The sequence below is a fragment of the Sparus aurata genome, chromosome 6, assembly GCF_900880675.1.
Source record: "Sparus aurata chromosome 6, fSpaAur1.1, whole genome shotgun sequence".
In the NCBI taxonomy this organism is placed as follows: Eukaryota; Metazoa; Chordata; class Actinopteri; order Spariformes; family Sparidae; genus Sparus; species Sparus aurata.
In genome coordinates, this window is record NC_044192.1 from 33,256,294 (window position 1) to 33,311,453 (window position 55,160).

The 55,160-nt window shown below is 42.0% G+C and overlaps 1 protein-coding gene across 3 annotated transcripts; it reads right to left on the bottom strand.

Moving 5' to 3' along the window:
* Positions 1–9,090: 9,090 nt before the first annotated feature.
* On the bottom strand, positions 9,091–52,699 carry klhdc8a (kelch domain containing 8A). 3 transcript variants are annotated; one of them, XM_030419521.1, is made up of 9 exons: positions 52,035–52,699; positions 47,797–47,864; positions 30,501–30,920; positions 28,729–28,939; positions 25,994–26,173; positions 25,241–25,459; positions 16,485–16,586; positions 16,165–16,313; positions 9,091–11,356 (listed from the first exon to the last, which is right to left on the bottom strand). In XM_030419521.1, exons 3-9 carry the CDS (start codon positions 30,663–30,665, stop codon positions 11,303–11,305), a joined length of 1,080 nt encoding a protein of 359 aa, XP_030275381.1. In that variant the 5' UTR covers positions 30,666–30,920; positions 47,797–47,864; positions 52,035–52,699; the 3' UTR covers positions 9,091–11,302. The 3 variants fall into 3 exon arrangements, with proteins under 3 accessions (XP_030275381.1, XP_030275383.1, XP_030275382.1); XM_030419523.1 differs by having other exon boundaries at positions 26,009–26,173; positions 52,035–52,696; XM_030419522.1 differs by lacking the exons at positions 47,797–47,864; positions 52,035–52,699 and adding an exon at positions 47,430–47,764.
* Positions 52,700–55,160: the final 2,461 nt, after the last annotated feature.

A 55,160-nucleotide genomic window follows, 5' to 3' on the forward strand; every position in this document is an offset into this window, starting at 1 on the left:
AACTCACCGCTGGCTTTTGGTCTCAAATGGGACATTAACAACTCAGAAGTGGAATAACTTACAGCGTGCTCTTGAACTAGATTGTCTTATTTCTTAAGATAGTTTCAAATGCCTGTTGTTCAGTGTTCTGCAGTCTGAATGTAATTATGAATTATGATCATACTGTGTTTGTTTATTCATGTGTTTCGTAATCAGGGTGTCATTGTAAAAGGGAGCTTGCTCTCAATTGGCCTTCCCTGAATAAATAAAGATTCAATAATAATAATAAGAAAAAAACAAGTGTAAAAAGCTCTCTGCATATTTGACCTCCCCCCCCTCCTCCTTATCAATCTACTATTCATCCTGACTTCCTCCTTTGCTGTGGTAATTATTACTACTGCCACTAGAGGTCGACGCTTAACAATAAATGTAGATATATGTCCCAATGAGCTGCTTTCCCAGTCAACCTCTGTCGACATTTTTCTGATGAGGATAAATGGGCACTGAAGTTGTTTTCCTGAACACAGCGGAGCATTTAGCAGCTAAAGAGCTAGATATTATTTGTGGGAAACCAAAGCAGAACTTAAAAAAGAGAATATATTGGAATATTGGAGTTACACTCGTCAGATGGCAGAAAACACAGCTTGCCGGTGTTGCCTGCTCAGTGTGTAAGGAGCAACGCTGAAGTAACTGAACGGAATTCAGTCATCATTCATTTTATTATTTAGACCTCTGCTTTTCCCCCTGTGACATGTGGAAATGCCCCAATTACATTGATGATGTCATGGCATCAAATCTGGGAAATGGCGCCTTTGAAGTGTCAAAGAATAAACTTAACGTTTTCTCTTAGTGGTAGTTCTTGCTGTAAGTATGGAAATACCCAGATTGTCTTGACTCAGAGGATGGAACGAGATTGCTATTTTAATCACTTTATTATCTCAGGAGTTGATTCATCGTATTTGTATGCGAATCCTTCTGTGGATGTATCTCCAGATGCTACAGAAGCTCGGCGCTGCACACGGTCGGCGCTCCTGCAGGAATGCAGGCAGGCTGAGTGGAAATTCACGGGTTGTCCTTAAGAGGATTCAGGAGCTAAGAGGATTCATTGTTGGATTGAGTACACATGAAACAGTGATACATGATACAGTATTTAATTTAATCAAAGTGAGATTGGACACTGGAGAGTGTAAAAGATGTGTCCTAGAATATGCTTATCTATAAATATAATACGGGTTTTCAGGCTTGTACCAGGGGCGCCGTTCTTGTGCTTGCGTGTACACATGGATTCATGGCAGGCACATTTTGTTGTGGCTCTGGCGTCGTTCATGGAAGTTAAATAGTTTCCAAAAACACTTAAGAATCCTCGGACAATGCTCATTTCCAGTTGAAAGCATGAAAACTGGGCAGTTCAGTGTTTTCCCCTGATTTCCTGGGACACCACTGGGACAACTGCCTACAAACCTGGGCAAAATAAAACGCTTTCAAGGGTTTAAAACAAAACAAACACATGATGTAATCAGTTGTATTTCAATGGTTCTCAGTCCTAATTTAGATTTAAAAATGTTGCAGCTATTAAGAAACACATTTTTCCTGGATGGGAGGTGACATTTTGAAAATGTGACACTTATTACCCTTATCCATCCCTCGTGTTTGTTGTTTGTTTCTAGTTTGGTCTCTACTTACCAGTTGCCACTGCTGGCAAAAGTTGAAAACACACATCCACATGAATGAGGAGGTAATGTGGCCCCGACAACACTACATACACCACAGATATCAGATTAAAAAAAAAAAAATATATGCTGACTTCTTTTGCCGGCCCCAAACTTAGCTTACCACTAGCTCACTTTGTGTTGCAGCATTAGCTTAACTTTTCTATAAGGGCCAAATTCGACAGCCCTGCTGCTCGTCATTATGATGATGGAGGATGGGTTCTTCACAAACACTCAGCAAACCAGCTGGTTTTTGCTTTGGGATCTGACTGATCAATAGGAAATAAAACAACAATAATAACCTATGTTTTATTGACAGTATTATTGGTGATAACTGTGAGTGTTAGTTTACCTAATGAGCCTCTACTGTAAATTCAGTAAGAAAATCTACCGTATATAGACACTAAACAGAAAAATACAGACACATTAAGACCAACCACCAGGACTGTCAGAACATCAGCATTACTAGCTGATCCCAGAGCTGCGAAGGAAAAATGATCTTATTAATGGCACGATGTGATATCAGCTGGTGTCGGTCAGAGTAAAGGAAAGTTTTCTCAATGGCCAAATCCCAATTTACATCACGTTACACGCCCATGCTTTGCTTGTGTTGCCTTAAAGGTACAGTGTGAAACATGTAGAGGCTTCTAACCGAACACACTTGGCAGGAATGAAATATTTTATTCATAAGAATGTTTTATTTAGTGTATAATCACCTGAAAATCAGAGTTGTTGTGTTTTCATTACCATAGAGTGAGCTGTCTCTAAATAGGGAGCGGGTCTCCATCCAAGGAGGTCGGCATGTTGCGTGGATGGACCTGGTACTGGTTAGGGCCAGAAGTGAGCGGGTTGGATGATGAAGAAGAAGAGCGAGGGGCTGCTGTTTCCCGCCGAACAATTTGTATTGTACAAGTTTAACGTATAACGTTCAATGTCAGCACAGCGTAGCCGCAGCCTGTGCCTCTCAGAGAGCTGATAGAAAAATAGCATTAGCTAGATTTATTTAGAACACATGGAGCGATGACTAACTAAGATATTTAGGTATGTGAGTGTTCCAGAGACAGTCAAAGCAATGACTTAGTGTGACAGATAAACTGAGGAGTAGTCCGCTCATCAACCAGTTCATAAATTCTGTGAATATTTTTCACAGTGCTCCATCATTTCTTTATAAGATCCTGATGTTTTTGTCGTTTTTGTTTTTAGTAATAACCTATATAGCCTTATCAACTAAATACATCTTTACCTCATCACTTGAATTAGTAGAAATACTCACCGCTGTTGGGGAAGAGTCCATATTTAGAAAATGAGTTTCGGGAACTTCTCCAACGTCTTCAGAACGGGAGGGGTGAGCAAAGGAGTGTTGCAATGTAGAACCTTGTCGCTAGATGGCGCTAAGTACTTCATATATTACACACTGTACCTTTAAATCAGCAATAACACTGTAATGTTAGCTAGCTAGCTAGCTAGCTGGCTACTGAGCTATCAGCAAAATAGGTGTTCCAGTGAAAAACACAATTCCTCCCATTCATTCAAGTGTAGAGCGCTTTCACTGCAGCGGAAAAGGTCGAAGGGGGTTACAAAAAAAATGCAAGCGGATGCCGTGAATGTTTCAACAGACGCAACAGAGGAGCAGGTTAGTGTTAGGGTTGTGGTGGTCGATCACATAAGCTGGTGATCAAACCACAGCGGAGTGAAACATAATGTATCATGTGTATGCACTCAGTTTGACATTGTGCACCAGTTTATAACACTTGCTTTTATCTGTGCATGCAGATGATCTGTACGCGTGACCACAGATCAGAGGCAGAGTAGACCGGTTTGATCACTCAGTTTGGTCTTGTGCCCCAGTTTAAAACACGCTGTAATAAAATGCTTTGCGTTCTGGTTGTTTACTAGATTTTTCAATTTGTCCACGAGGACAAACAATCCCTGGTAGGACCAGCATGCAAATAGCAGAACACCATCATGGCTCCATCTTTTGGCAAACTGATCAGCAGGGATTTAGAGTTCACAACACATCAAGGAAACTCCCACACTGCTACACCACCCTACAGCTTAACTCTGTGTACCCGGATTTGGTGTCAAGACAGCTGAACAGTTCAACGTACCCTTCCATCTCATCAAGAACTGGGATGTTGTCGGGGCTAATCAATTCAAAATACTTTATTTGTCTCCGGGGGGCAATTAAAGGCAGAGGTAGGGATGAGGGGTGTGTTGGGATTGGGCAGGTGCACCTGTTTACCATCAGGTCCATATGACAGTATCAATCCAGTTCTAAGATATAATTGAACTTTTTTAAGGTACACTATAAGCTGTAGTGACAGGACATGGAACACTGTGACCCGACTCACTTGGCAGCCAGCCCGTGTTCAGGTATGAATAATCCTTCCTCTACGTGAAGAAACCTGCCTGATGACAGACTGGACGGATGTTTGCTTCAGAGTGGAAACAAAAGAAAACCTGAGTGCCACTGAGTAAAGACAGCAATAGCTAACTGAATAAAGATATGTAAGCCTGTCCTGAGGCCTGGTTACGTGTCCGCATACAGTGTAGTATGGGGTCCGTCTGGTGGTTAATGATCAGCCAGCCTCCCTTTCCAAACCAGGAAGTGAGGTGAGAACGGAAGACAAAACAGCGTTGGGCCCCAGCAACGCCTCAGCAGAGTGGCTGTCCCTGGCAACGTCGGGGCGGTCTGTGCCAGTTTTGGGCCACTTCTGTCCCGGGGCTTCTTTGAGCCCAGAAGAATGTCAGGGGGGAGATTTGGAAACGTTCCCTTAGCTCAGGATGAATGGCTGTCCACCGAACACACTCCCCCACGCTCTCTCCCATCGCCTCCAACCTCTCTGGTCTACACACAGAGGAGAGGCAGAACACTGCGACAGGCCTGAGTTTGAGTTTTCACTTCTCCTCATTCTCCGGACGGTCATCACATCGCCCGGGGAGAGTGCTGTTACTAACATCATCCAGCCGCTTCCTCTGTGAGATACAGACGCTTTTTGGGTCTTGTTATTGGAGTTTTGAACTCCAGCTCAACACGTTAATCGCTGAAGACAAAGCCAAATCACTAAAGAATCTGAAGATCTATAGATGTTGATTTTCCAAACCTGACTAAACATATACTTATTGTGGAAAGATGTTGGCTTGCTTTCCTTGCTTGGTAGTAACTGCATATGAATGATAGCGATTAAAACTTTTTCAAAACTAGGCTCAAATACAAATGCATGCCTTTTTACCTTTCCTGTAATCTTCCTAAAACCTTGGGGTGTTTTAGCATTTTTGCACTCCCAGTTCCCTCGTCTCGAAAGTCAGTGTGTTTAACGAACAGGTTTTTGGTTCGATCCCTGAAACAAGACCTGTGCCCGACTCAATCCTCAGAGAAATTCATGCTTTGTTTGACGACATAAAATAGGTCAGTAAACACCCCATGTTTGAATAACAAAGTGTTTACACGCCATAAAAGAGGTTGCCATAGAGGTTGTCAGGGTCACTGAACGGCAAGCATCGTAAACTTGTGTTTGCCACAGAGGTTATTATCTGCGATAACCCAAAATCCAATTAATAAAATCCCACTGGGCGGGGTATATGGTGCTATAAGGTAGCGCACTGATGCCCTCGTCTGTCCCTGTAAGTCATGTGACCTTGTCATGGGTGACTCAACACTCTTCTGTGAGAGTGACATGAGTGGCGGTGACAGCTGAAGGCATCAGTAGGCTTATGTTTTAAAAGCCACTGTCTACTTAATGACTCCTTACTGTGGATGAACTTGAGCAGTGAGGAAAGCTCATAACACAACATTTCAGATATAAAAAAAAACAATCATGAGGTGATAAACGCGTGACTTGCAAGCAAGCCAACCTACCACCATTATAGATGTTCATGCAGACATACCAACATTTACGGAGCCCTTCGGTATAAATTGCTTTCCGATGCTGGTTCAAACAGAACGTGTGTTGAGGTGTTTGTCCGTCACCTTGTATTTCAGCAGATCTGTTCAGATTGTCTCTCCCAGCCAGCAGTGGTGCGCTGGCCGTTAATGTGCTAACAGATTAGCTCAATAGCAGACGTGCTGGCTCGGCTATCCCCATGACCCTCACCTTGGGGATCGTGGCTGTCGGGTTTACAGACCGACGAAGCCGACTTACTGAAGTAATGTGTGAGCAGTGTTTCTGTGCAGTGGATCACCATCAGTATTTGGGGTGTGCCTACTTTTGGTTTGACTTCCGTGTAAATTATTTTTCAGATTCCAGCTAAACTTATCACCCGTTTGACTGTCTGACTCCTCTTTTTCTTCCACTTGTAGTAATGCCACTCTATTCCCAAATCTCAGGGATCACTTTGGTGACTCCAATATTACGATGAGCAACAGAAATAACTGACCAAGACTACAAAAGTATTATCCAAATTGTCGTAAACTTGGATTTTCCTTTAAATAGACTGCATTCAGCTGATATCAGCTTTGCGCGGTTTACCTCGAGCTCGTGTTTGTGCACCTCGTCTCGTCCTTCAACTCCGAACGTGTCTGGAGAGTTGCACGTTTCCGTTGACCGACAGAAAACACAGAAAACCTCCATCACAATACACAGACTACACTCCTGAACACGGTTGGAACATGGCATCAACGAGATCGTGACCTGTGACCCCGGGCTCTTGTAATGAATGAGCCGTGACCTTTCAAATGGCTGTACGATCAAGTTCAACACGCTGCCAATGTTCATGGCAGAGTGACGATTAAAAAAAGTAACTTATTCAAAAAGGAACTCTGCGACATCGAGACCTGGTGTAAATGGGAGAAAATTCAACCTGTGCGGTGTTAGAGAGTAACCAGCGGTCTTACCCATTAACTGCCTTGTCCTCATATGTTTGCTGGTATATGTGTGTGAGAGTGTGTGTGTGAGTGTGTGTGTGTGTGGGTGGGTGAAGAGTAACCTCCTGCAGGCAACACATGGTTCACCCATTAAAGACAACAGACATTGTCCCATCGCGCAGGGATGGAAAACTGGAGAACAGGGTAGAAAATAATGAGTTTCAGGTCGGAGAGGAGTGTGAGGCTCAGCTGCTACAGAGCTGCATTAATTCAGTTACAGCAATCAAATCAACATGCAGAGACTTGAGTCTCTGTAGGTTACAGTCACTCTGCTACACTGATCGTCACGCCTGCTTAAATGTGTCAGTATTTATAATGCCAATGTCACTATTTTTGTATAAAGACTACTTTCACATTGTAGAAAATATTTCTCTACTTTTATTTTTTGTAATAGAGAATTTTTAGTGTACTTTTACTTGTGTACAGAATCTGATTCGTACTTTCACCAGCGTCCTGTGCACATATACGATTTGTTTGCTGTGCGTGTCTTCAGCTTTTCCACGTGGGCAGGATGTTCTCTACTTGTTTGTCAAAAAAAAAAAATCCCCTGAAATTAAGTTCAGGCCTTCTACATAACGTCTGTGATGGGAAGTGTTCAGACTTATTGATGTAAGCAGTAGTCATTACGTCAGACTATTACAGTATTTAACAGGTTTGCTTTTGATAGCTAAACTATATTTTTTGCTTAATTCTTTATTATAAAGTATATGAGTAAAGTGAGGGAGGTTAGACAGCAGCGTTCAGCCTGCACTTTCACCAGACTACCCAACCCCATTGCCCTTACGCCCACCACCATGCACCCACCCACCCTCTCTCTCTCTCTCACGCACACACACACACACACACACACACACACACTGTGCCTTTCCTGCTAAAAGAGAAAACATTTGAATGTGCGACCGCCACAGATTATGTAACGCATTTTGAAACCCCGTGTTCAGGTCAGATATGACCTCTGAGCAGTCAGCCACACTGTACTGGTGCAGTTCATCTGTTCATACTCCTCCCTACGTTAAAGATACTCAGAGCTGATATGAAGAGAGATTGCAAGTACGCGGAGGCTGAAATGTCCAAGAAAAAAACAAAAAGACGTGTGTTAAAACCACACTGAGAGGATCAGTATTTTAACCGTTAATGTTTAATGCCTTACCGATAACAAGCATTCAACCAAAGGGGTTTCTGTTTCTCCACATCTTTGGTCCAAATTACTCCCAACTCCTGCTCGGCTCTGCTCTGCTCAGAAGGTCATGGTCACCTCTTTGTCACATTTGTTTCCGCTGGACACATAAAAGATGAGTTTATTTTCTTTGCGTAGCAGTTCAGGCCATGATCTGTACTGCTGATTCTGGGGGTTTGCTAGTTGGAGCTGATATCCGTCCCCGTTGTGTCTCTCTGCTGCTCTGTCAGGACCATTACTCTGTTAATGTGGAAAAAACACAGGGCGGAATACAGAGGCCACAGAGAGCAGTCTCAAACACGCAGCCGGCCTCACCTGAATGCAATCTGCCCGTTTTAGACCGGCCGATGTCTAAAATGGGTTTGTGTGTGTGGGCTGGAGTCATTTATGGAGCAAATGCCGATCTTTGGTGGGCAGAGAGGCTCACGGAGGAAATCAACAGAGATGTTGAGAAAGCAGTACCTAACGAGCCTGGCGACCATTAGCTTGGCGTCTTGGCTGTAACATTGTGAGTGCATTTTGATATTGCTACACTACATGATATAAAACATTAGCGCAGCCTGTCAATCCCTTCTGATGGTTAATGCACGTTTTAGCGTCAGTTAACCTGCAGCATTTAAGCCTTTCCGAAATTCCTCTCTGGAGGAGCTTTAACACGTTACATTTCAAGAGAAAAATCCTCGTCCAACAGACTGATTCACAAATAATGCAGTCGTGACCGCGGTGATGGCAGGGGATAACACAGGGCCACAATGTCGTCGCATGTAGACTTTCAGTGAATGGTAGGAGTTGACTGATTTGAATCATTCAGCTTATTCAGTTGATCCCGACTGTCCTGAGATCAGCAGTATCTTCAGTACGTAGCGAGGTTCATGCTGTGAAGGTGAGCTCTGTACGAGACTACCCATCGTCAGGCATTAGAAGTTTATGGCTCAGCTGCAGTTGACGACTTCACGATTGTGTCACTGATACGGACATCCGACGCCCTCACTAACATGACATGTGAAACTCCAGTAAATATGTGGTAATGCTTTATGTTAAGGTGATTACAAGAAGAGTTAATAGGTAATTAGGCCCTTATAAGTCAGTGCTGGGAGAGGGATCCCTTCTCTCTGGCTCTTCCTGAGGTTTCTTACGTTTTTTTTGTTGTTTTTTTTGTTTTTTTTAACAGCTACAAGGTTATTTTTCAAGGGTCTAAGGACAGAGGACATTGTTTGTGATTTTGGCTTATATGCATAAAATTGACCCCTGTCAGTCTGCAGCACTATTACCTATCCACCAATAATAACACAACAGCATTCATCAGAAAGCTGGATGTTTGAAAAGATTTCTTAAACGCCACAAACACACAGTGTGAGCTGTTTAAAGATAAAACAGGCATTTTATTTATTTATTTTTTGTGTGCAAAACTGCAACCTAAATCCGTTGCGTTACATTTGCAGTTTGTGCAGTTTACGGCACAAAGACAGCTTGTTTCACCACAGAAATCAATCGCATAAAAAACAAAAAACAAAAAACAAACCCATCTATGGTATGTGATAATAACGTACGAACAGTAACCTGTCCAATCACAATCCACTGTCAGAAATCATCATTACAGCTGCATGCACAAACAAAAGCACAATTATTAAGTCTCCCCTAGCGCTGCATCACTTATCAAGTCGTACTCAAAGTTTATGAAGAATTAAACTTAACTTGAGAAAGTGTCATCGCTGTAAAAAATGAGCAAATTATCTGACATACCTGCATGTTTAATAATATACCGTCACTGTATGCTGTCTCACAATACTGTGTCGCCAGTGAAGGTTTGACAAGCTCTTGTGTGGATTCGTATGTGCAATCACTGCCATCTAGTGGCGAAGAAGGGCAACACGAACCACAAATCCAATTTATCCCACTGAATATGACTACGCATACCCTCAGCATCACACGACATGGTTGACTGTCAGGTATCGATCACGTTGCAGCATGAAATAAAATCTTCAGAGGAGAAACATTCACACAATGAAATATTTCACAGCTTGGTGCCTGTTGCACAACAGCAGACAAGAGGTCGCGTCGACTACAATGAAAGCAAACGGAATGGTCAGTCAGCGCCTCTGAAGTCACAAAAACGAGTCGGTACCAGCACAACCTGAGTGTGGTGTTATTAACTGATGATCACTACGGCACTGCACATGTCGCGCGAATGAAACACTAACATAAAGAGGCTGTATTGCTGCAGGAATAACGTGTACAGTCGCTTAAAGTCAATCTGGATCTGCTTCTTTGTCTTCAACAGAAGTCTGCTAATTACTTCAACAAACACCATATTGTCATTAAATACAGTTTCTTTTCATATATGCAATGCATTAAACAATATGCATGATCACACCCACAGATGTGCACTTGTAACAGCACGGATGAGTGAGTACAGCGTTCTCAGTGTAATTACTACGACACATTACACTAGAAAATTATTGATGTTTAAGTCAACTCCCACTCAGTGTTAATTGCTTTAGTGCAAATCTTGTTACAGTACAGTTTAACATACGTTACAGCCCGGTCGACAAAAGAAAATGTTGGCAGCAAACGTTTCTGCAAACCACTGACGCGTTCGTATTTGTATGCGACATCCGCGCAAAGCACACCGACATTGCCACGAAATGTGTCGTATCGTGTTCAGATGATGTTCGTGATCCGACTGTCATGTGGGGAGGTGGCTGAGAGGGCTGTGAAGCCAGTGACCACAGCTGGAGACCGTTTCAACATTTGTCAGTGTGAGACCGCCGGGTGTTTCAAAGTAGACCTCGGCAGAATTTCCAGCCATGTTTGTGGTGACCAAAACCTGACTTCTCCTAACCTTACCAAGTTGTTTTTGTGGCTAAACCTAACCAGAGCAAAAGCACAATGGTGTCACAACAAGACATTGAAAATGGAACCTAAAGAAATATGAAGTTTCAACATATCTGTGATTTGCAGAAACATTGTCAAGATTTACTCCAGCAATGGGGATAAACATTACCCACCTTCTAGTGGGTTTTTGTATTTTTTTTTTTTTGCTAGATTATATTAAATAATATACAATTATTGCACTCATGTCGTTAAATTAAAATCCCACCACCTACAAATGCTCACTTGTTGGCAAGCTGCAGACAAATTAACACACTCACAAAGACGTAAAACCAAAACTGAAATGCATATATGCCATGAAATAGATCATCAATATATTTCCTGTCTACATTACTAGACATAGAAGCTACAAAAGTTCTTCTCCATGTATGCAGGACAACATACAACGCAGAAGTGTCACATACTAAGAGTATCAAGAAACACAACTCGGTAGAAAGAAAGAAAGAGCCAGCTCCTCCATTGTGCGTGTGTGTGCTTACATGTGGGCCTCAGTGTCAGTACAGCCCAGCAGGGGGCGCTGTTCTCCGTAACATAACATCACAAAAACAGGGCCTTTCACTCGGACTCCATTTCTCTGGTGTTTCTACATATTGCGCTGCAGTCAGATTCAGGAGGGTCGGACAGAGAGGAGGAAGTGGAATCACAGATGTGCTGCATTCACCTGGTGTCAGTTACTACAGGCTACAGATACTCTTCTTCTTTCACATAGAGGATCTCATGGGCAGAGCTGGGAACCTGAGACAGGGAGACAGGGAGAAAGACTGCTGGTCAACAGTTGGAAGCATTTCCCTCCTTTAATTCTTAACTGATACCTTAGACACACAATATGGGATTCATGCTGTCAATACAAAACAGAAGACATAGGTAGCATGGGATCATGGGCGTTGCTACATGACTGGCAGAAATGCTCACATCTGAGGTAATGTATTCAAATTGATCGCATTATGTTTCGTCCCATTTGCAGACGTCGTCCCTCGCTCTTTGACTCTCTCCTGGGAATTACGGTGAAACTCGCTGTTGCCGTGAGTAAGCTCGTGCATTTCTCTGGGTTTGAACATCGTGGGGAAACATTTGGAAAAATGCAAGTGCACAAAAAAATATTATAACTAAGGTCTAATTGGTTTCAGGCATTTGATGCAGAAATCTTACATTTCATCTCTGTACATGAATGAAAGATCTTGTGTCTGATTGGCTGGGATGTATTTCTTAAAACTACATTTCAGGACATATCTCATATAATCTCCTGCTGTATTAAATACTACTGTTATAAATCAGTGGGTCAGAGATTCAGTTTTAAACTGCTGACCATGGAAACCAGTGCTTGAACGTGCAGGTTATGCTGGCACTGACAGGCATGCTGTACAGCCGATTTTTACATTTTGCACTTGATTTGACTTCTTCTTGCGTACCGGCACTTCCCAGGAGCTGCCAGCATTCATTTCAGACCTGTCTATATCACGGCAGGCAGGCACACGAGGCAGAATCGCCACGGAGCTCACCTAATGCTGCCCGCCTCCATTCGGCGCCCCGTGTAATTCAACTGGCCTGTTCAGACAGAGCTCAGAAAAAACCCCGCGCTGTGCCCTATCTCTGGCTGGCAATCTGCAGCAGTACTTTCGGCATCTGTTCTATTTACCCTGAAAACACTGACGATCTATTAGAAATAGTGTCACTGCTATTTGTGATTGTGTTTTGCATATTTATTCCTGAGATGAGCAGACACGCACACACACACAGTCATAGAAACAGGCTGCAGGCGGCAGAGAAACCCTCCCCCCAGTCTATGGTCTGTTTGCTATTCATTTGCTCTCTGATCAGTTTTTATTAATTTTGTTGCCACCTACAGGTGAGAAATGTTCAACACGGCAAGATCATTTTTGTTTATATCTGGCTGCTGTTTTCTTTGTGTGTATGTTTCAGGGTTTAACATTCTCATGTTACACTGAGCTTCAATAAATATCATAGGCCATGGGGTGCAGTAAAAGAAACAACTTAATGCTCAAGTTTGAACACTATTGATTATTTCACTGGTTTGAAGTGGATGAGGCTCAGTTAGAAGAAGATGATATCAACAGGATTTGGCAGTAGTGAATAAACTGAATCAAAATGTGATGACAGGTGTGCGGTGTTGCCAGTCTCATTAACGAGAAATAATTAACATTCCAAATCAACTTTTCAGGGGCTTTAAATAGTCACATGAGAGCAGAATTCTGTTTGAGCGTGTAAAGCAGCACACGTTTAAGAAAGAAAACATAAAAAACGTCTCTTTAAAAACACCTGTTCATGGTCGAACACCTGCGATTTCCCGATGAGCTTTAAATGATACGTAATTGATCTCAGCAGTGGCCGAGTTTGTGGCTCAAATGTTCAAAACAGAAACAACAGATTTTCTTACATTTTTTCACAAGATCCGACCTCCTGCTTCTGCTGCTGTTGCTTTTGTTGCCCACAGGTGGAGCAGGTTGGACTGAAACATTAGGTCCAAAACTGCAGGTTCTGAAACTGCTGACACTGTGGCTCTGTCACTGGATGATGTTGTTTGGGCCTGGTCTCAGGCGCTTTGCATTAATGACACAGTGTGTCCTTGTTTTCTTCTCTTGAGACACAGTGACCAACAACATCACCTGCTTAATGTTCACATTAGGCAACTTTATTTCTATCATTTACATTCATCTTTCAGTGCAACAACATAGAGAATAAAATGGTTGAAACAACATATTACCGTATTGACCCGAATATAGGACGACCCTGATTATAAGACGACCCCTCTTTTCAAGACTAATCTTCAGAAAAAGACTCTGATAACCAAAATTCGTCTCTCAATAACAAACTCACATACCCTCCTGTCAGTCTCTTGGAAGCGGCCGCTTAGAGGACCACGATAAGCTTTTCTCTTACTGTTAGCGTTTTCAGACGGTCTTTTTGGACCCGCCATCTTCGGACGTTACACTCCATAACTCCTTATTTCTAGGCTGGCTGAAAGTTGTTTGGCACCTCCGCTGCATTGACCACCATTATCTTAAAATTAGCATCATAGCTCCGCCTCAGATGTCTGTTAACTTGCCACACTTGATCCACTTTGCTCCGTAAAATCACCGCGTCTCTCCATTTTTCATCTCCTGTCACTTCTTCTCCGCTGTGACTGACAGATAACTGCAGCCACAGTGTCAGTGACGTCTCTACAATAAGCTGGCGCCCTCTGCTGTTGCGGTCGTGTAGCGACCCAGACAACTATCAGCATGTGTCAACGGTTAGACCCCGATTATAAAACGACCCCACTTTTTCACATAATTTTCATGGAAAAAAACCTCGTCCTATATTCGGGTCAATACGGTAATTGATTTCAATGGGAAATTTTCCAATTCTGATCGATTCCTTACAATCACACTGATACACACACTTAAAACTGGTATATTTCCAGCAAGAATTGTGATACCAAGCTCTACATATCTGGCAGTATATGACAGCTGATCCTCAACTGATATGGACATCTCTCAGAAAGACTTTAAGACTAGAAAGTGAATGCAGTTACATTGCTGGAGAAATATATGATACGACATGATATGATAGAACTAATCTAAAACTTTAAAAATATATTTCACTTAATAAATGATAACAGTTTGTTTAAGTTGGTTTTGTGAATGCTTGTCCTGTGGATGGGTGAAGCCTTGAGACAATTCATGTTGAATCATATTTGATAGTTGTGATAATAAAAGCTGTGTCTTGCTTTTATGTTTAGCAGAGGATGAAGCTCCACTGATCCATCCATTTCCTGCTGCTTATCATGGGCCGCTGTGGCAGCAGCCTAAGCGAAGTGGTCCAGACATCCTTCTCCCCTGCAACATTTTCCAGCACCCTGACATAAACTCTTCCAGGGAGGCTGAGCAGTGTGATATCAGGATAATTGGAGCACACCCTCCGGTCCTCCTTTGTAAAAATGGGAACCATCACCACGGTCTGCCATTCCACAGGCATTTTCATTGACCCCGACGTGAAATTGAAGAGGTGTGTCAGCCGAGACAGCCCAACAATATCCCGAGGCTTCGGCATCTGAGGGTGAATCTAGTCCATACCTGGTGCTCAGAAGTCCTCTGCCGGGGATATGGGTGAGGATTCCCCCGAGTATTCAAACTCTGTTTCCGCCACAGAGTGGTGGCTTTCAGGAGTTCCACAAAGTACTCTTTCTATCTCTCAACATATCCCCAGTCAGGGTCAGTAGTTCTTCTACCCTGCTGAACACTGCCTGCCTGCCTGAGCCAAGCCCTGCTTTCCCTTCCTGGGTCAACCAACTGTTGCCAACAAAACTTGCTGGAGGCCAACAAAAAGTTCTTCCCAAACAGGTTTATGCAACCGCTAAAGCTGCAGCCCTTCTGGCCTCCTGCTACCTGTCTGCGGGTTCAGGAGACCCTTGTTACAACCAAGCTGCCCCTTCTTATTGCTTGATGGCCTCCCTCACATTTGTGTACGCTGGCAGGATCTCAGGTCTTCGCCATGATGGACACACTGACGACCTTCAAACCACAACTTGAACAGCACTTCACATTGATGGCTTCGAAGACCAACTTGGATTCTGTGTCCCTAATCTTCCCTGGGATACATTAGAATTGAAATTCAAAGTGGGCAGGTGCCTCCGCCAGACATTCCCAGTTCACCCATTTCAATACGGGTTTGTGTTCACCAGTTATGCCCAGTTGTGTCCCCCACCAGTGTCCAAGATACATGGCTGTAGATCTGATGATACAACCACAAAGTCAATCATCAATCAAAGGTGTTCTGGTAAGAAGTTACTTATGAATCACTGTGTGCGTGAATATGGTGTTTGTTATGGCCAATTCATGACTCGCACAGAGGTCCAATACCAAAGCACCATTCAGGTTCAGATCAGGTAGACCATTGTTCCCAATCAATTGCCCTACAAGTGCTAGGCCCATGAAGGGTTCTTCCTGCCCCACCCAGGACCATGAGTCAAGGCCTGGCCACCAGACACTGGCTGAGAAATTTCCCTGCCAGGTCTGAAACTCGGAACTGTGTCACTCTTCTGGGCGAGGTCCTGCCCCCAATAACACAGGGTCACAGGGACGCACCAACCCCTCCACAATGTTCAGGTAATTATTCTATCTGATCTGAGACTGCGACTGTCTGTAGGATGCTCATTACTGGGAAAGTGTGCTACACATGTCTGCTGTCCAACTGTCCAACAGTGTCATGTGCAGTGAGTAAGGTAGGGACGGATCTGCTAAGGCGTGGTCCTGATGAGCAGGTAGTCACGACAGATAATGCCCTTTTTCCATCTGCGATCCCAATGAGTAGTTCTTCACTGCAGAGTAAAATCACACTCGTAGCTGTGGAGGGCACTCCACATTGAGGCAGGGGTATGAATAATTAAGTAAACTGCTGGACACACCTGTCACTTTTAACAGTAAGCAGGAAACATCTGTTGACATGGATACTCACATAGATGTCTTGCCCGGTCAGCTGTTGAGTTTCTATCATTAGGTACTGTTTATGTTTGTGTAAATGTGCAACATGGAGCTCAAGTGTACCTGGTTGACTCCTCCCACCACAAGGAGGCGATCTCTGATGATGATGGAGGAGGTGGAGCATCGGGGGAAGGTCATGGGAGCCAACCTCTCCCACTTCTTTCTCTGAGGATGAAAAGCCTCCACTGTGTCCAGGGCCGAGGGTTCATGACCTGGAGAACAAACACACGACCAAAGATATCATATCAAAGGCTGTGAATATTCCCTCATGTTTTACTTCTGTGTACTGATTGGCAAATTTCTCATATTTTGCAGGAAAGCTAACAACATGGATGCAACATCAATTGACATTTCAGCCAAAGTTTACAATGTATCCCTCTCACCGAGTCCTCCAGCCACTACCATCCGGCCACGTAGGAAAGCAGCAGCAAAGTCAGCTCTCTTTGTTTTCATCGCCACCGTCTCCTCCGACTTCAACCAGACTCCTGAAGAAGACAATTAAACGACAGTTGAAGTGAGCAGATGTGTGTGCACAGGCTTAGGAATGAGCTGAAGGTGAAGTCAGAGGCACTGTATACACCCTTTGGCTGGACAGGATGCTGCTGAGCTTGTTTTCAGACTGTGACCTGCACTAACAGGTCACACACCAGCCAGCTGCGGCCAGGACATGTACAGTACACACATACACACACACTTACACCTGGCAAGGACACTGAAAGGTTATAATAAACACAGACTACAAACAGAGACAGAGATGGGACAGGAGTGTTGGAGTTAGGGTCAGACTGCTACTAGGGAGAGAAATTGAGGATACTGTTGTTAGCCTGTGGGCACATACTTTTCATGAAAGCTTTGAATCTATGAGGAAAGGAGTGGGCTCTGGGTCCAACGTGGTTATTCTGACCTCTGAAGTTTGACAAAGTCCCCCAACAAAGTCAGCTAGCCCTGCAAGCTACAGCTAATCTGAGAACCTTCAGGGACACCAGGTTAGAGTCAAACAGTGGGTGCGATACTGCACAAATCCTGCGTGGAATTTGGATGTATTTCCATAGGAGGGAAAGGCTGTTATTGAGAATGTATACAATGTCCGATCAAAACGTAATGTGTTATGTGAGGTTCAGAGATCCTGCGAGCTTTCCTTCTGGACTTTACCTGGTAAGGTATGCATTTAATTTTCTCACTTTGCTTTTGGATGTGTTTGACATATTTGTGATCCTCGGTTACTTCAATAGAGGATAAAGTGAATGCATGGATATTTTTACTTTGTGTTATTCATTTTCATTATACTGTTAATCAGAAGAGTAGTCTGTGGCAAAATCTGGTGTCTTGCAGTTAGGTAGTAAGAGACCAGGGAAGTGTTGTCCTTGCTCACTATATAACACAACGCAGAAGTAGACTCACTACATAAGGATAGATGCACTTATAACAACTGCACTTATAACAAAGGTCATAACAACAGAAGTTGTTAGGTAAAAAAAATAAAAAATAAAAAAATAAAAACAATAAAATAAAAAAAAAAAAGAAAAAAAAAAAGAAAAGAAAATGTAAAATGCAAAAGACAAGAAAAGATCAGGATGAAGATTTTATCCTGTGGGTAATGGGGGCGGGACTTGATAAGCTTTGGCTTCTCCCGCTTTTCCCTTTCGGCCATGTGTATTGTATTATTTGAACAATGATGAAATGTGATGTTTATGAATTGACATGCCCGAAATAAACAACATTAATAAATAACACAGCTACTGCCAAAATAGGAACCCCTCTGCAGGGAATTGAACCCTGGCACATACAGGTGCAGTTGTGACAAGTGCTTCTTTTATTCCACCGCTGAGACATTTATTGAGACCTTTAATACCAAAATATTTGAAACGACAATACAAGAAGTCAGGAAGTCAGTTCACAAGTGTGGAAGTCATTAAAATTGTAATCTATCCAACACTTACTGACGGCGGGGACAGTTTTTCTACAACCCTTATGTGGTCTGAGAAGATGTGACATTTCCTCCGTGCTCAAAGCTGAAGCACTCCAGGTGATAAAAAGTGAACCTGAGAGTGGAGGAAATGAAAACATAGCCATCAAAAAAATCTTTCTCCTTTTCCCAGCAGAGTCTGCAGAAGTTTTCTTTTTTCACTTTTAGCTTTTGTTGCTGCCAAGACTTGTTTATCTGAAGGAAACCCAGACTGGAGAGAATCGTGACACTGGAAGAAAGATAACTTCATTAGGGAGCGAGGGAGGGTGAGGACAGAGAGGTATAAAGGAAGATAGAGACAGAACAAGGGGAAAAAAAAACAACAAATGCCGTGCTCTTTATCTTTGAGTCTCTGCTATGTCTTTTTTGGGAATTTCTCTATTTCTCTTATCTTCTCTCATACTTATTTTTCCATTATCTTCCTTCTATCTTCCTTCTCTTCCTCTCTCTCTCTCTCTGTGTCTTCTTATTCGCTTTTCATCCTCTTCCTCCCTTTTCCTTTGCCTTATTTCTCTACCTCTCGTTCTTCTTTATCATCAATCTTTTGCTTAAACAAGAGGCAGGAACAACAAGGTGGAGAGAAACAAATAGAGGCAGAGAGAATGAAAGAGAGATAAGTAGCCAGATGGTGAGGCTTCCTGCATGTTGCAGCAGTGTGTAATGAAGAGCTGTGTTTTCCTCTCCAGCCTAGCTAAATTACAGAAGAGAACACAATAGAGATCACAGCTGGCTGTCCACTCTGTTCTCTCAGAGTAAAATCCTCCCGTCAGATATTTCACACTGGTGTGTGATACCAGCCTGAGATGTTGGATAGATTCCAACATTTATGTTGTGGTCAGGGAGATGGCTAATCTGTTTGAACTGTGTCTGTATCAAAACTATAATGTACCAAAAGTTGACAGTGAATGTTTGCTTTTTTGTTAAAAACTAATCATCAGTAATATATACAAATATTATATAACATTTTATTATAATATACATATATTAGATCTTTGTTATATACCTTGTAAAACTGTGTACTAACATTGTAAATGTTTCCAACACTGTCTAATGCAGAGAAATCCACAACTTTGCTCAAGGTAACAGTCTGTTACTGAAGCAATAACTTCAGGTACAGAGTGAGAAAGGAAGTCGGTGAATGAGGCTAATGTGACATTAATAAAACATTTAAATATTACCTCTTCCGTGAACATTTGTGTCTGAGTCACATTAGATCAATATTCTTCATCCGTGGTTGTTGTTTAGAGGTGTACTGACCAGCAGGGGAGGAGAGTTCAGAGATTACGTTCGTTCTACTTATGATTTATCTTTCAACCCGTTTATCAACCTGACTGCAGCAGCAATGTCCAGAGGTGACCTCCACTGTCAGGTGTTCAGGTACTACGATGACAGCTGCCAACTGTAACTGCAGGGAAAATGTTTTTTTGACTTGTTGAATATTACGTTAAAGAGACGACAGGGATTAGAAGAGAGTGTGTCTGGTGAGTGCTGAGACGAGTGCACGAAGTGACTCGGACGAGTTTGACCACAGGATCCTTTGTATTATTCACTTTAATGATGCCAGCATTTAATTGCCCCAAGCAGCCAGATCACTGTACCTTAGTGACATAGCAGTGAGCAGCGACAGGCCCTGAGGGCGTTTGAATTCAGGTCAACCTCTCACTTTCACTCTCACTTAGCACTCACCAGAGGCTCCAGTTATCTCTCTTCTTTCCCCCAATCCTCTCTTTAACTGAAATGACTTTTTGCATTATCATTCTTTCATCCATTGAGTTTAATAACATTTGGAAAGTTCTGAATAACTGTAGCATTAAATCATTTTATGCCATTCGTGTATGCAAGTAATCTGATGAGTCAGATGTTTTTTTTTACTAACCATCTGGAAAGGACCTGCTAGAAACTGTCTGGAAAAGGGCATTTACTTTCAAAACACAACTTGGCATTTGATTGGATGAACCATCTGTCTATCACCATATATCACGGGTTATAGGTAACAGTTGGAAGAGCGCTGCCACTCGTGGTGCCCCATAATAACATGATGTGATCTCACAAATCCAACTGCCTGTCTAAAACTAGCAACTGAGATGGACTGCCATGAAATATGGTGCACAGATGGATGTTCCCTTCGGGCTTTGGTGATCCCCATCTCGAGCCATCATCAGGTCCGGATTAAAATTGTATTTATACTTTTAAGACCAAATACCTGCATTCCGGTCAGTTGAGGGTACTACTGATTGAGATATTAGAATGTCTTCCTTTACTTTAATGGATTTGTCCGTTAATGGTTGTTGGATGTTAATGCAAAATGTTACAAGAAATCTCGCACTTTGATTTTGAAACCACTATTTTATTCCTTCTGATATTTTACTTTGTACTGGACACAGGAAAAATATTGTGATATCATCTAGTTTTCCCATTTATGAACTGACGGAAACTAAGATACAACATCCATCACAAAGTCGATGCAGCCCGCTACAACACTTGTAATTCTTTTTTAAACAGTGCTTAAAGTGTTACAGGCTGGATTTTCCTCTTTAAATTAGAGTTGTGTCAACACATCACACTACGGACTTACGGCCCAATCCTCTGAGACTTTCAACTGCAGACCTTATTCTTATTTGCTTTGGAGGGATTACACAAGCCTTTCGTGCCAAGATTTCCTTTGTAGGATGCAGGGAAAACACCAGCATGCATTATTCTGCTCTGGAGGGAGACTGCAGAGGAGAATAAAAAGATGGAGAGACAGAGAAAAATACAGAGAGGAAGGATACAGACAGAGAGACAGAGTGACAATAGAATGAGCGAGATGAGGCGATTCTCTGAAGACTGGGCTTTGTAGTCTGTGTGGGAGTAATTTCGTCCACAGCTCTCCTCTGTAATTGTCCATCGTGATTAAAACTAGAAAAGGATGATGATTGGTTCTTGGCCTTTGATGGATTCTGTCTGTCTGTCACATGTGAAATCTCAGATGCGGCTGACCTTTGAGACAGAATCTCACCATTAGGTTGTGGCTGTTTTAATACTGTAATTACATCTCAACCCAGAGTCATGGCTTTACTTTCACTTCTGCTTCCCTCTAACTGCTTTGTAGTCTTTTGGGTAGTTTTGCCATCTCAAGCAGGGCATAAGTGGAATACAGACAATGTTGAATACATTTGTCAGTAGTTGGCCCCACGGACGACTGCAACATGTATGTTTGTTCTTTTTACTGTTGCTTAGTGCTACGTGCTTCACAGAGGCTTCTGATCAATGTGTTTCTTTGTTTGACAGAACAACAAAAAGTAGAATTCATAACCAAGTTGACCATCTTTTTAAATGTTAAAGGGTCAGTTCACCCAATCCACTAAGAGATTTTTTTTTTCTTTTCCAAGCTTTTTCAAATAGTTCCAGATACTAAGGAGCCGCAGGATATAAAGTCAGGAACTAAGAGAGGATCCAAAGGGGCCCTTTGTGAATTCCTGTTTTCACAGCATCTGAATAACCATGAATATGAGGCAAATTATTCCAACAAAAGATGAAAAAACAAATTCAGTGAGATGCAATTTTCACACATGGATACTATTTCTGCCTTAGTAGGCAGGGGGATAATTCCTACGTTCCAGATGAGAGAATACAGAAGTTGATAAACATACACACACATCTGACTTTCTTTCAGTTATTAGCATAGAGTCAGCAATGAACATTTATGAGCAGCAGGAAGTGATTTGTGGACATTTTTGCCCCAGTTGCTGCCTCTCAGGCAACGCAGAGTGTGCCCTGTCTTATTGGGTGACGCTGTTAAGGCTCTATACAGCCTGTGAGCAGGTCTGCAGGTATTATTCAAAATTATAAAAGATTTGTCATCCATGATTTTATTTAAAATTAATATTCTCCAAAAAACACTATAAAGTTGATTATCAATCAAGGATAAGGCAGTAATGTGCAGGGCCCCATGCTGTAAAGATGGAAATACATCATCATACTGTATCAGGTCTTCATCACAGAGTTAGCACATTAATAATGCTGCAATTTACAAAGCATTTCTAATAAATTTTACATTACAATTATTATGAACTTTTTTTTTTCCTCATAATTACCTCATAATAATCAGTGGTAAGTTTGTACATGAAACTGAATCAAAAAGCAAATCAATCTTTATTTCTTTTGTTTTCTTGATCCAGACTGCGATACTTGTCTCTCGCTCATGCTTTCTCTTGATTCTCATGCCAAGACCATCCCAAAAAACTATTTTAACGCTCCCAAAGTGAATGTAAACGTCCCGCAATCAAAGTTTTGTTACTTCAAGCTTGTTGTGATGTCACATTAAACTGCAGTTTGCTTAATGCTTAATATTCCTCTGAACAGAAATTCTCCGTTCTTCTGTACGTATATCTCAATTATTTGTTAGCTCTGTTAGCAAACCACGTCACTGCATACCTGCTGCTACCAGCAGTGGCAATATCAGGAAAAATAGGGCGTTTTTCCTGAATGTGCCGATCTGCAACATTTTAAAAACCTGCCACTTTACACAAATGTCACTAGACGAGATGATGTATTAGCTCAGCTGCAATGACTCAATTGACTCCGTTGCTGACTTGTCCGGCTTTTTGTCAGCTGAATGTAATTCGTAGCGTCTTAAAAGAATGAATGAGCATAGATACAAAACGGAAAAAATGTATACATATCATTTATATTTATGGTGTGACCGAATCTGACCCAACACAGACATTATTTTAAATGTTTTGTCCAAACCCAGCCAGGCCTAACTCTATTCTTCCCAAACATATTTTCCATCTTCCCCAGGATGACAGGAAGCCATCGATCTCAAGCCCTGTCACAGACGCTTTCTCTGGTAAACCTGCTTTTAGTCCTGTCAGAAAGTCAAACTATGTGTTTTCAGTGACATCTAGCATCACAAGAAATGTCCTAATACTGATAGCACTCAACGCTGCAAACCCTGCTTTTTTGTCCTGGTTTTGAGGTATCCATCTCTAAGAATCCACCACAGTATAATGGTTGTAAATGGAATTTCGCTTGTGGTGCACACAGCATTGAAACCTTCATTGTAGTGTGTAGGAAGCAGACATTTCGGGGACTGATGCCCTAAAAGTGTCTGCATGGCTGGACCCCAGAAGAAGAAACTGAGGGAATATTTTTATACTAATTTGGGTGAAGTGACCAACCTTGGTTTGCTCATTTTCTGTGTAAATTTTCTTTCACAACTTCACTCTTTGTGTTTTGCATCGTACTTGTTGCAGCCTGCCTACAATGGCGAAACATCACCTAACAGGCATGTCTTAATACTGGCGATATGGAATGGAACAGTAATAGAATATCACTGTGTGACAGCAGATTGCGTGAGCGTGTGTGTGCCGAGATATTGCTGCAGATGGATAATAAAGCAATCTGTTTCTGAATCTTGTAATTTAAAGCGCTCCTCACCCCCAGCCCTCCCTCCACAGCTCATCTCCCATCTCATCTCCACCAAAATTAGATTGGAGAAACGGGGTACGGCTGCCTCCCCAGTATGTGTGTGCATGAGCACGAGGATAGCCATCAGCACATGCACATGAACGCTTGTGTTTGTGTGCAACTGCGTTTTTCTTTCCTTCTTTCTTTCCCTATCTCTCACACACACACAAGACAAACTTTCTCTCCATTATCATACATTAACATTATCACTCCCATGTTCTGCTTTATTTGGCTTTCACTCGACCAATCCCGATGTGTGACCGTATATCCAGCTGTCTAAATGACTTATCGATTTTTGCTCTCCCATTTCTCCTTCCGGTCCCTCCTCAATTTGTTCACCTGTTACTCTGGGGTGTCCTTGCTGGATAGAAGGATAAGTCATTTCACTGTGTTCAGGGAAACAGAGTGTGCACAGAATGAAAAGAGGAATGAGCCCGTTTGAAAGGAAAACCGCTTCTCTTCATGGTGAGGTTGATGATAATGGATGGTTTGTATGACAGTTGAAGTCGAAATGTAATATGGATGTTGTTAGAGAAACATGTGTTAATACCAACATTTTAAATACCAAATAACCCACTCTAACATGAGCTAAGATAGGCTGTTATTTTTCACATTTTTAGATTACAGATGTGATGGATCTAAGATAGATCTTTAATTAATTCAAACATGGTAAAGGAATAGTTAACGTTTTTTTTTAAATGTGCATTTTATTATTTATGATATTTAGATGATAAAATAGATATATATCTCATGTCTGTGTATTATTATTGAGCTGAAGTCACGGGGTATTAAGCCTAGATCAGCATGAAGACTACAAGCAGAGAGAAACTTCTTGCTTTACTCTAACTGCTACTCCACCACTCAGCTCTAACATTAGCTTCAGTTACACGGACAATATTAATTCAATCCAATTTAAATCCTTCCAATTAGAGATCCCAGCTGAACTCTGTATATATGGACGCTGAATAGAGTGATCTGATAATATCTGCCGTTACACGGCCAAAGGCGTTTAATTAGAATATCACTTTTTTGACATGCTTCCAAAAAAAAAAATCATCAGAGAATCCAACTCATTCATTTATTCATTCACTCCACCTGTTGATACAAAATAAGATGGATCCAATATTTGAGTCTCTGGTTTAAGGTAGATTCTGGCTTTGTTCATCTTTTTAAGAACTTCAAAAATCTGTGTCATGCCTTTTGATCATCAAGGTTTTCAACAAACCTTAAATCTTTTTTTCTTTTTCTGTCCCTCCTGGAAGCAACATCACCTCATCATATGAAGTGTTTATACTGTTATTAATATTTTTCCTTTTGAATATAATTAGAATGATGTTAAAATATGGAGCTATTCCTTTAAAATACAATATACAATAGAGACCTCACCTTTCTAATAAGTCAACAAAACTGATTGTTTATACCTCTGGATACTGAACGGCGTATAAAGCAGTATTACAGATACTCCTCTTTCTTACTTGCAGTGCAATTATTTCTGACATATTTGGAAACTTAGAACTCAAAATGAAGTTCAGAGGGTTTGCATAACCCTTTAAATCATAGCATGTGGTTCGTGTGTGCATGTGTATGTGTTCTTAACATGGGAGGAGTGGCAGGGTTTAAACTTCTGTCTGTGCAGTAACTCCATTTAAAACCTTTTAGGTTAATAATACAGAGAAAGGTACTACTGATAAATAACATCAAAAAATAAATGTGATTCGATACCTTGGCTGGAGTCAAAAATGTTGACATTCTTGGTGAATTTGGAGCTCTGGTGTCCTCCTCCCTGCCGCAGCCCTCCGAGTAGACACAACCTCCCAGTTGGGTCCCATATCACACCACCGTACGAACGTTTACACGGCATCATGGGTAGAGTAGTCCAAGAACGTGTCTCTGTGTCATACACCTCAAATGCCTTCACTGGTCGCTTACACTGACGACCGCCTGAAAGAATGCATTAAAGAGAAATAATAACTCTATATCTATATCTATATATATCTATATATTTACTGTGTATATACATATATACAGGGTTCGTACACTTTTTTCAAGGTCAAATTCAAGCACTTTTCAAGCACTTTTAAGGGTCATTTTTAAGATTTTCCAGCACCTTATTGCTGGGGTGAAATACGTATCTAAGGGAATATATATACTTGTGATTTGTTTTCTTCACTTTTTATCACAGTTATGTACATTGTATCATGCTGTAAACATCTAAAATTATATTCTATAATAGCAAAAACTTCAGAAATTAATTATCCAGTCTGATCCCAATTTTGTGAAAGACACAGAGTTATAATGTCAAGCACTTTCAAGCACTTAAACTAAAATCCAAGCACTTTTCAGACCTTGAAAACACAACATTGAAATTCAAGCACCCGTACGAACCCTGTATATACATATGTATATGAAATTGTGAGAAAAAATGTGTGTTGCTTAATGCAAAAGGTGAACGAGTTGAAGTCTAAAAACACCCACACTGTCTGTTTGTACCTGCAACATAGAGTTTGTTGGCAAGAAGATGTGTGTTGGCATCGTAGCGAGGCGTCGGCATGGGAGGAAGTAGCGCCCACACATCCTTTCTGAGGTCGTACTGCTGAAGGATGCTACGAGGGAGCAGGTCAGCACCCATTCCCCCCACAGCCAGAGCCCGGCCATCTGCACACACACACACACACACACACACACACACACACAGCAAAAGCTTTCATGTATCTATAATGTACAGTATGTATAGTGGGGTCCAAAGTCTGAGACCACTTGTCGCAATACTTATATTTTTGCACCTATTTTGAATTTAATACTATTATTTTCATTGTGAATGATAATGTCAGCAGTTTGAATGGGAAGTTTAATCTTGTCCACCTTTGCTTAAATGACAGCATGCACTCGAGCTAGCATGGACCCCGCGAGTCGTAGCAGGATTTTACAGTGTTCCACAAAGATTCTAGCGATGTCACAGAATGCTTGGCTTGTCTTCAAGTCGCCCCAATAATGTTCAATGGGGTCGAGGTCAGGTGACTGTGGAGGAAAGTCCAGGACAGGCTGGACTTCTTGGTCTTCTTCTGTCTTCACGGAGTTCTGTCAAAGTTTTGAAGTCTGTTTGGGCTCATTAACCTGCTGCAGTATGAACCCTTCACCACAAAGATGCAAACCACAGATCGTAGCATGTCTCCAAAGAAAGGAGTGAAACTTCTCCGTGGTCAGGGTGGAGTCATTTCTGTGCAGGTGTCCAACTCCTGAGAAGGTGAAACAGCCCCATGTTTCGCTGTTTCTTTCATGTTTCTCTCTCCTGTTTGTCTCCTCAATGTTTCTGTCACTGCCATACATCTCTCTAAAATAGGATATTTTTCCATTCATCTATTGGGAAATTCTGGTGTTTCTTAGCTAACATAAGAGTTCGGACTTGTTCCACCTCGTGAGGTGCTACTCATCCTGTGAAAACATCTCATGACAGCCTTGTGTTGACAGCAATTTTGTTGATTAGAGTCCTTTATTTAGCATTTTTTGTATCTGGGAGGGAGTTGCTTTTCTATCTCCCATGGAACTAAGGTTACTGTATTGATCTTCTGAGGGTGTTCACTTGGGGTCTTGCCTTATCGTGCTTTGGACACAACTGATCTGTAAAGTGTATTAGAGTCCCATTTCACTGCCCCCTCAGAAACCTTGGGTCTAGCCATGATTTTATGCCAAGAAAGTCCCTCTCTGCTTAGAATAACAACAAAAGCCCAACAATAATCACTTACCCCCTGAATCCTTAGATTTTCAGATTGTTTCCAGGTTTACATGACAATATAAGATTTCCCATGCCGTCTCAGACTTTTGGATCCCACTGTATTGTTGTGATACTTCAATTTTTTCATCAAATGCATGAATATCACAACCTTCCCAAAACGTTTGTGAGTGCGTGAGTCATGAACAACATGCTCGACAATAATCAGCTTTTGAAGGACTGATCCCAGCTGATGGAAACACCTCATTGGCACTTTATTTTATGAAGTGCTAAAAATCTGCAAAGCCAGAGAGCTGGATGAATGTTTGTGATGAGGCAGGAGACTGTGACAGACGTGGGGAGGACAGGGAGTACAGCAGCTGAATAAAAATGCAAGAGTCCATGTCTGGCACTTTGGCATAACACCTCCAGCATAAGAATGGAAGTGGGTGAGAGTGTTACTGTTGACAGAAGGGAAAATACAGCGTTGGCTGAAAAAGAAAGAGAGCTGCTTTTATCATGTTTTCTTTGATTCATTTCTAAAGTTTTTGTCTATAAAGCCATTTACTTCCAGTTCTAACCTCATAAATAAAAAAAGGTACAAGTTTCACAAACACTTTATATTCATTTCAGGGAATAGAAAAGCTCATTACCAGAGCCTCATTATCTAATATCTGGAAAATAATGATTCTGCAAATGTCAATAGAAATGGCATCATTTAGTCAATTCTGTGATGGACTGTCCATTTATAATAGCATATTTGTTCTAATTGATCCAATCGATCATTTTGCAAGACTATTTGTCTTTTGTTCTGCTGGATGGGATGAGTTTGAGGACGAAACAGCAGGATTGAAGATTGGTCAGAGAGATGGAGCGGGCAGCACCATGAAGCCTACATGTAGCCAATAAGTCTGTGTGCATACTGCATCTATCTGTGTTCCAGCAGACACTGACGGATGCACTGCTGGACTGAACACAAACTCATTCATCCAAGGCTGAAGAGACGCTCTCTGAAAAGGCTGTTTATTCATGTCTACCCCTGAACTACCCCAAAAGTGTGTGAATAAATGTAAATATGTGTGTCGGAACCCAAAAATTGCTCCACCGACATCAAAAGGAAAGACGCACCTTAGATTTGAGGGATAAAATGAAAGTGTTATTTGAGGTGTTGTTCATACAGTGCATTCAAAGTAAGTCTGAACTTCCCTGCAGAGTGCGGTACAGCAATAATCTTAGCTACACTTTACAAACAGGAACTTATTGATGAAAGTATATTTGATTTTTAAATATATGTTTGAATGAAGACAGCATTTCATCACAATATCATTATTATTACTGGTGGTTTCCTTAGTTAATCCTTGGTATAATATTTCTTTATCTTTTACTTGTTATGTGTTGTCCTGCCCTTTCGTGATATTTTGCTCATGTTAAAAAGAAGCACAGCATCACCAGATGTTGTGATTTTGGAAATGATGTGTGCTTACAATGTTATAGTCTGTACCTTTAACAGTGATGGAGACACCCATCAAGGCCTCCCGCAGAGCGCTCCTCTTTCTCCACCTCCCCTCCTCTGTGTTGTACATCTCCACCACCTTCAGGGGGCTCTGGTCCTCCCCCACTCCTCCCACTACCAGGATTTGCTTTCCCAGCACTGCCACAGCTGCACCAGCGCGAGGGTTGGGCATGGGGGGTAAGCTTATCCAGCGATCCCCCTGCGAACAGGGACAAGCCACTGCGTTCAGGCAAAGCAATTACAGACAAACACACAAATGATGATGACCAGCTTGGCTCTCAAAATATCTGCTGATGTTTCATGTTGGAAATAAGTTAGCCTTTGTTAAAGGGATAGTCTTTTCATGTGGGGTTGTATGAGGTACTTTTTCCGAGTAAGTGTATTACCTGCAGTAGATGACTGTCAGCTTTCCCCCTGTGTGGAGAAACAGCCCGCAGCACCGACAGGGAAACAGAGGATTGTACTGCTAAACGCTTCCAATTCAAGACATATTTTAGCAACCTTAAGGAAGGCACACCTAAAAAACAACATACATCCGTTAAAGTGTACTAGGGATCGACCGATATGGATTTTTTCGGGCCGATGCCGATACCGATTTTTTTTTCCATCAGCCTTAGCCGATGACCGATACGGACTGGTGATTTTCTTGAGCCGATATTTGGAGCTGATACTACTTTTGCTCCCTCAGTTTACATCATAAATACTACACAATGATGATAACAAATGTTACGAGTCTCAATTAAAAAAAAAAGGAACATTTACTGAAATTAAAACAGGTGAGGTAGAACAAGAACAAGTAAACAATATTTAACAAATATTAAAAACAGGTGAGGTAGGACAGTGCTCTGTGAAATGCTGCCACACTGGATTGGTTTTCTGCTCTGCCATTTCTTGCAGCGTCTCCAGCAACACGGAGCTGCCTGTGGACGCCTGTCTGTAAATAATGCCGGATCGGCGAACGCAGCAGCCCGCATCGCCCGATGTCGATGCACGTAAAAAACGCAAAAATCCGCCGATGTATCGGTCTATCACTAGAGTGTACACTATATTTTGAACATTTTTGGTGCTTTATGTTTCCGACTGACAGCCCTTTCCTTTGGCACCACTATTTCCTCAACCGTACAGCTTCCGTATTCCTACACAAGCGCTGCTGTGCCTGCTGTACCTCAAGTCCTCATACAGCCCCACATCATACTATCACACTACAAATAATGTGTTATGGTTATAATACCAAGAACGGCAAACTCTATCTCACATGTGACAAGCAAATCGGCAGCCCACAGGACAGAACACCAATATGTCAGGGAACATTTCAGCTTCTGTTGCAGTCACCAGTGTTAACTGTGTTTAACAAGCCTTTTTCTGGGTTTCAGTTTGACTTTTCATATTTGGTTCACCTCCTCAGTGCAGGGATTCATGTCTCATATACAGTCAGTTTCCTTCAAATGTCAAGACAATATCTTCAGGGGGATTTCAATAAATCATCATACATTTACACTGTGGGGAACTGCAGCTTCTGTGCAGATAGTACTTAGCTGTTGATTTGCCAAGAAATTCTAATATGTCAGCTTTATCCCCCTCTTTCTGTTATTCAGTACATTTGGGACTTTTCTCAACTTTTCTCACGTCTAATTTGCGCGTATGTGTGATTGTGTGGAGTTATTTTCACTATGAAAAAATAGAAATTGTTAAACTTTTTTTGCAGTTTTACATGCCTGTTCTTAACTGGGGGAAGAAAGAAACATCAGATAGTTTTGTACCTCGGGGGAGTAGAGCTCCATGGTTGGGCAGGGCCTCCCTGCAGCGTCACATCCCCCTAGCATGTACATCTGCCCCCCCACCTCAGACAGAGTATGGTAGACACGTCCGCTGGGCAGTCGCGCTAGGCTCTGCCAGTGAAACTCGTGGGCTGAAGGTACCGCCATGTCTCACAGAGAGAGAGAGGGACGAGGGCGGAGGAAGGCCAGAGTCAAGAAAGATTTGGTGATTGATCAGGAGGAGCTGAGATGAGCTGAAGACAGAGGCGTAGGGGCGCGGGAGACTGGAGTTAAGGCCCCAGGTTGAGGGGGAGGTCCGTTATTGGTGAGGTGAAGCAGAGTTGAGTGGTGGGAGTGTTGGATCAGTTATAGGCCAGGCTGAACTCTCCTCTCCTGGGGATGCTCTGCCGCCTCACGCAGGGCCTGAAGAAGATATGAAATTAAAATGGGTTGAGCAGTGCAACGTACAGCAGAGCAGCATCGATATATTCTTCATCGAAGAACAGTGTGGCAACTATCTGCTTAGTTACAAGAGTGGATTTTTACAGTAGCCTACAAGCAAAGATTGGGATGCTTTCTAGTACATTAAGCAGAGGAAACACCAACACCAGCAGTACTTTGTACAAAGTAGTACAATTTCTTTAGTACATATGAACAGGTCTAATGTAAGGGTACCTGGGTATTTCTGAACCGATTCGCTTGCTTACAAAAAACGAAATAATAAATTAATAAATTGAGTAAATAACTGGTAGATCATTGGCATATAAATAAAACATAATAATTATATAAAATGATGGCAAAAATGTTTATTTCTATAGATTGCAGGTATATGGCATGGATCAATGCCACATACCACAACCTAATGCTTTGTCCACACTGGCTATTTGTGATGTGCGTGACGGCTGCATTGCTCCTGTCTGCCTTATCTTTTCACGTGGAGTTTGCCTTTGATAATTATCAATAAATATGATGATGTAATTTTCCTTTAACCTCGTTCAATGAGCGGAAAAGAAGGGGGGAAGAGTGGGAGGGAGGGAGAGAGATAAAAGAAGTGCGCACAGGAAAAAGACTGCCCTTAACCTGTTTTGAAATATTCTACAGATACAGACATTAAAGCTGTTGTCAAATGATGGCATGATGTCGAGATGACTGTCCACAGGTCTATTTTTGCCGGGAGCCAAGCGTGTGCTGCGGTAAAAATAGGCTAGACTACGAATCTCTAGATAACGCACCGTTGCAGCCTCGCTCGGCACGCGCCTGAGAAGCACGACTGAAGTTGGCAGTGTGGCTGCTCTAACCTGTTAACATGCACGCCAAAATGAAAAGCAAAATGTTCCACCATGCATCCTTGCAGAAAATACACAGAAAACAGCACAAAACCCAAACAATGACAAAAAGAAATGACCCAAAACTGTTCCCTCTTTAAAAACTGTTTCAACTTAAGCTTAAAATGATCCTTTTTGAGTTTTGAGGAGATGCATAAATTGACGCCTCTAACTAACAGAAATTGTTGCTGACCAAATGAAAATGTACAAAAGGGCACCAGAAATTACTGCAACGCTATAAAAGGTATCACAATGTCACTGAGCACCACGGGAGCCTGGTTACAATCAAAACTTAACATCATTTATTTTGATTTGAATATGAGAATATTACAGGGATATTATCTTCTGCGCATTTGAATTGTGTGATTATACATCATCCTCAGAGGCTTAAGTGTCGAACAAGAAAGAACACAGGAACTTCAACATGAAAAAATTATGTTGGATGGATTACACTACCCAGCGGTTCAGTAATTACAATCAACGACAATGATCAGATAGACCAGGAAAACACTATTTTCATAATTACTATTGGCAGATAATGCTCCCATACTTATACTAAAAAAACATCTTGTTAATTGACAGAATAGCTGTGTAGAGGAGAAAAGGACAGGACATGCAACAAGAGACCCAAGCATGAATGAACTCAAGAACATTGGATTGCATGGTACACATCCAAGACTTCTAGGCCACAGAGACAAGCACTTTAAAGACCGAACACTTCTTCAACAACAACAACACATAGACAGGAATACAAATGAGAGTAAACTGTAAACCCATCATCAGTTGTTTTGCAGAAAAGACGTTTTTTTAATACTCTGATAGATCTCATATCGTTCAAGTATCAGTCTGCTGTACGAACCTATCGATGCAGGAGAAGGCTATTGGAAGACACAAGATCACTTTGGTTTTATTCATTCTGTAGTCTAAAGATGTACTTATTCTAAGAGGAAAATGGGCATCATCATGGTTATTGAAGTCCAACACAAGTCAGAAACTTTAGCTTACAATTCCAACGCCCTGTGTTCAACCACCAACACCAAACTCAATTAATAAATTCCATTGTTATGTCGCTGGGTTCATTTGTTTGCTCAGATTATTTTAACCAGACATGCTTCTCATTAAAATAAACCATCCAGCCTTGGAGCTGCTCCAAGGTCTCATCTTCCTATTTAAAGACTGATGCTAAACACTTAGTGAGGATACTGGATTGGAAGTCCAATGAGTGCCGTGCACCTCGTGAAATAGTTTTGCAGTATGCCAATCACTGACGACAACTTCCAGTTTACCCACCTTCCCCTTTAACGCTACATCACTTCGCCTGTGTGTGTAACTGTGAATCAAAACATCCTCCTCTTCCAATCTCTGCTCAGATGAGTAGCAGCTGTTATCTAGTGGAACTGAACGTGGCGTCTCTCGTGTTTAAGTTTCCTTCGCTGACATTGTGATGTCAGGCGCCGCTGTTGTTTTTTCCTGTGTCATCCCTCAGGAGCTCTCTGTTTCCTGCGTGTAACCCACTTCTCCTGCCCACGTACGGTTTCCAGGGTAGAACGAGGGAGGAAATCTGTCATCGATGTGGGAGGAAGCACCCAGAATAAACCCGCCATGCACTGCAAACCTAATTCTGACCACTTCACCTTAAACGCACCCTGATTCACAGCCTCATCTGTCATACAAGGAGGAGTAAGACCAGCCATTAATGCCAAAGTCAGGTGTGTTTTGAGGAGGTCACAGGGACGAGATGTAAGTGAAAATGTAGTTGCTGTTAAATGACCCAGCTGTGATTTAACACAGTATCTCAGCAGTTTATCCTTTAAAGCTTCACATATCTTTTTAACACCCCCCCCAAACCCCCAACCCCTCCCCTTTTTCTCCCCCTCTTTGTCCATCTCCCTCTGCCGCGCTTTATCTACCTGCCGTAGCTTTGATCATCTCACAGACGGAGGAATAAAAGGACGAAGCGGGGAGATAAAGAGAGGACTGTCCTTCAAAATAAAATCTCCCCCATTTAAGTGTGTGCGGGTTGGTTGTCATAGCAACTGTTAGGCTTTTCCCAAGGGCCCCAGCTTTTGTTTTTTTCCATTTCTTTTGCACATGATTGCTTATCGCTTGGTTTGCTGTTAATAATGGCTTATGAAAAAAGATGAGAAACAAATAAAAGCGCTTGCCTTCCTATAGGCTGACCCTGGCAGGCGTGCGGTAGCTAACGAGGCAGGGTAGATCTCTCCCGGCCCGACTCACAGAGTGCATTAATTGCAATCTGTAACCGATTTGGTTCGCCACGTCGTTTTTTTTAATTAACTGCTTGAACAGCTTGAGATCAACAGTAAGCCCACCAGCATCATCTGAAGTCATTTACAATCAGCGTGCCTCCAACTTGAAACTTTTAATTAGGTAGCATAGTCACTCTCCCTCAGCTCCTTCTGTGAAGGGACCGTCTCTAAATGTATGGCCATGGAAAGCTTCATTCGATAAATGAAGCTTAATGAAGTGCATTCTAATCTCATATCATGTCTTATCAACCTTCCATCCAAGTTTGAATGACAATAAACACCACTTATGATAAACAGGTTGTAGTGGAGAAGCAACATCTGAACTCAGTCTGCTGGTCGTTCTGCTCATGGACTTGAAACACATCAGAATGCAAATAGTGAGATTGAAAAAGCTAACCTGAAGCCAAGGCACAATTCCAGCTAGTAATAACATTTGATATGACAAATTGGAATATTTGAGATGACTAAACTGGATCCAACTGCACCACCATGTGAGTTAATCCCTTATTAATCAGACCTGGAAGGAAGAAATCCAGCATTACTCGTCCCCAAGAAAGAATCAGATTAAATTAACTTCCACATTTATAGTCTCATATGATTAATTTTTCATGATGTTGTTTTCAGATGTATCATAAATAACAGTTTCAAAATAAATATTCCTCAGTTAAAATGTAATTCAATTAGTTGAAATGAAAGAATCAAGGAACACTGCTGATGGGTTTGCTATTTCAAATACTACAAACTCTCCTAACTGGATGGATTTCAGTCATTGTTTTGCAAATGGAGCAGGGTGCCAAGTGAACTTTTTTGTCTACTGGTTAGAAGGCTAGTCGATCTTTAAATTTAACCAGCCACACAATATAAAATCATTGGGTTTTTTTTTGGCTGGTGAGTGACCCAAATCCACCAGCCACTCGCATATTTTTTTAGCATTTGGCTGGTGAATGGTGCTAATTCTGTGCCCTGAATAGGCGCCAATCAGAAGCAAGTCTAGTTTTCGTGAGTTCCATGGCATATATGAGAAAAATGATCTAAAGTCTTTTGTGACTCCAGAGGGAGCTGCCTAAAGTTTGTTAAGTTGCCTCGAGTGATGTGACTCGAGCAAAATGCCTGGAAAAAAGAAACAATATTTCTGGTTCTGCTGAATCCATATATATAGTTATATCTAGATATATATTTTAAACTGTCCATTGTGAATTTATTATGTTCTTTGAGTAAGAGTAATTAACACATAGATAATCATTACAATTCCAACTAGAACTGCAAGCAGTTATGAACGGGGGCCAAGCCCCCCTGCGCGACTCGGACCCCGCGCACCGCAGAGCCCACGGAAGTTGGCCCAAAGGATGACGGCTCGGGGCAAAAGTGAAGACACAGGCCAACGTCTGAGCTGTGGTATTCGCTGTAATTGAAGTATACCAGAAGAGCAAAAGGCTGAATGTGTGCCGATTTGGATTTGTTGCTGTAAGCCACGCCCACATTGACCAGTAATGACCACCTTCAAGATATGGCCTCAGGATTGGCCCTACAACATACCGACCAAATTTAGTAAAAATCGGTGTATAAAGATATAAACTTCCCATCTTTTTAGCGCCCCCCTAGTGGCCAAAAATCGCCAAATTCGGCACATCTCTTCCCAGTGTCATGGCAACCAAGGAATTGTAGCATTTAGTTTGACCGAGATAGGTCCTAGGAAACGCGTATGCGTTCCCTCGGCCCCTCGGGCTTGGCCCCCTAATAACAAAAGTAGCTGTGGAAGCAAACAGTGTTGGTTTGGGCTTACCAGCAGAGTTACAGTGTCACGTTATTATGGCCATGCAATACACCTCTGTATTTGGATGTTATAAGTCAGGTGGGAGCCAATCAGCTTATGAGTGAGCCGGTGATTGTGAAGCATGAATGAAGCCGCTAACAGCAACAGGCTTAATGCATGCTCGACAGTGTTCTGTCTGAACTAAAGCTTTTAAAGGGCTTTCAGACAGTGAGCCTTTGCTGCGGTGGCTGCCATCCGGCAACATCAAAGTTCTGCATTTTGAATCAGAAGGGCACCACCCTGCCACCTCCAATCTCACTAGCCTTTACACCACAGTCTGCTGCTATCCACCTATCTCATCATTCAATTAGATAGAGCAGATTGTTCAGAAACAGGGGGAAGGGGTTGCAATATGACACGATTAACATAGCACAATTTATGAAGTAGTACAGTATCATAAGCATTGTTTCAATATAATCTGAAGCTGATATTGCTCCTATATATTTTTTTCAAGAATTCCTCTGCCTGATATTAGGCTACAATCAGTAGTACTTCCCACCTGGTCACAGTTCTATCAATAGGTCATAAACTTGGTGCAATTAAGAGCTTCCAAGAAATGTGACAGCCATTACATTTAAACCACATTAATGTAATAAAAACATAATATCTGATAAACAATAATGATGAATATCAAAATATGATTTCTAGAGATGTGTCAATCTCATTCACAGCCTTCATTGTATAACTTGCGATAGTCAATGAGAAGAGTACTAGTAGACCAAGTATTCACTGGGCGGTTGGTTGCAGAGAAGATAAAAACTCAAACTCTACGGCGGTTCGTTTTGTGTGTGCGCTTTTAGAATTCATATTTTAAAGGCTCATAATTACGATTTTGTAGTTCTCTGTAACTCAGTGTTAACAAACATTCTTTCTCAGCTCTGGAACTCAAACCATGCTCTGCTTCCACCAAAAAATATATTTTAACAATTGAATTCATATCATAAACATATGACAACTATTTAAGTAATAGCTTGAATTAGCTTATACCAGTGGACTAGAAAACTCTCGGGACAGTACCATTATTCAGTGATCATCTGCGGAAGACTGTACTGTGCAACATACTGCTGTGAGTGTGACATAGACTGAGGACACATTTCCACTGAGATGGCAGCTTGTTGTTTTCGTTCTATGTTGGAGTATCACACCACTGGTTAGCATACATAACACACATCTAGGTCGTTACCACAGCAACCATTGCAGATAGTTAAAAGATGCCTGAAAGACGAGCTGGAGCGCAACACCCGGGAAGATAGTCCTTACATTGGAATTGGAAAACATGATATTCCTACAGTGTGAAGACAGTCTGGAGCCTATGATTTTCCTCAAACAGTGAGAAGGCACAATTACCACTGATCAAGCAATTTGACCTCAACTGGAGGCATGATCAACTAATTTTCGCACAAAGAACTTTTAATGGTGGCGTGGGCTTGGAGACTACAAATATATAAGGAAAAGCAAATACTGGCCACTGCTGATTCAATTTTGAAATCGATTTTTGGTAATCTGTCTCTTGACACTGGATTAGAATTTAATTATGGACTACCTACATACAAAATGTTTGTTAAAGACAAAAGAGGTACTGATCAAAACTGGCAAGAGATGCAACCCACACAGTACCCACTATTTTTAATCCAAGCACATATTTTTGGCCTGCTTTGCACACACCTCCATACCCCAGTATAGTGACACTACTGACACAACTAGTAAACCCTGGGTCTACGCAACATTACTATGTAGTGTTTACGTAGTGATGTACTAATAACATTCTTTCCTTCCTGATACCACTTTCAAAACCTAACCTGATAGCAGGTACTGATCCGAACAGATGGGGTTAACATTACAAAGATGCTCAAACACAGAGCAGTTTTGGAGCGCTTCGGAGGGATTCTGAAAAGGTCTGCGAATGCACATCCGCCAACTGAAGCCAAAACACTGCTGTTTGCACTTTTATGTGTGGTAAGAAGTGGTCTGAGTATGTGAAAACCCAATCAGATTCCATAACCAGAGCCAAAACTGTGCCGCTCCCGTGCCTGATCTGCATATTTGTTTCAGCTTGTTTTTACAGGATCATCTGTGAGTGAAAATCATGAATCGTTAACAAAAAAAAATCTGTATTGATGGACATCACAATAAACTAAAGGTTTTGAAATTACGAACCATCATCCTGGCAACTGCTTTTAACACCACAATGTAGCTTGAGATCTTTAATCTGCTGAATGGTTTGAATTTTTTAAAAACAGCCTCCTTTCCTGAGCCTCGTTTAATCTCCCTTTCAAGTGCGTCTTACCGGTTGGGCTGTGATTTTGGAAAAAAGGCACCTCCTACACCAAGGTTGTTTTTAGAGTGGTAACCTATTTTTCATTATTTAGAGGTCAGATAAAACACTCGGTGTGATTTATTCTAGTCTACAGCTGATCCTCTCTGTACCCTTTCTCTCCCTCTCTCTCGCAGGCTGTTCAGCAAGGGATCATTTATTGACTTGTATTTAATTAGTCTGCAGTATTCAAATAGCGCATCTGTGCTGCAGTCTGTAGCTGACCTCAGTACACCGACAGAGTTGCCAAAATTTGTTAGCGCGTGCATGCGTGAATGGAAATGTGTGTGCACTTATCTAGATGTGTGTGCGTATAAAAATGCCAGAGAAGGTGCCTGAGCTTTATCAGGCTAACAGCTTTTCACACTGGCCTGGTTTTAACAATGCGGAATTCGTCCCCCAGCGCTCCAATAGCAGTTCCACCTCCCCGGGTCTGATACGATCAGCACTGTTTTGGCTCATACAAGCCTTATCTGGTAAAGTTCAGCACAGGCCAGCTACTTCATGGTGACAACCTGCTATTGATACAGATCCATTTAACTTTAGGAATGAGAAAAGTCTTGGCAAGGTAAAGATAGACACAGGAAAGTGAAGACACGGCATTTCTTGTTTATTACTACAGACCTATGAATAAATAATCTGAGACATTCTCATATCCATAAATGTATTTTGTTACTATCCTCTGTTCACTGATGCAACTGAGGTTCCGTCTGTTTGGGTGCTGCAGGGAGCTCTACTGAGCACTGAGTGTGTGATACATGTATGTGACACTAAACATTTTATACCTACACGGCTGAATAGGTCGATTGCCTACTAGTTTTCCAATGAGGACAGCCTGATGCTTCGCTGAGACTCAGATGATAACAACAATGAATATATCATGCGTCCACTTGCAACTTCTGCAAAACTTTGGTGACATCTTGATCCGACATCCTGGTGAACAGTCCCCTATCAGTACACTGCCACGGTACTGGAAAAGGAAAAAGGAAGCCATGCAGTAAATATGACTAGCAGCTGTGTGGTAGATATGAGAACAGGTTCAACCCACACGACGATTCCTGTTTCTCAATAAGCCAATGTCACTGACTTTATACCAAAAAGACATTTTTCACCACAGACATATTGGCCTTTAACAACATTAATAATGGTTGCATTGTATATGCTGGCTCAATTAAATGGCTGACTGGGACATATAGTTAATTTCCTGCTAATTTCATACGCACATGACACAGCTGCAGTGAAGGTCATCGGTCAAACAGTTTTGCAGGATCACACTTGAATAAGGATCAGCTTGTGAAATAAGCACAGTGATTGAATTGCTGATATTCATAAATCAAATAAAAAAAATGAATGAGACTATTTCATGTGAAACTACACATGTGGGTCTCATGTCTAATTCGAGTCTGAGTCTTTTGTACGTTTGTCTTACTAAGTCCAATCTTGTATCATATCACTTTCAACACAGCACAAATGAATGCTGTCAGAATAAAATGAAGCACTGCAGCAACACCAGGGTTTAAATGCTCACCCTTAGAGATTAAGTACATGTTGTTCCCCATATTTCTTTGATTAGTCAGTCATTGTCGTCGTTGTCTTGACAAGTCAAATCAGTCAATAAAAAAAGAAAAGGAAAAAAAAACGTTCTCACCCAGTGCAGAGACAAAGAGATAAAAAAAAAAAAAAAAATAACACCCTTGTTCAACAGCAGCTAACATGAAACCAGCTTTCTCTTCATATTTTCAATTTTCAATCAAGTCAGATAAATGGATGAATGAATGAATATCCAGCAAAACGCTTCGCATGCAGAACATGAGCATGATGGTAATTAAACCCAGCTTCACATCATCTTATTCTGTGAGAATTCACTGTCTGACATTATAAAATAAGCAGCAGAATGCTCTGCCTAATAAGTGATGAAACTGATAAGAAAATGTATTCAGGCACTCACTGTGAAAGCAAGAATCTCAGTTGTGCCCAATGTTTATGAAGTACGCTTTAATGACAATTTTTTTTTTCTGATTGATCACTGACAGCCTGTGAGAGAACAGAAAACACTTCTTCATACGATTATTTTTCACTATTACCTCAGCCTTTGTTCAATTTTTTCTCCCTCTCACCTACACAAAATGGCTCCAGGCTAACTTTTCTCAACACCATTCCTGGAATCGTGCCATTAATAGTATAAGGATAAGCTTTCATAGTACATGTAGCTCAAAACTGTTTTTAGCTCAAGTATTTCAGTACATGTATTTACTGTAAACTTTACTCCATACAATGGGCAAGCATCCCAGTGGACCATGCACACACTGTGATGAACCACAAACTATCAGACACGCATTGATTGCAACAGATATGATGAAGAAATATGGGAATTTATATCAATACTAAATTATGGAAAAAACATTATGACACTGTGGAATTTGCTAGGAAAGTCATCACAGAATGCACACGCATTTCTAATTGATAAGGCTGATTAAGAGTAACAGGATGAAGTGAGAATCTGGTTTTGTTTCTTCTGTCAATCTACTGCTACGATCCAGTCCAATAGGACGCAGCAATGCACCTATAAGATGGTTTGCAAGCCACGATTGAAAATGAAATAATTAAAACTCAAGATGAAGTACGGTTGTTGTATTGTCTAACCAGCTAACCAGCTTTCCTCCTGCTGACTGCAGTACGGATTTGTTGTTCACAGTATACCACTATCGGGGAAAAGTAGGTTGCATCCGCAGTGTTTTGGGATTTTGCTAGGTCTTGTCACTACTAGTCATGCATACTGTACACATACATAATCTCTTTTGTCCCAGAGTGGTCCTGGGCAAGGACCTCCGTTCATACCATTTTATTGTGGGGATGACAGGACCTTTACCCCTGCACAAGATGCCAATTGACGGCAGGTTGGATAAGTCATAAAACAAACTATTCTTATGGTGGAATGCTCAGGTGTCTCAATTACGGTGTCTCACAATCTAAGGGAAGAAGCTGCTCTGTAATCTGGTGGTATGGCATTAAAGAAAATGTGTTTCCCCATTGTCATGTTTTGAAGGTCCTTGTCGTAGCTACTTACATTTTTTTTTTAAAATCGTGATTTATCTGCATTTGCTTGGTGCTCTGCGCTTTACTTAATCACTTTATTAAAGAAAATACTAAAACAAGGCAGCCCCATCTCAATAACGTCGTAGGAAATATTTACAAACCATAACAGCTTAATGAAGTCAGCAATCTTGGGTGTCATTCAACTGCATCATTTTAGCCAGTCTAAAAGCTTCTATACATGAAGTGTTATTACAAAGAGTCGGTCTCAGGTCGAGCTTTCCCAAAGAACAAAAAATTCTTGTTTCTGTCAGTAAGACTGACCATGGATGAACAAAGTAACCCAAAGAATCTCCAACTTTATTTAAAGACAATGCGAAAAAGTACTGCCTACACAGTTTTCATTGACAGGTGGTGTCTGGAGAGTGCAGAGCAGGAACACTCCAGCAAAGAGAGCTGAACACTAAAAGTGGAGCCAAAGTAAAAGGAGGACCTTGTAGACTACTTTTGGATGGGATTTGCAAGACAGCAGGCCTCATTTTCTCCGTTTTGCCTTAGACAACACAGTATACTGTACATGACATTTACACAGCCTGTTAGCTATAATAGCTCAGGGCACAAGAGCTCTTCTTCTCACCATGTGAACGTACAGCACATTCCAGCACGGACACATGCAGCCTCTCTGGCAGAAAGATCCACAACTCGGCTCCTCTCAGCCAGCTGAATCACCACCTTGTTTCAAGCAGCAGCTGCAGACATCCTGCCGCCAGTCAGCTACGAGATTAGATGAAACTCTGTGTTACCTGGCTGCCCAGCTCTGACTGATCTAATGGCCTGGATGGGATTAGGTGAGTGTGCTACCTGAACAGAGTGGGGCAGAAAGCTAGAGTCTGAAGGTTTGTGGGCTGCAGAGAGTTGCTCGACCAAGACTCTCCTCATGAGTCTGAGCTGACCTCTGGATCAATAGGCCAGAGGGAGAGATGGCATCCCTCAGCCCCCAGAGAGCAAATGGAGCCAGTGGCTGCTCTCTCTGCTAATCGTATCTCTACTGTGCACACATAAACATACTATCTGTAATAAATCACACTCAACAGAGAGAGGCTCTATGGTGAGAGAAGTAACAATGCAGCATAATAATGTTGCCAAAGACAGAGCAGGAAAATTACCTGCTGCTGTCAAGAGAGCTTCTTTCAGCTCTGCTGCTGCGCCTGGCCACCTCACTGTGAATGTTGTCATTTACATATTTTACACAAGATTGAAATGGCAAAACGCTCCAGCCCAGCTGTTCCTGTGTCCATATTGGTACTGATGAAGTGAATTAACAGGCTGAATCTGGCAGCGCAGGCTCCAGGTCCTGTAATGAGAGAGCTGAGACTAAATCAGTTGTGGCTGATTGCTGGCCGAGGCTGTTGTGGAGCAGTTGGCGTTTCTCTTATCTGCCTTTAAAAGGCAAACAACTCACTCTGTTTCTCCCCGCCTGGCTTGGCGTTTCTGTCCTTTTTATTTGCGTGTGTATGTGTCTGCATTCAGCTGGCAGATGCTTTGAAAGTAAGCATGCTGTCACCGTAGCAACTCAAGTGTGCCATCATGTTTAAGAGGATAGAATAGTGCACCTGTTTCTTTCTCCTTCTCTGGTTTTCACGTCACTCTATCAGCCCAGTACATGAATGCACAGACCATCTATAAATGTACAAAAAGAGAAATAACTGGGAGACACACATAAGAGGACAAGAACATGATGGAGGGAAAATACACCTAATCTAACACTGCCAATTTCATGTAAGATTAAATGTCTAATCCTTACTTTAAAAATCCTTCAAGATGTGAATTTGTAGATGAATTATTGTACAAAAGTATTGCAAATGACTGTATGTAAGCAGATGGTCTTTTCAAGCCGTATTAATAGAAGTTTTCACACTTTTATTTTTACTTTTTCACTCATGCTATCCAATGATTCATCCTAATGAATCCTGTTTTCACTCCCTCGAACCTCATTTACTGGCTTATGCCATTGTCACGTGTCTCTGGCTAGGCATACCCGGCATTATAACATTCAATTTGACATAGTTATGGTGTTGCCTGAAGACAAATCTGGCTTCAAGGTGGATGCTAACAGGCCGTCATTACTTGGTGGCATCTTACTTGTAAATCTGCGTTTAACAATATGTGCAAATAATTCAACTTCCCATCTCTTTTATCAAGAGATCTGTCAAAGAGATCCTGTGTAAACTGTGTGTAGAATTACATGAACCTTAGTATCCTGGTCATGGTTGTTTTTGGGTATATATCAGTTATATGTTGTACATGTAAACGCCTTATCCAGGATTCTCAACGTAGTGTGCCAGATGGTTTGTGACACATCTGGAATGGAGCTGCTAGAAACTGTTTGGAAAAAAATAGGACAAACCATCTGTCTAAGTTTGTTCAATCAGATCATCAGTAGGAGAGTGCTACTACCAGCAGAGCCAGTCTGTAAATCAGACATTTACCTGAGTAAGTCAAGGGAAGAGTGAAAGAATCTTTTCCATGAGAAAAAAAAGCTTTCCGTGTGCTACTTCTACGTACCTCTCTAGCAGCGACCACTGTTGTTTTTAAATGAATAGTCGCTTTTTCTCACTGGCTGACACACTATAAACCATGCCAGTGGTTCCTCATATGCTTGTTATGTAAACACTTGTGTTTTCTGCCACAGGCACAAGATGGATTTACACAAATCCAGCTGCATCTTAAGAAAAATATAATGGCTGAGATGGTGAGAAATCAAGTCATAAATACAGATCAGCAACCTGGATACTGGTCAATTGTATATAGTAAGAGGCCCACGAGAAAGGAAACACAGCTGCCGGGAATTAAACCGAGTGCCTAACTGAACTGGTTGGATAAGAAAATAATAAACGGGACATGGAGATGAAATGTTAGTGCACTGGGCAGCAACATACGTCTATCATTTCCTCCCCCAACATATCACAGGCAACAACAACTCTTGCCTGCAACGAAAACAATGCTACGAGAGTGCTGAGAGGGAAACAAAGACCAACCGAAACAACAAAGTTCCGATAGGACAGCTAACCAATGAGCTGAAACTCATTATAAACATCATGTGCAACATCAGAGTCGATAACTACACTGGTGAGGCGATAGGGACCCAACATTACAAAACACTGGTAACAGACAAATTCAGCTTTCTTTAAACACCAGATTAAAAACTGTTCATAGCATCCTCATGGAGGGGGTCAAAGGTCATCACGCAAGAGCTTCTGGATGGCCAGAGAGGACGACATTCAAACCAGCCACCAAAGACCACCACCTTTGAACAGAGGCAGCGGTTATCATTTCCCCGACCACCAACTGTTCACATGACCAAGACCTCATACTACACATTTATATACACAACACACATTCTTGCTGTATGATGCACAAACATCACAATGGGTTTTCATGTGAGAGTTGGAAGCAGTAGAAGCTGAGGAAAAGCTGATCTGGAGACAAGGCTGCGCTTTGCATGTTTCTGTGCCAGGAGCCATGGAGACAAGACGGAAATAGAAAGAGGCGTTTAGGAAAAAGAACACACTAGCAGAGCTGAGAGAACTTAGCTTGATGTATGCACGGACATGACGTGCCGGCGTCAAAGAACATGCTTGGTTACATAAGGACAACGTATATTCAGTTTTTCCCCGTACTATATGGTGTCCCTGTAGCATAGCTCAACCACTCGTATATTCAGGGCATAGTGGTTCTGCTCCCTTTCACTGACGGCTGTGTAGGAGTCAAATTAGAGTGAGCTGATCCAGTGTGGCAGTGCTGTGAAGGCTTGAGTGGAGAAAAGAGCACTGGAGGAAGAAGTGTACAGAAAGGGAGGGAAGATGGAGGAGAGGCAGAAAGAGAAGGGGGAGTTATGGTGAGGAGTGGGAGAAGTGGGCTAAGTTAATGGATGGAGGATATTACATAGAGCCGATAATGAGAGGGAGGGACAGCTTAATGAGGGGGGTGATAGAGACCGGGTAGTAAAGCTAACGGGTTATATGGAGCACAAGCTCTATTACAGAGGGGAGTTGGGGACATCATAATCCCTGTGGCCTCATAAGTAATTACTATGTGATAGAGAGAAATAATGGTGAGACCTATCTACTGTCAGCAGAATTGGAATTAACTCCCCAACGGTTCTTCCACAGCACTGCACTTTTATGCGTGTGTGTGTGTGTGTGTGTGTTTGTGTGTGTGCATGTGTGTGTTAGCTCTATTTCCCCCCTTTTAAGATTGAGTGGTTTGACTCTCAGAGAGAGAGCATTTGTGCAATAGTGAGGGTGTTAGATCAGGGTGAGGAGGTGTGTTTTTAGAAAACATAAAGTGTGCGTTTACCTCCTTGGTGTGTGTGGATCATACTGTAAGATAGCAGGAGGTCTGGACAGTGTATCCTGAAGGCTGGATGGCTTTTATCTACCTACACTACAGAAACCAGGCTGCTCACATTCAGTTTGCTGTGAACATAAACACGTGGGTTATGTGTCCCTGTAGATCACCGGCTCCACTACTGCATGCTAACTCTTTAGCATGCAATGTGTTGAGTCCAAGCAACTCACTTAGAATATCCAAACTAAGTTGACTGACCTGAGGCAATTAAAGTTTTCTATTATTTTGTTATAAGCTATGGCTGATGCTGCCAGATCTATTTTGGGACCTGCTGAGCAAACAGGAATTCATAAGCCATGCAGTGATCTTTCGCCTGAAACGTCTCCAAACATTCATTATAGATCTCTGTGTATACACAAGGAAATCAGACTCTGCTAGAAAAGAGCATTGCTTTTTTTCAACACATTTGTACTAATCTCTCATGTAAAACTACTAAATTCAAGCTCAGGTTCATATTTTTTGTCTTCTGCATTGTGAAAAAGAGGAATTCATTCATTGAAATTCTTGTGCTAAACATCAAGAGTTTTCCCAACCATCACTCGGGTGCAGCACCGCCGGAGCCAAATAAATGTAAAACCACTGTGGAAAGAATGAAACCTGAATAAATGACAGATCTAATGGCTCTACGTGTGTCCAGTAGACTTCTTCTGTAATTTTAATCATTAAGCTTTTTCGGCCATTCATTATTTATCATCTGTTCTAGCTTTCAAAATTGTGTGCACACATATGGTAATAGAAATGCTAAAAAATTGTCAAATTGCGCATTTTTTTTCATTGAGAGCCACAACATTTTCTCGGGGAAGGATCCCCAAAACCCCTGCCAAATTTGTGCACCTAACACATTCACAAACACAGGGTAAAACAATGATATCATGACAAATCATTTAAGGACATTTACTCCTAGAGCTGCTGTAAGTCTGACATTTTCCATTAGCTACACTGTTTGCATAGACCTTATTATCACTTACCTTAACTTTTCAACTTTCCCCCCTCCTAGTGTTTCCCTGTGGTATTACTGCTCAAGCCGCTGATGCAAAGACACAGTAGCAACATAGCTACCACTAGCATCCTGGCTAATGTCCAAAGCAAAAAATAACCTTTAGAATCCCAATTTGACCTAGAAACCCCGGTCTCAGAGCTCTGAGTGAAACACTTGGTTATAGAAGGGAGGTTTTGTAACTGAGTGATGACGTAGAAAGAATGCCTGTTTTGAACAGTCTCAAATAGTGGTAAGGGAAAGAACTTATAAGCGGGGGAACAGACTGCGACACAACACAGCGCTCTCCCTCCAGTGAAAGCCTGTCTGCTCACTCTTGTTTTACCTCGGTTTCTACCACTCTCCCTCTTCTCCTAATTAGCCTCCTCCATCAGCAGGGTTTTGTTTCTTTTGCAGTTTAGCGTTCCCGTTATTCCAGTTGTTCCACTCTTAACTGGGGATTGCAACTAGGGAAAACAATGCCTCTTCCTGTTTTGGTTGCACAATGGCAGATGGATGGAGCCATGTTTCTGCAGCCATCACATGTATGTATGTGTATGGTTTTAGGGTAACACAAGCTGTGTCCCAATTCCAAACTTTGCTATCAGTTATATAAAGTATACATTTTCTACTAATGTAAGCATTGCACTGCTCAGTCAGTATAAAATACATGAATGGCATCTACTGTTTTGTCCAGTGAAGGAATGTAACAAAGTCTTAGTCTCCAGTCGTCAATCAAACTGGGACTTCGGAGCACTGCTGCCACTTCACAATTTAAAAATGTCACTCACCTTGTCAGGAGGAGATGGCCCATCATCCCACCAGCACATGGCTGACAGACATACGCTATCTCACTTTTTCATTTCCTCCTAACTTTGACAGAATTGAGATCCATCCTGTGCGTCTGAAGAGCCAATGAGCAGGCTGATGTTACTGAGGCCAGCATCGAACCGCATTGATTTAAGATAACAGCTGCACACCATGCATAGCAACTGACTGAAATTGTATTTATGAGTGTGGGAGGAAGAAAGTAATCAATGCTTTTCGAAACAAGAAAGGATGAGGACAGGAAGTACAGACAATGAGGGGAGTGGAAAGGCGGTGTTGGGAGAGGAGGTGAGGCTCTTCAACTAAGAGAAAATCGATGACACTACTTACTGTACCCCCAGGATGGAATCCCAGGCAGGAAACCCTCGGATGATTTCTCAGCACTATGATTCAATTACCTGCAAAGTTAAAAGATGACACCATAAACTCTAAAGCACAGAGAATTATGAGTCAACACTGCATCTCTACAGACCTTTAAGCAGTATTTCCACAGCATAGCATATAAATCTATCTAGAAAAGCGGCTATTGAATGTTTCTTTATATGTTCTATTATTTACTTTGATTCTTTCATCTGTTGAATCTTAATTTTGGCAGAGTTCTTGGACAGCTGCTCGTGTTGAGACGTCAATGAAAGCATGTTTTTTTTTTCTCATATCAAAAGCCACGTTTTGGTGTTGTGCTGAAACCAAAGTGTCACACTGGCACTAATGTTGAATTCATTATCAAACGTTTCTCAGCCCACTTTCAACACTAAGAATGCTGTTCACCCTGGCAAGCAATACAGAGGTACCTGCTGCCATAACTCCAGGAAGATCACAGATAAGGCGTGGACTAGGGCTGCACAAAAAATCGTTAAAAAATCGCGATCTCGATTCACACATACACGTGATCTCATATCTACACACAGCGATTCTGAAGCATTTTATATCTCGAGCTGAATCACAAACAAACGCTCCTGTTTCCTCCCGGATGTTTTGAAGCGCCCCCAAACGCAGCACTGCTGCTGCCTCCGCCCTCAACCTGTGGTAAAGCGTCTTTACAACACGTGATTCAGTGGCGGAAGCCCGCCTGCAGTTAAGTGTATGGAAGGAGTGAGTGAGAAGCCGTATGTTGGACGGGGCAGCAAGCCGCCAATCTGCCCGTCCTTTTAGCGGCTAGGTCCGCGGTTTTAGACAGAGGGCAGCAAATTGGGGGTCTGTTTTGGTCCGCCGATTTCCCGCCTCGGAGGGTACACTTATTTCCGCCTCGCCTGCTAGATGAGCAACTGGACAGCCGCTGAGATCGGGAGATGCTAGCGTCTCCTGGATCTCTAGCTGTATGGTTGTGTTAGCTTGTTGTTGTAGCCACAATCTAGGAACGGTCGCTGCTTTCAAATTAAAAGCCCCCCGCTAAGAACCCAGCTCTAAACTCCAATGGGGTGTAATGTAAAGCTCTTATTTTGAAAACAAACTCGTTGTCAGCTGCTCACAGCCCAACGTCGGGCTTCACGTCACGTCACATGTTTACCTCTACCTCTGAGGCGGCTTTTGGAAAAGGAAGAATATTACGCCTCCGTTTTAGAAAGCCGATCACAGCAGCTAGCACATATCACCTAGCTTAAGATACGGCCCCAATAAACACTGTACAACATGAGGTATAAAAGGATGCCCTCTCATCTTGGGAGACTAATTTTTTTTTTTATTTGTGTAAAAATAATTTCTCATCCAATGATAGAACTTGAAATGAACAAAAAACATTGCTTTGGCAGAGGCATAGTAGTATCTGCCATACTATCATGTTTTTTGTTTTGTTCAAGTTCATCAGTGCAATAAACATTTTGTGAAAAAAATCGTGCCAGAGAATCGTGATCTCAATTCTAAGCAAAAAAATCGTGATTCACATTTTTTCCAGAATCGTGCAGCCCTAGCGTGGACGGTCGTAAAGGGAACCACAACTAACACTGCTGTACAAAACTGTGTTGTATGAAAATAAATACATTGAATCTTGAATCTAATTTAGCTGTCTGGTGTTCAATTTAGGTGATAACATGTTTGACATATCAAAGAACTGTGTTTTCTGTGATCTTGTTTTGGCATTCTTCTGCTTCCTAGTGGGTAGACCTTAATTGAAGCTGCAGCCTTCAAATGTAATACTTCACTTAGCTTCTCAAATTCTGTAATTGAAAAGCGAGCTACCTTTACTAGATATCACTGTTATACTGTTTTAATCGTACAGTTGAAACATAGCTCCATAATGAGGAGAGTTGGGATCCATGTCTGTCCCTTGGACTTTCTGATTGGCACCAGTGGGGTACAAAGGCTACCTGGTATTGTTATGCAATTGTAAGCTGAACATTTCTAACTTTGAAGCCAAGTGTGAAAGTAGAGGAGAGTGACAATTTCCCTCGGGGACAGAGGAAGAGAAAGAAATGTCATTCTTCCTCCTGTACAGCTGTGCCTAGACGGACAGAAGACAGAAGTGTGGTGAATATTGAGTAAGTGACCTTTCAGATAAGGCCTGGATGGTCTTTATATTCACTGTCTTCATTGTCATGAGGACTGCAACAATAGATCCATCATCATCAATCATCATTTCATGGGCTGAGGAAGGAGCTATAAAAGAATACTGAACTATGACAAATGATGTAAACAATCCAGTGATATTCAAACAGGGACTTCAACTCAGTTCCCCGTTTATGAGCTAGACACAGCTGAAACTACTGCAATGTAGTAGAACAGTCCTGCAAAAAATCCTAAATAAATGAAGATTATAATCTTCAGTTTATGTTAAAACAGTATTAGAGAGGTGTTGATTGAACTTTATAGTGCTGTTTACATTGGTGTGAGACGTGTTTCTAATCTACCCACCATGTTTTATCAGAAAACCTTCATGAGGATTAGCATTTTTGTCTCTTGTATTAGACTGTATTATATTTACTTGAGTGCGCTCAATAAATTGGCAACTAAGTTTGTACTGTGTTATGGCTCTTGAGAGACCATGTGGCACTATGTTGTGTTTTTCTTTTTTTGCCTGACTGATGTTCTATTTTTGGGGTTGATGCCGATACCGATATTAGGGAGCAAACAATACCGATGTCAATACATCGGCCGATATACACACCTTTTTTTTTATTTGATCCATCAATGTGGCTGTCAAACAATCGTAACAACGATAGGTGATGTAGGCAGAATATTTTACAGTTGAATTTCAAACATTTATCGTCTAAATTGACCGGGGCAGCAAACTTTAGTGGAAATCCTATATTCTATTCTATTCTGCAATGTATTCATTAAAACTAAAATGTTTTAATATCAGCCACTGCAACATATAAACTGATACTGAGCTATCTGTGATAAGCCAATTCGTAGTTTTCACGTGAGGTCACGCTCTGAGGGGAACGCCCCCTAGGAGGGCAAAAGATCGTTCCCTGCTGCCCACCATCATAGGCGACATGCGATACATTTTGTTTGTTGGTTTCATTTTGCCAAAATGCCGGATAGCTGTTGTGCTGTTTGATTCACTAGCAGGCGAGGAGACAAGCCTAGGCTATGCTTCTACCGAATCGGAAATACAGATCGTATATCCATATAACTGTCCGTACTTTTATAAGCTTTCATTGTGGCAGCAGTATTAGGTGAGGGATACTCTGAAAGGTACACATAAATGTACAGAAGTCGAGCTCTGGCAGGGAACTGGTGGTTTTTAATGGCTGAAAATACCGCAGCAGGGGCTGTATATGGATCGCAAGTGCCAAATACTTGCAGTTAATGTCTATATTGTTCCTTTTCTACAGTTGACAGGTGATCTAAATAACTGTGCCAGGGGGACATTTCTGGCTTTTGCCATGTCTCTACAAGACGTCCGTTGTGGGCCGCTATCTAAGTCAACTGTTTTTGCCCTCCAGGTCAGCGCGTGGGTAAAGTGACAGAAAACTTTGAATATCAGCCAAATGATATATTAGACGGTGCTCTATGTCTTTATTTCCCTGAATGTTATGGTCACAACATTATTGCTTACTCAGAGGTGTGTGTCACTCACTGGAACTTTGTGGTCACACTTAAATTCTTCCAGTATGTATCTGCATCTCTCTAAAATGATTGTTTCACTACCACAGGTCCCTGCTCTCCACTATGGTGAGCACCGTTCAGACAATTGCATGTTGTTGTTTACTGTAATGGAGGCTTTTAGGCGGGTTAATTATCACAGTGTCACCCACAAAGCCAATTACAAGAGCAGTATTTACATTGTATTAGCCTAACTATATCCCCTCTGAAGTGAAGTGGCCTCGTGGAGGTTTAGTGTAATGAATTACTGTACTCTAATTAAAAACACTAAGCGATAAGGCAAAGTGGGGGAGTCAGCACTTCTAACATTAGCCCGCAGTAACCTCGTCGCGACGCTAGCTTGATTTGCACGTTCACAGCGTAACTTTCTCGAGCCACATGTAACGAGTAACGAGACACTGCTAGCTGAAGTACGAGCACTACTTTTCAACTGAGCCGGGAGTCATGCAGACCCGCTCAAGTTGACTCCCGTCAGGAGGAGCGCCTTCATTTCCATTCGTTTCCCCCCTCTCGAGCCCACTTACTTTTTCCGCTTCCGTCGCCACTCTCTCGGCGTGCCGCCTGCTTCTCCTTCACTCCCTCCTCTCCTCTTCCTGGAAGCGAGATGGAGAGAGGAGCAGGATCCAGGCGGAAGAAGATGGGAGACGAGGCGAGGCGAGGCGAACTGAGGCGAGGCGCGCCGCTGACAGCTCCCACCGCACCGGGAGCGCTCAGCGGAGGAGCCGGCTGTAACACGACGGAGCTCCGCTCACCGAGCCTGATATATCGCCATTATGTGGGTCAGAGATGAAGTATTCATCTCCAGCTTTCATCGCACAAGTTAAAATTCATGCGTGCGATGGTACACTCCGGAGAGAGAGGGAGCGAGCCTGTGTGTTGTGATAACCTATATTTGGCAAAGGGGAGCCCACTGACACTGTTTTACCTGCTGGAACTGAAAGAGATGCTGTGAACTGAAGTGGATGTTGAAGCCTCTCGGTCTGTTTGAGGTTAAAGAATTAACATGTAAAGGATTAAATAAATCCTATGGGTTATAAGGAGCTGGGAATTACATAACCTACTTTATATTAATCTTTAAACTGGTGACTAGTTGGCTGTCCATTTTCAGATCATCCTCACACTGTAATTTAATACAAAGACACTCAGGCTGGATGTTATTTTGCTGGCCCCAGTCAGACATAACCACACACTGATACATGCAAGGGAAAGTTTTTTTTTTTTTTTTACTGCCGCCTCTGGTCTATCAGCTATAACACTGCCTGTCAATGGATCCTTTTCCATGGCAGACATTTTGACAGGGAAAGCACAGGTGTGATTAATTACATTAATTAAAGCTGCATTGAGTTTAGCTGAAACGGGTCCAGGAATTTGTGTCATACATGCTGAGTCACTGGGAAGGCTTCCTTGGACACTTGACAGAACTGATCCATTGTTATTGTGGCGCTCTCATCCAACATTCAACAGATGTTTAGCCTGTTTTTCCCCCTGCAGCAGGTGGCGTGTCTATGCCTAGAACGTCCATGTAAATGGAAAAAAAAGCCTGCACGCTCGCTCCGTGTAACAAGAGCATAGCGATGTAGGCTACGTTTGAAAAATGGATATTACACCCATATTTAAATCATGCACACCAACAGGCACATCACACTCCCAACACTTGCTGGATGCGTGAGATCATGTGATCTTGTGAATCCATCCTGCCAGGTTTCAAACTATGCGTTTGCGGCTGAACACAGTGGTTGAGTGTCCTATGTTGCAGTGGTTGTTTTCTAAATAAGTGATATTTCTATCATTTCTATAATAATATATACAATCAATTAAATGTATATGGTATATAAAATACGTTCAGTCAACACTGATGAGTCCAACGTTCATGTCTGCTTTTTGACACAGTTTGGATATCGCTCGTTGTTTCCAACTTTCTATGATTTCCTCAGGGTTCGCATTCATATGCACAAACAGCATATAAAAGCGGTGAGAGATTTCTCTCTGAATGACTCTACAGGATTTATTATGACTGGAAAGTCATCTAAGAGGAGACAGAACTTCTCGCTGAAGCAAGCTGGTTGGGTCTTTATTAAAGAGGCTCTCTGGGAAACAACTTTTGTTGTGCTGGAAGCCAGCTGTTTATGTAAGCGGACTCAATTTTTCAGGTTAATTTTAGCTGCTGCTGTTCTCTGTTTGCAGAGAGAGGCACTGTGATGAGGCACCCGAGGGCAAGCATAAAGTCACATCCTTTGGACTGTCGAGGAAAAATCCGACGTGAGACAGAAAAGCCCTGCCTCAGCCAGGTTTCGAACCCAGCCTGCTAACCACTACACAACCCCTATATTGGTCAGGCCTCCCCTTATCACCGGCAGAAGTTTTTTTTTGTCCATTAGCGTTAAACAACTTAACCAAGTCATCAGAGAGAGACAGGTAAGGTCTAATTTTTCACGTCACATTACAATCAGCTCACATATGGCCAATAAACAAGTGAATAATACATGTCATACAATACTGCTACACATTGTTACATAGAGACCTGCATCTCGAAATGACCACATTTGATTACACACTTTACATATTGCGCTATGTTCAGTTACATCCCACCAGCACTGATCACATTACTCTGCCTTACAAAGCCAAAATGCAGTAACCACATATTTTGCCAAAACTGAATAAACTTGTGTTTACGGTTCTCGAGGAGTAGTAGTATAAAGCCTCTTGTGGCACAAGAGGAGGCTGCATGTACTGTAATAAATTGCCTCCAGGGATGTTATTGAGTGTCTAGGTTGCAGTGTGGGCACTGTAGGCAGCAGCTTTTCAAAGGGAAGAAGAATGCATGGAATAAAAAGGGCCATATCTCTGCCACGGCTGCATCGATTCTGATTTGTTTGTCCAGCAGTGCCATAGAAGTGCAATGTTAGGCCAAAAGCATTTTTCTACTTCTTCACATATGTGGCAGTAGTTCCAAAGACCCTTAAACTCCACCTATTGTGTTTTAGATAGGTGGAGTTAGCCTTTAAGACCAAAATCTGGCATCTTGCTTCACCGTATAAAACATGAAGCAGCGTTTATTGTTCCCCTCTGAAATGTTTTGTGTTGAGTCTGCGACTGATCAATGATCAGCCTTAAAGCAAGTCGTGAAGTTAAACATAGTCAGTATGTTACACAGTTTGTCTTTGGTGAGCCCCCAAACTTCAAACCCTTTTTTTCTCAACTTCATTGTTTCTGTGATTACTGCCGCTCCCTGCCTTTGTAAAAAGAAGTAATGGTCTCTATCATCCCCATACACATCATTCCAAGTCCAGACTCTGCACTGTGTCAATTAGGCTGTGTGATTTAGTCTGATAGACATCCAGCTTTTGTGCTATTGTCATTGCCTCTAGAAAATCAAGCCCCCCTTATTTTCTCTGCCCGGGTCATTTTATTTATTTTTTGCCTCCTGTCTGTGCCTCCATGTCCCCTTCCCCCCCCTGCTATTTTTTAAAAGCCAGACAGAGGGACTGTGGCCCAGAAATCCTGCTCTGAAGATGGGTACCAACTCGCTGTCAGCACTGCTGTCTGCCCTCCTGGGACCTAGCCTGATTACAGCACCATCATTCTCTCTCTTATTTAGTTCTGGACACACACACACACACACACACACACACACGCACACACAGAGTTGT

Coding starts and splice junctions, on each gene's coding strand:
- klhdc8a (XM_030419521.1), bottom strand. CDS start 30,665: ATGGCGGTACCTTCAGCCCACGAGTTTCACTGGCAGAGCCTAGCGCGA. Junction 25,460..25,993: donor TGCAGGTACAAACAGACAGT/GTGGGTGTTTTT, acceptor GCATTCTTTCAG/GCGGTCGTCAGTGTAAGCGA. Junction 16,314..16,484: donor GGTAGTGGCTGGAGGACTCG/GTGAGAGGGATA, acceptor TTTGTTCTCCAG/GTCATGAACCCTCGGCCCTG.